General features: G+C 44.2%; 2 protein-coding genes across 2 annotated transcripts in view; both read right to left on the reverse strand.

Moving 5' to 3' along the window:
* ANAPC4 (anaphase promoting complex subunit 4) overlaps window positions 1-8,271 on the reverse strand; it is a 28,294-nt gene extending 20,023 nt beyond the window's left edge. The window contains exons 1-7 of the mRNA XM_080940277.1: window positions 8,003-8,271; window positions 6,634-6,739; window positions 3,107-3,239; window positions 1,197-1,271; window positions 1,064-1,090; window positions 927-971; window positions 317-401 (exon numbers count right to left, since the gene is read on the reverse strand). Coding sequence (XP_080796403.1) covers window positions 317-401; window positions 927-971; window positions 1,064-1,090; window positions 1,197-1,271; window positions 3,107-3,239; window positions 6,634-6,739; window positions 8,003-8,131 — 600 coding nt within the window. The 5' untranslated portion in view covers window positions 8,132-8,271. The remainder of the gene's footprint in view (window positions 1-316; window positions 402-926; window positions 972-1,063; window positions 1,091-1,196; window positions 1,272-3,106; window positions 3,240-6,633; window positions 6,740-8,002) is intronic.
* Window positions 8,272-16,165: 7,894 nt separating this feature from the next.
* On the reverse strand, window positions 16,166-53,581 carry ZCCHC4 (zinc finger CCHC-type containing 4; the record flags this gene model as incomplete). Its single annotated transcript, XM_080925748.1, has 13 exons — window positions 16,166-16,958; window positions 20,947-21,091; window positions 21,467-21,518; window positions 23,450-23,525; window positions 23,742-23,863; window positions 31,171-31,271; window positions 32,391-32,541; window positions 34,996-35,068; window positions 41,244-41,321; window positions 41,664-41,939; window positions 51,492-51,574; window positions 52,532-52,650; window positions 53,458-53,581. The coding sequence occupies 13 exons, from the start codon at window positions 53,579-53,581 to the stop codon at window positions 16,817-16,819; spliced, it is 1,542 nt and encodes a 513-aa protein (XP_080781874.1). The 3' UTR covers window positions 16,166-16,816.
* Between the last annotated feature and the right edge of the window lie 11,326 nt (window positions 53,582-64,907).

Genomic DNA, 64,907 nt, shown 5'->3' on the forward strand with positions numbered 1-64,907 from the left:
TCAGGGCTGCTCTATAACTGCTTTCACATGCCAATCACCCACTTCACCTCTCGCCCACTGCAGGCTTAAAAATCAGTTAAGTCTTCATCAATGGCCCGTGCCAGTCATTTTGTAAAGGAACTCTGACTAATCCACCAGTGGCTCCTGACTGTTGCACACACAGCACCACTGAATTCTCTTACCAAAGTGAACTCTGAACATTTCAACATGAACTCGTGAAAAGGACCAACAACACAAACTCAACTTGCTCTCATCTTGTTCTGTCAGTAATCAGCTGCTATTTTCTAACAGAAACAGAAAAATTTAAAGAACTTACCCCGGTTACTCGGGCAATTTTGAACATCCCATAAGCATAAAGCTCAATAAATCCAGAGCTTCCTCCAAGGACAAGGATGTTCAGCCTAATTGAGAACAATGCAACAAACTGAGGCCCCGCCAACAGCAGAGCGGGCTACATTCTTAAACAAGGCACTACACACATGTGACCACAGCAGGTCCACTACACAAAGGCCTGTCACATTTTTCCCCAAAAGAGTAACAGACTTCCAAGAGCCTAAGAACTTCTGCTTACAATAGAATTGCATGGCATCACCTGCATTTATGCACAATCGGTAACAGAATGACCCTTCTGCCAGCTAACACAGTGCTCAGTTCTCTCATGGAAAAGATAAAAACATTATATTAAATAGGCTTTACTAATTCAAAGTTAGATCTAGAAACTCTAGCACATCTATCCTCTTAAGATACACTATAGTATTACTAAAATCTGGAAGTCAATGGCCACACAGTTGAGCCTGCCACCTGCTCAGAGATTTCAATGCTAATGGTGAGGTGACATAATGAAGAATCAACTACTCAGCTCTGAAAACTGCCTCAGATACAAAATAGCAGCTTCAAGAGATCAAGTAAGATTCTGTAGGGTTTACCTGACATCTCCCAGGAGCTTAATGATTTCATCAGAATTTTCTTCACTAAAATAAAAACATAAATTGGGTCATTCTTCAATATTAAATTTCAAATAATAAAAGACCACCTTGTTTAAAAATAAGAAAGGTACACTTACCTAAATATTTTTGAGGTGCTGTTGTAACTAGGAGAGAACAGATAAGGTGTACTCTTGAGAAACAATGGTAAACTGGTAAAAGCAGAGGAGAAACTGGCAAGGCTCACGTCAAAGAAATAAAACTGATACATACTTTTTTGGCAACGTGGGCAGCTTAGGCAAGAGAAGGTTGGATTCATCCTCAGCATTATAAAATGATGTTAAAACACTAAAAGAAACAGGAGCCAAGCATTACACAACAGCAAAGATTCTACTTCTCTTTCCATTAAAAATGCAATGTAAAAAGATTCTTAGTTGTGTAACTTTGCCACATAAACACATGTAAAAAATATGCCACCCTTGTAAAACAAACACTGTTAACAACCCCATATAAGAACAGAAAGGGCTAGGACACCCAATGTACTTACACACGTTTTGGTTTTCATGTTTTGTTTCAAAACAAAACGACAAACTGGCCTACTCACTTTACATATCAAGGAATATTAATGATTTTTGTCAACATATGAAATATATTGATATGTATTTAATATTCAGGTAGACTGAGAACTTATAATTTCTGAATTCTAATCTAAGAAACCACAGAAAACAAAGTACTAAGAGTAATTTAAAACAACTGAGATTGTATCATCTAGTGACTAGTTCAATGGCTAATGCAGACCTGAGGATGTGGCAGCCAGGAGAGTATATGAAACTATACCATTAATCCTGAAACACTCTGTAATTTCTTAATTCTTTTGGGGTTATCTGTGTATATGCATGTTCTGCCTGTGTGAATCTATGTATAAAACATGTATGCATAGTGCCTGAGGAGGTCAGAAGAGTTCATTACATCCTGGAATCAGAGTTATGGATGGCTGTGAGCCATCATGTGGATGCTAGGAACCAAACTCAGATCCCCTGCAAGAGCAGCAAAGGCTCTTAACTGCTGAGCCATCTTTCCAGCTTCCTAAAACGGTCTTGACAGCTGGAATTATAGGTGTGTACTACCATGTGTGGATCAGAAATATCTTTACTGCCTTTCCATTCTCAATCCCACTCCCAAATACAGCTGGAAATAATTGGCTGTGGAGTGAGAAGCAGCAACCCAGAAATTACGGTTTTCACACAATGCTGCCCTGAGAGGTCCTAGGACACCCCTGGAACGTTCATCCCAAGCCCTAGAAATGCAGTGGTTAAGAGCAGGTGCCTGGGCTAGGACACAAATCACAAGCCATGTTTTGTTTCCCTCGCCCTCTAGAAAATCATAACTATTTGCAATCCTTGTTTTTTTGAAGATGTGCTAATCACTTTGGTTTCTCTATAATGAACTTCAAACCTCAGGTTAAATCCTTGTCATCTGCTTTTTTGTTTTATTTTGGGATCCACTTTAGAAAGTTGTCTATCAAAATTCATGATTTATAACTTCCTTTGATAGTAATTTAGTGAAAATCAGAAAGAAAACACTATTAGGAAAAAAAAAGATTTTCAAACTTCTTTGTCTCCAATGTAAGCCAGAGTCACTGGTGCCTTGGACTATCCTCACTATAACCCAAGCATTCCTTGTCTACATAAACTATGGGAAAAGTATCCCAAAGAACAAAGAAAAGACAACACCAAGTACTCAGAAGGAACTGTCAGGCTGTCTGCCCTGCTGAGCAATGTTCACGCCCTAAGATATCCATTAACATAGGCTGAAGCTCCTCACAGACAGTACACACACAAATAATAAAATCATAACCACTTCACATTTACAATTTAAACTGAAGCTGCAATGTGTGCACACTCAGCACCAGCACGCATTTCTATTCTTAGCAATGGAGATTTTAGCTCAAGTACTTGTACATGTCTACAACCCCACAACACTTGGGAGGCTGAGGGGCAGGAGGATCAAGTTTGAGAGCAGCCTAGCCACACAACAAGGACATGTCTGGGAAAACATGAGAAACAAGCTCTGAAAACTCCAGTCACCCCAAATCCATCACTGTCAGCACCCCCCGAATCCATCCACTGTCAGCACACCCCAACGCCATCCCTGTCCCCACACCCACACCCTGAGGTACCCACCTGCTTTCCACAGTCACCTCCATCCAATGCATACAAGACACCGGAGCCTCCACAGAGAAAGAGTGCAAGCTTTCAGGCTTTTCCACATCACACAAAATGATTTTCTTGGTATCCGCAAGAGCAAAGGCCAAAACTACAAAGTAAGAAAATAATCAGAATATATTAGCATAACATTTTAGAAAATTATCTGGGCATGTCACTTACTGTTCAGTTTTCTATTCCAAATACATTCTAACTACCTAAAAATTATTTTTTGTAGGCAAGTGGCTCAGAAGCTGAAAAAAGCCCATTGCTAGGCCTGACAGCCTGAGTTTATCCCTGGACCCACATGGTGAAAGAATGAGGCCGACTTCAACAGGCTGTCCTTTGACCCAACACATGTGCTACCAAGCAGTTGCTTTTGCCTTGAAGCTTTTATGTTCTGAGGTTATAATATAATTTCATCATTTCCCATTCCCTTTTCTCCCCTCAAATCCTCCCATATACCTTCTCTGCTCTCTTCCAAAGTTATGGCCTCTTACATTCCTAAATACATAAGTACAACCTGCTCTATCTGCATAATTTGGCATTGGATAATCAATTTTGTGCTCTTCCCCGGGGAAGATATTTCTCCTGTGCTTGACGTCCTTATTGCCTATAGTTCTTTGAGGTATTGAGGCCTCCTGGGCTTTCCCTGCCCATAATATTAACAAGTCTATTATTGTTTTCTTTGTTCAGTTCCTGTTTAAGCAGCCATGTTGGTGAGACTTTTATGGGTGTTGTCTATTTTTGTAAGTAATATTTTAAAAACTGAAAAGATCTTTGCATATAGTTAAATCCACTATTAAGCTTATTGTCAACTGTTCAAACATGACCTGTCTACCTGTGGATCCCAGTCCCCTAAATGAGCCACCTTGTCTGGCCTCAATGGGAGAGGATGTACTAGTCCTGCAGGACTTGCTGTGTTGGGTGGGGGGGTGAGAGAGGAGTGGGAGGAGGGGCTGACACTCCAGTAATGTAAAGTGAAAGAATGAATAAACAAACAAACGGGAAAACATGGCCTGTCTGCCACCTTCCCACGGATTCTACTAATTAACTTACACCACAGTCTCTAGACTGGGAACTTCTGTCAACAAGAAACTAAGGGTCCCAGGAGATTATTTTTTTATATCAAGAGACAGCACAAACACCACCCACAGACAGAAAGGGGCTCCACATGTTGTTTTCTTGAAGTCTTCTTGTTCTCTTTATCCCATCCCTAGCTAAAAAGTAAGGCGTCTGTGCAATATCAGCCTGCCCTCTGACTGTGCCTGAAGGAACTGGTTAGCTCCTCTATGTAATGAGGCTCATCCTAACATAGGCAACTTCAGCACTTCCAGGCTGACAGTGAGCTTCACCTCACTTCCCTACAAGCGACTTGGCTGAGGAGAGGAGCTAGACTGGCCTGTTTTGGTTTTTTTTTCCTTTGATGGTTTTGTTTGTTTGTTTTCTGTACTGAACACTGAATCTATATGGTGTTCCACACATTCTACTACAAAACTATATCCCTCAGACTCAGAGTCAGTAATCCTCCTGCCTCACCATTCCAAATACAGGCCTCACACCACCAGGCACCTTGAAACAATTGCTTCCTAACAAAGACATGAAACATTCTGTTTATATGAGACACATTTTAACACACATTCGGTTGTAATGATTTCTCCAGGAGATCCTTCCTATACTTTTAGATGAATAATAAAGTCCTCAATGTTACTCTCAGTTTTTTTTTCACGAGTCAGGTGTGGTGGCTCATCCTGGGGTATGAGGAAGGAGGACTGTCATAAGCCCAAGGCCAACCTGGGCTACAAAGTGCAACCCTATCTCAAAATACAAAACAATAGCAAAACCTCCAATCAGTAAAATAAAAGTGTGAAAGTGATTATTTTCTTTTACTAGTAAAATAAAAGAGCAAGCAGGAGGCCCTGAGTTTAATAGGGGTGGGGTGCAAATGTGTGGGGGACAGAGGATAGTTTGTGGGGATCATCTCTCCTGTCACCATGTTTGGCAGCCAACACTGGCCCACATGCCTCTGGTTTTATGTGCTCTTTTCATCTTCTAAGACAAGGGAGTAGAGAATGACTATGCTTACAGCATTCCTGGACATTCTGTGTTTAGGAATTAATCTGAGGAACCGTCCTCCCACATGCTGGCACTGGTGTGAACTACAATATGAAGACACAGTGGCTAGTGTATTCTTAACCTTCAACATGGCAAATCTGTTTAACCTATCAGGATAGCACCTATCAAATGAATTCAGACCAAAGTGTACATAGAACTCTACACACATTTTATCAGGCATATGGTCAGAGCTGCTAACCAAAACAGTTATCGCTAGGTGATATGCTCCCAAACAGGTTTTAAATACTTATATTTAATCTAAAACAACAACAACAACTAAGCAGGAGGACATACTCATTTCTTACAGAACCTTCAGGCTTGTTCAGCCCTTTGCTGCAGTGACGCAATGTTCTTAACTATGACATTCACACAGAGAACTATGCGGTCACATAATCATGCCACAAAAAAAAAAAAAAAAAAAAAAAAAAAAAAAAAAAAAATTAAAAAAAAGAAATCTTCCACAAACAAAGAAACAAAAATCCCAATGTTTTGAGCATGCTAAAAATTTTGTGTTGGGCCACATTCACGGTCATCCAGAGCCTATGTGACTTATAGACCACAGGCTGGACACCTTGATTAGCCTCAAACTGCAGGCCACAACTGTTTACTATTCTAACACTGCTCAAGAAACTACCCACTCAAAAAAACTAAACAAAACACACACACACACACACACACACACACACACACACACACACACGCGCGCGCACACGCACGCACGCGCGCACACACACACACACGCGCACACACACACGCGCACACATACACACACACACACGCACACGCACACACGCACATGCACGCACACGGGAGATGAATGATCTGAGCCACAACAGCAGGAAAAGACCTGCTGGAAATGGATGCCCAGTGGGTGGTTCCTCAGGAGTGGTTTACATAGAGAAGATTTATGAACCTCACATTTAGTGCTAACTGAATTGGGGGAGGGGGCTGTGATGTCACTGAACGGACTCCTGAGTGGTGAATGGTACTTGGATCAAATGACATAGGACAAGAGAGCAGAGAGAACCAAAGCCAAGTGTCTGTAAATGTGTCAGACTCTGATTTTATCTGCCACAAAACCAGGGCTCATTAAAAAGTTATCCTTGCCAACAACACACTTTCAAGAAAAATATTTTAAACATTCTAAAGAGGAAAAAAAGTCTCAAGCTAGTATTTATAATTCTAATATAGGGCCAGTCACAGTAGATAAAACATGTTCTTAATCCTAGCACCTGGGAGGCAGAAGCAGGCGGGTCTCTGTGAGTTCTAGTGCAGCCTGGGCCACATAGAGAGAAACAAAACCATAATTCTGATATACGCCAAGAAAAATGCGTTCCTTTTAGAATTTATTCGATGAGAATAAAAGATGCACGTTTGTAGCATTATCATACGTTTGCCATCTGGTCTCCAGGCCAAACAGGTCACTTCTTTTCCTGTACTTTCATTTGGTGGAAAACTCCAGACTCGATGAAAACTTGCCAGGCGATGCAGTAAAACCTAAGACGAAAAGATGCAATAGCAGAAAGCTGCAAACTAGTCTGCAGAGATAAAATAAACCTACACCCACAGAGCACAAAGTTTAATGACTACTTTTGAGTATTTAGCTATCTACAGAGCAACTGAGTGTGTCCAAATGAATGTAAGACATTTTCAAAGAAACGGGTGAACTCAGAAGGCCCAACTTAGCCCTGCACTCTACACATTTTCGTTTTTTTTAAAGTACACGTACAAGTGTTTTACCACCATGTATGTTTGTACCGCATTTGTGCAGTGCCCAAGAAGGCCAGAAGGGGGCATGAGTTCTCCCTGAAACTGGAGCTACCCACAGTTGTGAGCACCCGTGTGGGTGCTACGAACCAAGCCAAGGTCATCTAGAACAGCGAGTGCTCTTGATGGCTGAGATGTATCTTTTAAGCTTACTTTCTTGCAACGGTTAAGAAGCCTGTCCCAGACAGGAGACAAAAGTAACAGAAACTGCACCAAAAAGTAGCCGTGGCATAGTAAAATAACAATACGACTGCACTCTTAGCCCAGGCTTTCAGCTCCGTCGGCGGCCACGGATGTCGGAGCGCCAGGACACACAACTCGATAAAGTAATTTGGCACCGGAAGCTTCCCTGGATGCTAGGACTTCCTTACCGCCTAGTTTTACATAGGAGAGAGGTGTGAAGTGGCGCAGATGAAGGGTTCCTTTCGAGCTGGCTGCCAGGTAATAGTAATCCTCCACAGAAAGTTGGGTATGTTCCGGTTATACTTGATGACGCGTGTTCGTGCTCCTAATGTTAGAAATGCTAACTGACAATGTTCATAATCATTGTGCCTGCAATTGTGCGGAGCACAGCCTTTCCACTGGGAGATCTTTTAACTAGCTAGATGTAACAAAGATGTAAAACCTCGGAACCAAACACCCTGTGCAACAATTGCACGCACACACACACATTTCCAGTTGGACTTGACAGCTCCTCTTCATTCTCTACTAATCTGAAAGCCAACTTTGGACGGGGTCTAATGTTGCATCCCTGGCCAAATCAATTCATGGAGACCTGGGTGTGCAGAACTTTGATGGAATTTGTTCTTCTGGCCATACAGGAAATGGAATATACACCATGTTTGGCAGGCACGGTCCTTTACACTTTCTCTTAGAGTTAACAGCCACGCTGAGATCTAGGGGCAGGATAAATATGTGATTCGCCATGTCTGCGAAAGGGGAAACTGAGGCTCGAGAGTCCCAGCACAGGCGAACTCTCAGCGGCTCACTTACCTCGCCTGTAGTGTTGGCCAAAGCAATGAGATCTCGCTTGGGTGACCAGGCCAAGAAAATAATCTCCTGTGGCAGTTGCTTCTCTCCCACCACCCGAAAGGATGGGAAACAGGTCGGGAAGCGCAGCATGGGTGCGGCCCTGCAACTACGCTCACGCGAAGGCCGCCGGAGCACCCGGCCACAAAGCTTTGGCGCAAAGCCCTGCCAGCAGCGGTACCTGCCAGACTCGCAAACTCGGCCTACTCCTAGCCAGCGGCCTTCCCCGCCCTCTCACTCCGCCCTCCGCGCTCGGAGGAAGCTTCCGGCGCCGACGCCAGGAAGTCCTCGCGAGAGGAAGTGAGTGGCACAGCGGCGGCGCGCTGCTGGGGCGGGGAGACTTGGGCGGGGCTTGATGTAGGGCGGAGCTCTGGGAACCGGGCGAGCGAGTGCTCAAGGCCAAGTTGGCCCTGGCTACGGCAGGGGTGGGCGGGGCTAGAAGCCAGCGGAGCGTGGCTAGGACGTGGCTGGGCGTGGCTTGGGCGGAGCGAGCTCTGGTGTCCCGGACGTGGGCTACCCTGGGTTGCCTGGTGCCCACCCAGCAAGCACCAAAGGAATCCTTAACAGTGTATACGCAGACCTGTGGGAACCCTTCCATGTCTTTCCAGTTTGCTCAGACGTTCACTGCTGTGTAGACAACATCTTGATTATTTTAGGTTTAGGCTCTAATCGAAACTCCCGATCCACACACTGGACTTTCTTTGGCACATTCTCAGCCCTGGCTGCACAGTAGAATTTAGAGCAACAACAACAAACTCTCTCTATCAGACGGCATTTTAGTAAATTACAAGAGAATTAACACTGGACGGAAATCACCATTTAAAAAGAAAACAAAACACTGAATGATTCCTGTTTACAGTTACGTGCTCGCACCCTCCCTGACTGCGGCAAATAGTTCGATTTCTCACCCTATTTAAATGATCACTTAACTTGTAGCAAACTCACCACAGTTAAGAGGAAGCAGGATGTATTCTCTGGCTATCTAAGCATTCAATGGTGAGAAAATGTAGATAGATACTGTCCACGCAACCTCAATAATCAATGTTGATCCCAACTGCACTGGGAGACAGTTTTAAGTATACAGACCATTCTGCAAGATGGGAGAGCACCCTTCTTAGCAAAGTAAGCCTAGTAAGTCTACATTTTATCATCTGTAGTACTGTTTCCCCCGTCATGGCTTGAATATACTTTGCCTAGGGGTTGGCACTATTTGGAGCTTTAGCCTGGCTGGAGTGGGTGTGGCCTTGTTGGAGTGGGTGTGGCCTTGTTGGGGTGGGTGTGGCCTTGTTGGAGTGGGTGTGGCCTTGTTGGAGTGGGTGTGTCATGGGCTTTAAGACACTGATCCTAGCTGCCTGCAAGTCAGTATTCTGCTAGCAGGCTTCAGCTGAAAATGTAGAACTCTTATCTCCTCCTGGAGCCTGCCTCAATGCTGCCATGTTCCCACCTTGATGATGACGGACTGAACCTCTGAACTCAGAGATCTGCATGGCTCTGTCTCCTGTAATGCTGGGATTAAAGGTGTGCACAAACATGCCTTACCTCCAAATCCCTTAATCTGTCATCTCCTAGAACATAGGATTCAGCTCCATTTCACTTCCTGGTGCCCCTTTAACATATGAACCACTTATTTTATATTTTTTTCTTTCTAAGCTTGCTACACTTGTTCAAAAAGCTCTTTATAAGACTTAACCAGAGAACAGTTTCTATCGGGATTTTTTTGAGACTTTCTTTGTCTATATAATTAATGTAAGCTTCTTTACCTTAGACTCAGCTAGACTTTTCAAACAAGGGCAAAAAGCTGTCACAATCTTCACCAAAATACTGCAAAACAGTCTCTAGGCCACATACTGAAGTTCTTCTCCACTGAACCCTCTTGAGACAGGTCTGCACAGTTCAAATCAATCTCAGCAACAAAATTTTCCATGTTCCTACTAAGGTAGCCCATAAAGCCCCACTTAAAACCTTCTACAGCTTTCCAAATCCAAAGTCCCCAAATCCACATTCTTCCACAAAGCATGGTCAGGCCCATCACAGAGATACCCCACTTCTGGCACCATTAGTTAGGGTTTTACTGCTGGGAACAGACAAAGGCAAGACCAAAGCAAGTCTTATAAATGACAACATTTAATTGGGCTGGTTTACAAGTTCAAGGAGGGAACATGGCAGCATCCAGACAGACATGGTGTAGGAGGAGCTGAGAGTTCTACATCTTCATCTGGAGGCCACTAGCAGAATACTGACTTCCAGGCAGCTAGGGTGTGGGTCTTTAAGCCCATGCCATAGTGACACACCTACTCCAACAAGGCCACACCTCCAAATAGTGCCACCCGCTGAGCAAAGCATATTCAAACCTCGACACCACCACTACTTACTGGTTTTTGGAAAGAAATCCAGAGACTAACTCACGTGATTCCAGTTTGAAGAATTTCTAGTAAGAGTTCTAGAACCATAAAATTTGCATTTATATGAAACACACACTTAATGTGATTATTGTTACATATGAAACAAACACCACACTTCACAGTAAGTAAATGCATGATAAACTATTAGCACATTTATCTATCTTAAAGGAAGTTTCAGATTTGGTAAAAGAAAAAAAAAGTTAACATAGACTTGCTCAATATAGTTTAAATAAATCAAACCAAATGTCCAACCGTAGAACTTTTTTTTGAAGATATAATATATCTATCCTGAAGAATTCCCCTTTTATAGGCATCAATTCTCCTATTTATGAAAAGGTACAGATCACTAAACAGCATGTCCAATTATGGTGTCTTTTTTGGGCGGGGTAGCTTTCGAAAGTTTCATACTTCTACTTATAAAAGAATGTAATTGAAAAATTAAGGAGTGGTAATTGGCTTTCTTTGGGTTGTTGTATGGGAGCCATTTTGAACTTCCTGCGATTGCCGGCTGCATCCAGTTACTGATAAGCTGCTAGGCAGCAGTGCAGGGTGCTGGATAAGCATGTAGGCTGTGCAGCCTCGCGCTCATGAAGAAACAGGCCCACCTCCTTGGGTTCTCTTTGCTTCCAAATGGGAGTCTCATTAAGTTACCCAGGCGGGCTTCAAACTCACGACTCAGCCTTGGTGTCTTAGGGTTTCATTGCCGTGAAGAGACACCATGACCAAGGCAAGTCTTCTAAAGGCAATCATTTAATTGGGGCTGGCTTACGGGTTCAGTGGTCTAGTCCAATGTAATTGTGGCAGGAAGCATGTCATGCAGGCAAACATGCTGTTGGAGGAGTTGAGAGTTCTACATCTTGATCTGAAGGCAGCCAGGAGGAGGCTCTAATTCCACACTAGGCAGAACTTAAGCATAGAAGACCTCAAAGCCCGCCTCCATAGTGACACACCTCTTTCAACAAAGCCACACCCACTCCAAGAAGGCCACGCCTCCTAATAGTGCCACATCCTGTGGGCCAAGCACCGGCATACCTATGGGGGCATACCTATTCAAGCTACCACACTTGGTTTTTCAGAGTAGCTGGGATTCCAGGCATGCCCAGTTCCAGACTTAGTACCCAAGTGCACACTTAACATCACAGCTCTGCTAGTTTACAGTGTCCCGTGTAAGTGAACACTGAGAATCTTTGAACTGACCGCTGATAGCCTCGCTGAGATCTTCGGTCATGCTGGTGCTATTTCCCTCAGTGTCGCTGAGCTAACATGGACACTGACAGCGCCTGACGCCAAACAGGAACGTCCTTCTCTTCGCTTTACTGCGGTGACCTCCTTAATGACCCATGCCTTAATGTTCTGATTAAAATCACGTCAAATACGTGAGACCGGATCTTCCCTTTGTATCTGGTGGCAGTGTTCCTTCTACCCGTGCAGCTCCAAGCGCGGCCTCTTGTGGAACACAGGGAGCTGAGGCAGAACATGTTCTTCTGCACAGCATTTCCTCCTGCACGGCTGGTATGCATGTGCACTGACTAGCACATGCTATTCTGCATGTCAGCTTCCCATGAACGCAGGTCATACGTGATGCCGATCCAGTCAAACTCGATAAAGGCAAGACACTTCTGTCAGCTTCTAATCTATACAGAGCTAGAAACATGCACCAAGTTATTCTAATGTATGGAAGGATTTAAGTTCCCTGAAGAAAACATGTGTGTGCGCTAACACACACACACACACACACACACTCATAATTCATTTCACTGGCCAGAGATGTGCTGAAGCTCTCTAGCTCTATAGGAGAGGACAAAGAGCACATGTGAGGAGGGGTCAGCAAATCAAGGGCTCTTTGTAAACTGCTTTTCATATTTCCTTTCTACATTACACTGAAGTGGGTGGGCACCAACGAAAGGTTTCTTTTTCCTCCCAAAGCACAGCTGTTCATTTTCACTAAGTTCAAGGCTCCAGTGTCCTCTCAGCACGGTCACTGTTAGACCCTGTTACAAACAGTCCTCTTCTGTATGGTAAACGCTGACTGAGTCTGACTTCCCTTTCCTCTTTTAAAAAAGACAAGAGCAAATCCTCTGCCTGCTTCAGGTGTGTCTGCTACCTCAAAGCGTCTCAAAACCTGGTTCTTTCCCCCAAATTTTACTAAGCACCTACGGGGCATGAGACAGACGTAGAGAGCCTAAATCTTGTAGAGAGAGGGAAATAAAGCTGTACACAGAATACTAAGGTGAACACCTCCGGCATGGCGCAGAAGGCTGAGGGACTCGGAGGCGTTGACTAGTAACTCAGGCTCAAGGAAGATCTCACCAAAGGAAGCTGGATCCCAGTCAAACCTAACAATCCTGTAAGACAGTCCAGACAGGGAAGGCAGTATGGGATGGAAACAACACACACACATTGAAGAGTAAGTCTAGGTATGAGATGCATGCAGGAAAACCCAAAATCTGTCTGATGAGGGCCTGCAAAAATGACTGTATTTCAATAACTTCTGTTAATACAAGCATCAGAATCTTTTTTTAACTTTTATTTACTTTTTTGTGTGTGTGAAGTATAACTGTGGAGGCATGTGTGGAGGCCAGACAAAAACTGAAAGGAATCAGTTCTCTTTTTCCTCCATACGGGCTCCAACTATCAAGCTCGGGCTGGGTAGCGAGTGTCGTTGCCTACTAAGCCATTTCCCTCACCCCCGTATCGTTAATTTTGTCATGTAAGTGGAATGGAATTTACACGTCAATATTGTACTGGCAATTTTCTGTCAACTGGACACAAGTTAAGGTCACTTTAGAAGAGGTTCACCTAAGTTGAGAAAATGCTACCCCAAGATTGGCCTCTATATAAGCATCCTTTTGGTTCATAATTGATTTGGGAAAACCCAGCCTATTGTGGATGGAGCCACCTCTGGGCAGGGTACCCTGGGGATTCTAAGAAAGCAAACTGAGCTAGCTAGCCTTGGAGAGCAAGCCAGTAAACAGTGTTCCTCCTTGGCCTCTGCCTCAGTCTCTGGTTTTGGCTTCCTGTCTTGCATACGTTTCTGTCCTAACTCAGTGATGAACTGGAACGTACCAGCCCTTTGTTCCCTCAAGGTGCTTTGGTTGTTGCCTTTACCACAGCAACAGAAAACAAGTTAGGATATGATGCATTTAAAATTCCCTTTTCAAAGCATAGAGATCTTCTACTGTTTTCTTAAGCATGTGCTCTAATGTTAGAACACTGACCCTAGTCTCACATCCTACATCCCAGAGACAAAGCAAATTTCCCCACTTGTTTATACTGAGAACACCAGTTATCTCTCTAAAATTGGTACTCATTAAATTTAAGAACAGAATCACTAAACCACTTATTTTTAATTACCTAAGAAAATAACTTTAGGCTGGGTGGTGGCGGTACGTGTCTTTGTGCCCAGCAGGAGGCAGAGGCAGGCAGATCTCTGAGTTTGAGGCCAGCCTGTTGTACAGAGTGAGTTACAAGGCAGCCAGGGCTACACAAAGAAACCCTGTCTTTAAAAATAAAAAAACAAAAACACCAAATACACACAAGAAAAATCAAACAAACCAACAACAACGGAACGAAAATTGGAAACTGAACTCAGGCTAACTAGAAGTTCTAACTACTGAACACTCTGGCCTTGAGAGTGAGTCTCTAAAGCCTATTTTCATTTCTGTGTTGCTGGGGATTAAGCCCAGGCCTCACTCATATGAGCACACCACTAAGCCACATCCCTACCCCATGTTTTATTGCTCTTAACTCGAGGCAGGGTCTGGCTAAATTGAACTTTTAATCTTATTCTCTGAAATAGGATTGGAATCTCAAAAACACTGGGATTACATTCATGTATCACCATGCCTTGGACTTTTATAGTACATTACTCTTGACTATTACTAAGGCTCAACTTCCTTAATTCTAAGATGTGATTTTTCCACATTTCAATATTTCCAAAATCAGAAAAAATCTAAAAACTAGTATATGCAATTAATGAAGCAAGGATAAAAATCAATGGTGATTTGTGTGTGTGTGTGTGTGTGTGTGTGTGTTGAGTGGGCTAGGCCTAAATACAGTTCCCAGCAGTCCTTGCTCATCAGCCTCTAGAACAGCCATACTGTAGGTACAGCCCATAAGACCTAGCTCAATGGTGTATTTATAACTAATGTGTATTAAAATTAAGAAACATAGAGGTACCAATGAGGACCTGCCATCAGGAGCCAGCTAGCTCTACGCTGGCCATGGCTCTCCGATATCTGAGTTTCAGAGAGCTTGATAGATCAGACCAGGGTTAGGTAGACACGGTAAAGTTTGGAAGTGTCACTTCTCAGACCTGCCCCTCCAATCACCACAGCCACCTGTGTACAGTGACAGGATGGACCTGGGGGGTGACGCTCGGGGACAGAACACTTGCCCAGTGTGTGCACGCACGCACTCCCGAAAGCCTAGGTTCTGCCAAACAAGGGAACACAAAACAGGGAGATACGAGTTTCTTGAAGCTTAAGTCCCAGAGCGTAACTAGCCTTAAAATAAATAAATAAATAAATAAACACAAACACATATTTTACATATGTGTGTATATATATGTATATTTATGCTATAAATAAATGAATAGAATGTATTTGGAGGTATACATGCACACGTGTGTGTGCCTGTGAGCAGGGGAACATGTGCCACAAATATTTATGAAAGTCAGCTCTTTCCACCTTGCCTTGATTCAGGGTTTCTCTTATTTTTCTACTCGTATGTACCCTAGGCTAGCTCACGAGCTTCTAGCAGTAATTCTGTCTCCCATAGGAGTACTGGATTACGCATCTGGCTCTTTACGTGGTTCCAGGGAAGAAGCGCAGGCTCACATAGCAAACGCTGCACCCACTGAACCAGCGACTTATCTTTTGATGCCTCCTGATGTTTAGCACTGTCAGCTCAATCTGTACCATGCTCAAGCATCTCACATCATGCACCCAATGGTCCTGGCATACTGAGAGTGGTAGGCAGAGAACCCACCGGGCTCCAGCGAATGCCAAGCCAAGAGGCTTCACAACTGAGTTCCGGTGCAGCTGTTTAGGAACAGGAAAAGCCATTATGCAAATTAATCCATTTACAACCATTCGGTGTAAAGGAGAAGAAGCCGGGGAGCTGGGAGAGAAATGGGGCGATGAAACGCGTGCTCTCCAACACGGAACCGCTCACTCTCTACAGTGCTAGACAACCGGTCCAAAAGATGACCATCTGGTCTCTGTGGTTACACAGCTCGCTCACCACAGAGAACGGAGATCACAGGCCGTATGAGATGCTCCCTACGACATACTGAAGAGGCAGAGGCCACACGGCCAAGGAGTGTTCCTCAGTACAGGAATGAGGGGGTCAATCACTCTTCTGCCTTATGGAACCAACTCCTTTCACAAAGAGGTAAATCTACCGCTTGGGACAGGACCCCAGTGTCAGCACAATCACAATCCTAATGTTCACCCAACATCCGAGTGATTCCACACCATCAGAAGACAAGTTAGGACTAGTGAGGAGGGTCAAGGCACGTGCCCCAGGTCAGTCCCCACAGTGGAGAACAGACACAAACTCTCACAAGTTGTCCTCTGAGTACTGTGGCACACGCAGATACACAGGGGCACATGTACAACAATCAGTTATAAAATGCAAAAAAATAACAACTGGAAAAAGTACTGAAAATAAAGATTTAATAACAAATCAACAATTATATCTTTTTATCTTTACAGCTCTTAAATAATAATTTCCCCCATTATTCCAGATGCAATCTATAAATAATTATGTATCATACTTTTTGTTGAAAGAGTCCGGGCACTTCCAACTATTGACACTACAACACAGCATCATCCACAAAGTTTCACTCGGGTCTGTGACAACACATTATGACCAAAGTCACACAAAGTCTCACAATGCTTTAAGTGTGCTTATGATTGGCTGTTGGGCCACCTTCATAGCTCTCCTGGGGAACAAATGGCCCATGGGCTGTGGACCGGATGTGCTTTAACGTATGCCTTAGTCATTTAACAAAAGTTTAATACATAAATTAAAACAAAAGTTGACGGACATAGGGAAGTATAAATCTGTGACTGCATTTCCATCTGGTATTATAAGAAAACATGCTGTATGCCCATTTTTCAGACAAAAGAGGCCAAAATAAAGACTGGTGATGAGTTAAAGAGTGGAAAAGCATGGGGGGGGGGGCAACCTGCTGCATACAGAAGGCTCCCAGGTCTGTAGAGGCAGCTGAGTCCAGCAAATGCCACCTGCCTATTCCAGGCTTAGGAGGGGCACAGCTTTGGAAGCAGCTGCACTTAAGTCCGGTGCGGCCCTCGGAGAGAACGGCATCGAAGGTTGGACTACAAATCCTTATTCTCAAGTCAGTGGGCGTTTAGGAGCGAGGATACTGATGGCCCTTCTCCTCCTCTTCCTCCTGCTCGGAGCAGCCGTGTGATTCATGGATTGTCCTGCTGTCCTGCAGTGCCTCCCGTCTTATCTTAGCACTTTTTCTCTGCTTCTGCTTTCTGACAGCTCTGAAAAGCAAGGTGCTGGATTATTTCATGGAATGAGCACAGTGAATGATGTAATTATGCTGAACTTTAATTAACTGGCTATCCAGATAGGAAAACAGAAAACATGGAAGAATTTCCTGTGTAGTAAGCATAAATCCTTGGTGTTGTCCCAACCACGACCACAGGAGACAGACAGAGGCCTGATCATGCAAACCGTTTCAGAACTCATTTCTTTAAAAGATGGCCACCACAGATTTAGAACAAGCTATTCAGGACAGACACGCCACAGAAGTGAGCAGCCACAGCGACGGGCTTCTCTCTTTGCTACATTTATACTGCTCAACTCAGCACTTCCATCTCCAAATCCCCGAAGTACATCTTTTTTAGAAAGGGATTAATATATCGGGCAGTCAGCAGGGGCAGAAAACTGAACCAGCACTACAGGAAAAGGAAAACTGACCACGTTAAAGAGGGCCCATTTCCTAAAGCCTCGAAGCTAATCTTCCTTTCTCTCACAGGTGTAAAAGTGCCAGCTCGCACCTCCAGGGGTGCCTGGCTCTTGTGTCCCAGGCTTCTTGAAAACAAGCTTCTAAAAGAACAGGCTAAAACGAGCGGCCCCTCTGCAACCCACCACAGCAGACAGGACGGCTCCTCTGCTCCGCTGTCCTCTGTGCCAAGACTCGGCAGCCTAGAGAGCAAGAGTCCTGACTGCTTAGTCACTCTTCACACTGGCGGGATCACGCCACTTGTCCTCTCGAGGACTGTGCTGGCGCACACGTGCCGCTGGGCTTACCGGGCCATGGCCCTGACACCTGGCCGCATCGGTTGTTGAGTGGCAGAAGCCATGGCTCCTTGAGTCACAGTGAGCAGGTCCTTCCCGGTCTTCCCAGGATGAAACCTGGAGAAAGGCCTTCGTGAACAGGTTACTCCCCAGCTGCTCAAGCCTGGGCCTCATTTTCTGTTCCCTTAGCAGAGGTTGTACTGGGTGCTGAAATACAATAGAGCGGGCATGCTCTTGCAATTCAAGGGAGTAGGGATCTCTTAGGTAGATGCTTCCCTTCCCCCTAATTTTTTTTTTCCAGGTAAAAAACTAGAAGCTCTGAAGTCCCAAAATTACCCAAGGAGAGAGCAGCAGGACCAGCCTGACTCTAGAGTCTGTGTTCAGACTCACCTGATAATGACTACTCAACTAGAAACATGACAGTCCTGCAGGATCACCCTTGGACACCAGCTATAAGCAGCTTTACTTGGCCACTCAGTGGAACTCTGATGATTTATGGCTTCCATATTTTGTACGATGGACTGAGAACACCCACCAGCTCAAAATAAAACTCACTTTATATTGTTTCTTTGTGTGTTACATAAACTTCTTTCAACCAGTCATTTCCTTACAGGAGGAAAATTTCTTGATAAGTAAGGACTTAGCAAATTTAATGGAGTGAAGTATAATCTCTAATAGAAAAGTCAATGAAGCCTTGTGTTTCTAGCCACATTTTAAATTTCTCTTTGGTTCATCTATTTATAAGCAGGATTAAAAATAAACCATATTTCACTAGGGAATAAGCAGAAGAATTCAAAAAGTATCCAGTTGTAACGTAAATAAACAAAGCCTTCAGGAGCAGAGAACCTGAACTGTGAGCTGGCTGAGGAAAATTGCTCCTTTTACTTTGCCTTAAAATGACACTGACCTAGTATTCGTCCTCTAACCTGCAGACTTATGTGACGGACAGGAGGACAGAACGGGCTGGCTTTCACCACAAGAGGGAGCCAGCACCATTCCGGTTCACACCTAACGGAAAATTAACTGAAAAACAAGACAGCTGTAAAATGTGTAGGACGGAAAGGCACTACATGCTATGGTGTGCTCAGATATATCTCTAAAGTACTGCCATTTATAAGGAAGGAGCATCTTGTTGAGCTGCAGTTAAGAGGACTGGATGCTCTTGCAGAGGGCCCAGGCTTGATTCCCAGCACCCGTGTGGCAGCTGTAACCATCTGTGACTCTGCTTCCAGGGCATCTCTGGCCTCTGCAGATATCAGGCAGGCACATGGTCAAATGCACATGTGCAGGCAAAACACTCATACATATAAAATAAAAATAAATCTCTTAAAACATTTTTGTCAGTTTCATTATGTAGGGGTTTTTTGGTCTGTTTCTGGGGTTTTTATGTGTTTGTTTTGGAGAGGAGTAACTAAGTCAAGAAGAGTCCTCTGGCTGAAGAAAACAAACCTGAGGATCATAGGTTCACTGTACCACAAAGGATCTGCTCTTTGAATAAAAGTTGACAAAATCCAATACTGAAAGACAGTCTGCTCCTTGCCCCTCCCACCAGAATGTTACTAAACACTCCAACAAAAGACTAGCTTTTTTTATTTAAGGTTCCAGCAGGGTGTTCTGACATAGCCCTGGCTGGCCATTGCTTCCCCAGTGCTGTGATGGAAGGCATGCACCACAGGCCAGGCTAGACTAGCTTTCTTTCAACAGCAAGCATACAGAGAGCCTATGGTCTACTAGTTAATGTCACCCCAGTGCAGTAGCACAAGTCTGGGTACCCAGCATATGGGGAAACTCAATGTCCAGGTTGGCCTGAGCCAAAACCTCACACCAATATGAAGATTCAGTTTTCATATGCATTAATTCACAGAATTAAAGGCTGAGCATGTTAGCTCCTGACTGTACTCCAACTTACACAGTAAACGATGCGACTCCTAGTCCAATAGCTACATGGCTTTTGTTCTGTTACTGAAGGCTTCTAAGGAGGAAGTTATGAAGTGTGTTTAATTTTTAAATTTTATTTTTCTACCTTGAACTTCTCAGTAGAATAATTACAAAGTAAAATTATGAAAAACAAAACAAACATTAGTTTAAATAGGAAACGTAGCTCAATGGCTGGACATCAATGGAAAACGTCCTACTGGGTTTAAACAAACAGACAAGAGGTACAATAACTATAATATAATCATAGTAGATGAAGCTTCACAAACCTCTTCTATTATCTGTTCATTTCATCAGAAATAATGACAGGGAACCTTTTTCACCATAATCTCGATTTTTCACATAATGTTAAATTTAGCTGTAGTAGCCTGAAGGAAGTGTGTAACACACCAAGGTTCTGGTTTTGTCTTTCATTTAAATCACCGAAGCTATCCGCCCTGGTCCCTACCATCGATTTTAACTTTTACAAAAGGTGTATTGGGGGCTGGAGAGCTGCCTCGGCGCTTTTGAGGGTGGGTTGCTGCTTCAGAGGGCACAGGTTCACTTCCCAGCTCCTTTGTGGAGGCTCACAACCGTCTGCAACTCCAGTTCCAGATCTGATGCCCTCCTGTGAGCTCAGTGATGAAGACACTCGCATTAGCCCAGCTGCTAGTTTTTCCTAAGCGTGTCATTGTCACTGGACTCAGTTGACGTTGAGCTTTACTCTGCATTATCAGTGGAAATGTTGGTAGGAGAAGCGAAAGCAATCTGTGGACAGGGTACACAGAACTATACTCACATAAGTAATGTGTACTTCAAATCTGTGCCTGGTTTGCTCAGCTCATTTTAATTTGGCTGAAGAGTTCAAGGGGCAGCAACTGAATGCTACATTAGCCCATACCTGCTGTTAGTCACAATGCAACAAATTCAGCCCTTTTCCGCTACAAAATGGCGAGCTCCTTCTAGCTGAAATGCTTTCACTAACTCCTCTGGCCACCAGGTGTCCGCACCTGATCACCCCACAGAGCCAGACTAGAGTGAAGTCTCAACTTTCACCCTAAATCTTACAGATGTGAAGGTACCCACTTCCTCCTGGATCTTGGCTATCTTGTGTCTAACCTGTCAAGGCTGGGCTCTTTGATGCACACACTCTTTACAAGACTTAGTTCCCTGCTCCACTCCACCGAAAATAACTCAATGGTGAGAGTAACAATTCAGCTCCTGAGTCCGACAGCTTTGTACTTCCGTAGATTGCTCCTAGAAAGCTTGATGTGCGCAATCTTTTTTTCTAGAAAGCAAAAGAATTCAACTAACTTGTTAGCTCTCTTAGAGGCACCGATGTTGGGACAATTGCTGCGTTTGTGACCCAACGAACCACAAATAAAGCAGCCATCTTTAGGCCCCGAACAGGAGTGGTCTGGGAGTGCACAGCGATTGCAGGTGTCACAATGAATCCAGGCTGTAAAAGAAAAACCACGTTTCAGAAGAGGGTCACTTAACATACATTTTTTATTTTATTAACTTCTGAGGTAGGTTATTATAAATAATGGGACCCATTATAACTCGTTTTCTGTACTAACTTAACAAATTCAGCCCCTGCCAGCATGTCAGGAGCCTGCAGCAGCTGCCACAATACAGGCTGACTGGGAAGTGGAGAAGCCAAAAGCCACACTGACTAGCAGGCAGCTCTCCCTAGGAAGGACATACTCGTTGCTCATTCTAAAAGTCAATGTCGGTTCCTACATTATTTTATGAAAATAATAAAAATCCTACTTATATGAACAGAACTCAAAAATGGTTTCTCAGGATCCCAAATACCCAACCAAACACTTACAAGGCTTCACACACTTTTTGCAGATAAAGCAATGGCTCCATTTCCTGCCATCCTACAAAAACAAATTTTAAAATGTTCAATTTGTTGTAAAAGCCAAGTTCCACAATTAAAAATTAAAATGTCTTATTAAAATATGTGTAAATTATTCATTCCCTATTTCTTCCTTTCCTGGGCTTCACAATTAAATACTTTGATTTTAATTTATGCATTTCTCCACTTAACTCAAATGCCTCCTTGATGGGCCTCAATTTCCTTAACTATGAAACTAGATTTATCCAAATGATCTTGAAAATCCACTCCGCTTCAAGCCATCCAATCTTCACAAAGAAGGACGCAAATGAAAATTTCAAGAGAATTAATGATTCCATAATTTTAGGTTATCTGTACTACATAGTCCTTAATGAAATTCATATTTGAGAGCTGACTGTAATTTAGAGAGACAGATTACAGGTTACTGTTTGAGTAATTTTTTTTAACTGTGAAATAAAACACAAGTAGAAAAAAAACACTGAACACATATGTGCACTTTTTGAATATTAAAGTAACTGCTGGTCAGGACTGGGGCCCCTTGAGTCCCCAGAAGCAGGCAGCATGGCCTCCACCATGGCCTTCACCTCTCCTTGTGCGGGACAGAAGTTGTTCGGGTCTGAGGCCCTCGTTTCCCCAGGCAGAGTGCGCACCGTTTCTAAACTCAGTTACAAGAACATAAGCTTTTCTTTGGAGAATAATCTGTGCTGTTCAGCCAAAGCTCAACCCCGTGCGCTCTTCCTGACGAGGCTCAGTGGAAATGAGCGATGGAGCTGAAAGCCATCTCACAAGCAGAATGTCCTTCAGTGGGTGGATGGTTACAAACTGAGATATACCAAGACAGTGGGAAGTCATTCACAGGATTGATCCATTTAGCCACAGAAAGACAGACGGGGGCTTTCATTGGCCTTTTCAAGTGAGAAAAGCCAGTCTGAAAAGCAGTTACACATGCTGTGTGACTTCCTAGAAAAGGCAAAACTAGAGAGACAGTAACGAGATCAGTTTCCCGAGGTTAGGGAAGGGTAACCAAGCAGGCTGCAGAAGATTTTCAGGGAACACAGTGAAGTGAGTCTGAAACCCACAGTGGCAGAAGCAGGCCATTGTACACTCAACCAACCCAAAGAGAGTCGGAGTAAAACATGAGCTCATCAGCTGCTATACAGAATACACTCCATCCAGGGAACTGACGAGAGCAGGCTGTGCACAGGGACAGGAAGTCTATCCCAGTACCTTCTGCGTCACTGTGCTGCGAATCTAAAACACTTTCCAAAACAAAGGCTCTTAGGAAAAACACAAGAGCTAAACCCATCAACAAGATCCCTTGCTCTGCAGAAGCTGAAGAGCAGAGAGTAACCATGGCTACCCTGAGGACTAAATATGTGTGTGAACCCATGCAAAGTTCTTAGGAACAAGTCTAGCACATAAAACATGCACAGGACATGTTACTAACCATTACTTCATCAGAACAGCAATGGTATCTAATGGTCCAAAGCCTGATTTGAAACATCATAATTTTACCCTTAACAGACATATAAATTCAGCACTTAGTGCCTTATTTGAAACACTCTTCATAAGTACCATATGAAAATGATTGAAATAGCTATTTACGGTGATGAAAGAAATTAAGTACTTTAAGGAGCCTGTCTTAGGGCTGCAGAGATAGCTCAGTAGTAAAGGCATTCATCACCAAGCCTGATGACCCAGACTGGGTTCACAGAATCGATGTGGTAGGAAACCCGTCTCCTGCGAGTTGTCCTCCACCTCCATGTGCACGCCATGATCACATGCCCCTCCCCCGACACACAAAATAAGATTCTTTTTAAAAGTCTGCTGAATCTATAATTAGAATACCACTGTATAAAGGTTAGGCGGTAATAATATAACATTTTAAAGTGATAAAACTAACTAGCATAAAACAAGCCCTTACATGACAATGATGACATAAGAGAACTATACCTTAGATGTGCAAGAGTTACAATGGACACAGTGCTGGTTCTCACGAGAGACATATCTCTGACAGAGGGAGCAAAATCTAAAGAGAGAAACAGGGAAATGAGATGCATGTGTTCACTGAGATTCACAGAACCGACAAAAGCAAACAAGGTAGTTGCTCCAAAAACTGGAGGTAATCAGAATTCAGAATGAAATTATGGGCCAAATCTGAGGGCAGTATAAGAGCCACATGATTCACTGTTGAAAGCATTCACTGTTAGGTACACAGACGTGCGTTTCCAGGTGGCGCGCTCACCGGTACCCTTCCTCCGCTGGAAGGGTTATTTTGCTGGGTGGAATGTTGGTGAAGATCCGCACAGGAGACTGTTTTCGCCCTGTCTTCCCATGTTTGTAAAGTGCATGATTATCATAATCTACCTAGAAAGTAAAAAGAAAATTCACTCAAATGAGCTCCTTTAACCAATGAACGAACAAATGCCGATACAGGCTGAGGTACTCCAGCAGGGAATAAAACAGTCCTAAGAGCAAGTGAACTCACAGCCAACCTTCAGAAGCCCCTATGGCGTTTCATGACAAGGGAAAGATGGAGATATGTGACAGACCTATTGGTGGGTCACAGGAATGACTCTAACTTTATCTAAAAGTCTGTTTTGTAACTAAGAGCTTTATTTCTGATGTTAGACGCACTTGTTTGAAGATATACCCAGCATCACTGAGGTGGTCCACGCTCGTGAGAAAAGCTCCTCATCCAGCTGGCCGAGTCAGCGCGGCCTCTGTCCAGCCCTCTAACCAAGTCTGCCTTAGCACTTTCAGATGGAAAGCGCTTTCAGATCAGACCACAGCTGTCAATTACCTGTTAGAGGACCATGGACAGTCTGGGGAATGGGTTTAACTGTAAAAGGAGGTCGTGGGTCCTGACTGATGTGAGGCAGGAGGATGGACGTGAAGAGGCGGCCACCCTTGGTAGTGTCGCCCACAGCAATTCTAAACACTGACCTCCCCCAACATCTGAACCTGTGATTTCAGTGTTTATCCTCAAGGTGAGGGCAGCAAGCCTTGTGTGACGTCCTCAATCCCGTCCCCCAGCTAGTGCCCACACACCTCTCAGTTTGGCTTCCTCTCTGGTGAATCCACCTAGCTACTGAACCTGTCAAGGTGTTTCAGCAACACCAACGCTACTGGGGCAGATCCGGTTAGAGATGCAAGTTCTTATCCAGCCTACGTCTACTACATCAGAAACTTTGGAAGTGGGATCCTAACTTCCACATAAGAGCCATGAACTCTCTTGCTGAGAAACAAAGATGCACTTAGGAAGGTGGAGCAGACCAGGCTTACAAGATGGCTACTGAATAAGTGAAGCACGAACAAGAAGAGAAACCACCACAGGGAGACAGGCTTTTCTTAAGAACAGTTTTTAAAATGTATCTTAGTCCCAGCACTCAGGAGGCAGAGGCAGGCAGTTCTCTAAACTTGAGACCAGCCTGGCCTACTACAGAGCAAGTTCAGGACAGACAGGGCTACACAGAGAGACCCCTCTCAAAACAAAACAAAACAAAACAAGCATTCTTAGACTATACATACGTGTAACAATGTATCTTGATCATATCCTACCCAAACTCTTCCCATTCCCTCTGACCCCACACAATGCTTCCTCTTCTCACACACACACACACACACACACACACACACACACACATCTCCATTCCTCCAAGTCCAGTCAGAACCACCTGCATGTGCACAGGTGCAGGGGTTATCCCGCCCGCATGGACGACCTACCAGCGACTACACCCTAGAAGAAAGACCACACTCCCTTTCCCAGCAGCAGTCAGTTGTCATAATCTCCTCAGCGGTGGGGCGAAGCCTCACTTGCCGCCCTCCCAGCCACCGTAGGACACAGATTGGTATTGTACAGGGAACCATAACTGCCATGAGTTTGAGAATGCTTTGGTTATGTCCCATCCAGAAAGTGGCATTCACAGCAGGCCTCCCAGTCCTGACGCTTACATTTTTTTGACTCTTTCTTCCACAATGTTCCCTGAGTCTCCAGGATGGTGATATAAATACCCCACGTCCGGGGATCAGAGAGAAAGTGCAGGAGTAGTTATGACCCAAATACATTGTATACATGAATGAGATTCTCAGAGAATACATAAAAACATGACATAAAAAAGCTCCATTTATGGGGCTGGAGAGATGGCTCAGTGGTTAAGAGCACTGACTGCTCTTCCGGAGGTCCTGAGTTCAATTCTCAGCAACTGCATGGTGGCTCACAACCATCTGTAATAAGATTCGATGCCCTCTTCCGGTGTGTCTGAAGACAGTTGCAGTGTACTCATATAAATAAAACTAAATAAATCTTAAAAAAACAAAAAAACAAAAAACAAGTTCCAGTTAGGGCTGAGCACTCAGCAGTCAATCTCCACACTCTGTGCAAACTGTTAAGAGTCAAGCCTTCGACGGCAGACTGCTTGACTCTCCACACCTCTGGTTTAACCCAGTATTACCAGATTAACAAACAGACACATTCACTAAGGCGCAAACTGCAGCACAAAGCTAAGCAGATGAGCTGAGGGAAGGCCAGGGACAAGAGAAAAGTCGCAAGGGGCTCTGATGGGCTGCCAGCAGCAGTGTCCTCGGTCATGCCGTGACTGGCCCCGGCAGGCTGGCTGGAAGCCTCTACACGTGCCCAGTGTCCCAACAAGGGAAGGCTTAGTTAACGTCAACTGCAGCCTTGAGTTCAATCCCCAAATTTTAAGAGAGATGCTGATAAAACGAGCTCGTTTCTACTGAAAATAATAGCGATGAATAGGATTTAGAGTTTAACAAATTGGGGGTGTTTGCTCAGAAAAGACTGGGAGGAACTGACAGCTAGTTCATAACTGAAGGGGTATCATATGGAATAGAAATTAGACTTATCCTTTATTGCCTCGGAGAATAGAACCAGGAACAATGGTTAGAAGTTAATGGGGAGCATATTTTATCTCAATATGAGAAAATTCTCTAACGATTAGAGCTATTAAATAAATTGAGTTGCCGTGTAAGGCTGTAGGACTCTGCCCGACAGCATCGAGTGAGGCGGATGAGCACCTGTGAATCCAGCAGAGGGATTATTACACTGGGAAGTCAGCCCAGGTCACCTCTATGCTTCTTTCCAACTTTCAAAATCCTATGAATATATGATACCTATTAGAGGCAAGTCACAAAAACGGGTTTTATTTTAAAAAAAAATCAACCTAAAATAGTCATTTAAGTAGCTTTCTTCTGAAGAGATTTCAACTTATAATGTTTTCCCAGCGCAGTCCTTTTGTGGACTCGAATATACGTGGTACCTTATTACATGCAACAAAAGGTAGTTTGCACACAAACTTACGAGTGCCATAAGAAAAGCCATTCTTCCCACGAGAACTGCTGCAAACTCTGACATGCTGAAGAGTTAGAGTGGGAGGGTGTCTCCTGCGTGGGACTCGCTGCGCCACAACAACAGATGGAGGGGCAGCTCCTCTATGGATTCCCAAGGAGCTGGAGAATGCGTGTGTCAGGAAGGTGGCTGATTGCTCGATTTTGCATAACCTAATTGAGATTATTATTATTTTTAAATGCGGGTTTGTTGTGCTAATTAACTATAAACATATGGTATGTAAAACGCATGCTGCTAGAGTAAATTAATGTACCTCTAACATACATCCATATTTCATAGCTCCATCCACACAAATAAACCTCCTGTGGAAGTGCTGCAAAGCAAACACAATTTTGCAAATTGCCTCTCGCTACCGCTAGAGCTTATCCACCATGTTCCCGTCATTATCCTGACATCTCGCTCACAATGATGATGAGAGGCATTTCAAACAGAAAATCTCTCCACAGAACTGATTAATGTGATGAAGTTCTGTATAGAAATGAGGGGAGCACAAAATCTCCGCAATTCCCAACTTTTAATCTGAGCCATGCGCAAATGTCTTCCGCCACAGGAGACCAAGGCGTTAGAGTGCGAACTCTGTACCTACTATGTTCCGGGCAGTATGCCAGGCCACGCCAACATAACCCAACTCTCTGAGGACTATGTGCTGTGTAGTCAGACTAAGGTCTCAAGACTATGCCTCGGCTTTACCACCAGCACCCACACCAGTCAGCCTAACTTCCTTCAAAACCATTTTAAATTTCCATGTAGACTGTGCCCCCTACTGAACACTTACTGAGTCTTTATTGTACACCGAGTTTCAAGAATTTGGTTGCCATCTCTTAATATTCAACAACTTTCCAAAATTCCTATCAAAATATCTTTCCTAATGTAAAAGTAAGCCTAAAAAGAGTTTCCTACACAGGCTGGCTATAAGAAAGGTTAGCTTTGACAAAGCAAACAGCTCTACTTTCAACATGCAAGGTGTGTCCCAGGTTAAGAAGACATGAAGCCTAGAGGGAGTATTGCGGGAGGGTGGGGTGTGCAACCATCTCACTGGGGTGTGCTAACCCCACTCCCAGCCTTGATCCTAGCCCTTCATCCTGGGGCAGACGTCACTAATCGGTCTTGTTAGTTTGCGATGTGAGCCTGGCCTCCTCTGAACAAGTCTAGGACGTCACTAGGATTCTCAGCTCTCCGAGGGAAGCCTCTGCCAATGCTCTGCTCCTAAGCACTTACGCCACAGGTGAGGCAAACAGGGTTCTGGAAGGACCAGCCAATCGCCCCAGTCACAGGGCTCTGCAGGCAGAGCTAGGACTGCTAATGTGAAATCACAATCCCCCGCCTCCGTACCCGCCCCTAGAAAGCTGTAGTTGATCACTATTCCATCGCCTGATTATCGTGAACACGTTCATTGAGGGTCACGTGGTCTATCTATGCATCATGAAGGTTTGCAGTGCGTGAGCCGTCCTCTGCTCTGAACAGTGTCCTCCCTGACCAACAAGACTCCGCGGTTATACTTTTGTAGCTTTTTCACTGCACTGTGGCTTGAAGTCTTCCTGGGGCCTTGGTGACAGTCAGGGAAGGGGTTAGAGCTATGCAGAAAGGTCTGTCCTGGATGACAGGGGCATGCAGTCTTATTTTGATTTGTCTGTGGTGCTGGGGATAGAACCTGAGGCCTCAGGCATTCTCTGTTTTGTCTCCAGATCTTTTTCTCAGTGGCTGGCTTTTCCCAGTCAGACACACATGATCTAACCTCAACATTTTTTTAAATAATACAGTGAATTGTACAATTACTTCCAATAGTTTGAGGCTGCAAACTATTCCACAGAGTCCTTTCCTAATGACACAGGCGGCCAAGAAAATGACATGTGAGTGCCAACTCTACACGGACATCATTCGCCTGTCCTACCAAAGAGTTGTCTTCCTTTGCCCTAACAGCTTTTCAAATTCTTGCCACTTCTGTACATGCAAATGCAACTGGCTTCCAGGAAACCTGTGCTAACTAACCAATAGTGAGGTTGGAGGTATAAAAAAAATAAAATAAAATAAAATAAAATAAAATAAAAAGGCAGAGAAAAAGTGCTGCCCTGCCTCGGAACTACCTGAATGATGATCATGTGGGACAACAGCCTGGACTCTACAAGTGTGGCATATCTAGGACTAAGGTACACCTGTCCATACATTACCCCAAGAGACATTGCTACATTCTTCTTCACCATCATCGTCATCATCACCATCACCAACATCATCACCACCATCATCATCATCACCACCATCACCACTACCATTACCATCATCATCACCATCATCACTACCATCACCACCATCATCATCACCACCATCACCAACATCACCACCACCATCATCACCATCACCACCATCATCATCACCACCATCACCACCATCATCATCACCACCATCATCACCACCATCATCACCACCATCATCACCACCATCACCATCGTCTTCATCCTTACTTAACAGATAAGGAGAGCCTCAGAGAAGTTAAGCAGCTGAGCTGAGAGTAAAACTCAGAACTCTCACCACTAGAGCTGGTGTTCTTTCTCATTCAATTAATATGAACTATATAAACACCTACTGTGTGCTGACCCTCACAGGAGGGCCACACTTCCTCCAAAGGAAGCAGGTGGCACTGGAGACTGGAGCCAGTTTAGTTTGCTAACAACTTCAGACTACATCAGCTGCATCTGCATTGCAAATGCAAATTCTAGAAGCAGCCCTCCCCCCAACACAACACAAAGCCCACAAGCCTGAGACAGAGGGTGAACAGAGGTGGAAGGAAGGACTCCTGATGCAGGCTGTACTTTACCTACAGGCCAGGTTAAGATGGCCACTGTTAACACGGTTCAACAGTCACAGGAAAGCCATCACAAGAGAGAAAACAATCCAGTTTTCAAAGTCTACACTCTGGAAGCTATGGCAAAGTGCTTTCAGTAGAAATGCTTAAGGCAGTTTCATTATCGTACCTTAGAGACAGAAGAAACATAAGAAAGAGGAAAAGGATAGCATGATTTTAATAATTAAAATTATTAAATAGAGAATATTCAAAAAGGTCTCTTAAAACTGGCTGAAAACAAAGTAAAACATTAAAATTGTAAGGCTTAACCCAGTCACAAAAGAACACATAGTATTTACTCACTTATGAGTGGATACGAACCCGAAAAGCTCGGAACACCCAAGAAACAATTCCCAGAACTTATGAAGCTCAAAGAGAAGGAAGTCCAGAAGGTGGATGCCTTAGTCCTTCTTAGAAGGGAGAACAAAACGATCATGGGAGGGAAATAAAGGGACAAATAGAGGAGCAGGGATTGGAGAAAAGATCATCCAGAGACTGTGTCACCTGGGGAACCACCCCATATGCAGCCACTAAACCCAAGCACTATTGCTGATGCCAAGTAGTGCTTCCTGGCAGGAACCAGATATGGATGCCTTCTCAGAGGCTCTGCCAGAGCCATACTGATACAGAGGAGGATGCTTGCAGCTAACCATCGGACTGAACATGGGGACCGTAATGAAGGAGCTAGAGATAGGACTGAAGGAACTGAAAGGGTCTGCAACCCCCCCATGGGAGGAACAAAATGATCAACTAACCAAACCCACATCAGCTTTTGCAAAAAGAAGGAATGGTAGCACTCGGTGGCCGCACAGAATAATGGCGATGATGGGGTTGGCTAACTCTGGAACCATGGGAAGAGGTACGCTGAGGGGCAGAGGAGAACTATCTTCGGCCTGGGTCCCATCTATGGCAGTGGGCCAGCACAGTCGCACACAGTTCTCTCTGCCTCTGTGGACACTGTACAGCAGGTCACATGCCCCTCTAAAGCTCTTAGTGTCCTTGAGAGGCACACAGGAAAGGACACAAGCCTTTCCACCAGCCAGAGAGGGCCATTTACTTCCCTGTAACCCGGGGGCAGAACAAAGTTACATCACACTGACGGCCCAGAGCTGGTGCCGATGAAAACACAGACTGTGTCCCACAGTCCTGGGACACTTGAGAAACTATTTTCTCTTCGGGCTTTACTCCCTGATTTTGTTTAACAAGGGTGTTTTGTTTTGTTTTGTTTTTAATATTGTTTGGGTTTTTGTTGTTTTTGAATCTGTATACTCAAGAACCTATATTTTTAGCAAGTACCCTAGAAGCTGGAGACGTTACAAGCCAGGGACTATTGTACACAAAGTATAATTTAGTTGTTGATACACTTCAGAACACTTGAATTTACTAAAATCAAAGGTGAGTCTTATCAGAACATCCTAGCAGTGCCCCCACTCCCCGACCGAGCCACGAGACAGGCTGTTACTGTACCTGGTAATCCAGCATGCAGAAGCTCGGGAAAAACTGACAAATCCGCGACTCAAAGAAATAGGGGAAAATCCAGAAAATGGGCAGTTCTTTGTGACTGTCATCTAACGGATCACACGGGGAAAAAATAAAAAAGCTTAAATGAGGAAAAGGAAATAAGAAGTGGTTCCAGAAACAAAACTAAAACCTTCAGCAGAAGTCTCAGTAGTCCCATGCCTGCGCTTGTCCCTCAGAAAGGGACGCCTGCAACAGTGCCATCCTGCCTTGACCTTTTCCAAAGGTCAATGGAAATACTCCATGCCTAAAACAAAGCACAGGCTTTCCTTGTTCTGGTTGGTGATCATACGTGCAGCATGTAAGTAATGCTTTAACATTGAGCCATGTACCAGAATTCCTCTAACCTGTGTCCCTTGAAGCACACCACTCACAAGGCTCAGCCAGTGGAGGAGCCCAGCCTCCCCTGGCCACTCATGTAATTTATCAGCCCACAGGCCAGAGCTGTGTCTGAAAGAGAGTGTACTGACTAATGGGATAATTGTACCAAACACTTAGCAGTCTCAAGCCACTTCACCCTGAACAAATGTCTGAAAGATTGGCCAGTGGGTATTTTCCTGATTAATGATTGATGTGGCCTCAGCCCACTGTGGGTAGTGCCACTCCTGGGCTGGTGGCCATGAGTTGTAGAAGAGAACAGACTAAGAAAGCCATGGGGAGAGCAAGCCAACAGGCAGCATCCCTCCATGGCGTCTGCATCAGCTCCTGCCTCCAGGTTCTTGCCTTGGCTTCCCTCAGTTGACAGTGATTCAGGACAAGCAAGCCAAGTAAACCTTTCTTGCGCAATGTGCTTTTGGTCATGGACTTTATCACAACAACAGAAAGACTTCCGGGATAGGAGCCCTAAGGGCCCCAAGCTCACTCATCTACTCTTAGCATCCGCAGACACCTGCACATAGCAGCCACTCGTTGAGAATTTTTTTGGAGCAAATGACAGCAGTTCGCTGTGGTGCTCCACCATCTTACAGCCATGTCCTGAGAAGCCATTTTAAAAACTCGACTAGGGTAAGACGCAGTATCCCATGATCGTGAAGTTTGCCATCATCAAATCAAATGTGCTTTTAAAAAGACCTGCACGCTCCACCAGTGCTGGGCTTGGCTAGTGTTCAGAGGCAGCAGATACACAAACACAGGCTCATTTTACAGTAATTAAAAAAAAAAAAAGGCACCTTGGCTTTGACCTTCTTTCCACATAGCAATTAACTTCTTGAATGTAACAGCCAGTGGCTGAACCAAGCCGCCAAAGGGAGGGTCTGTCACCATAATCACCCTCTCGCCTTCCTCTTCCTGTAAGAATGACTTGCACACTTCAAGGGCAGCCTGTAACAAATAAAACGTCATTTCTAAATTAGAACCGGAGACCGGCCCTTTATCCTATTGGGAGAATGCATTAAGCCTGGTCTCACCCTGGACTGGAAACGTCACCAAGTCACCCTGCCATTGCAGAGTCCCTCAGTGACATCCTAAGTCTCTCTTAGTCACTCACGACAGATTTTATCTTTGAGTTCCTTGATAAGCAGGTTTTTAAATTGCAAATTCAAATACCATCACTATCAGACAACTCCACATTTCAAATAGTTAAATTAAAAAACTAAATTTAGTAACCCAAAAAGGAGAAAGCCATCACCCGTGAAAACAACCTACGCTTTCAGCCCAACAAACAGGAGCAGAGGGGAGGTGCTGAGCCCTGAGGACACGAGGAGGAACCGGCTGTGGGGTGGGCTGCACGCCTCGTCCACGGCCACAAGCGGCTCCATGAGTGCTGAGTCAGCAGGTGAGCGTGCACACACTTCGGAGGATTAGGGAGGCAGCACACATATCTGCACATGCACAGCAAGTAAATAAAGGAAGTTCACAAATGGCAAACCCATCTGGTCCTGGAAACCCTGCCAGTAGCACACCTTCCCAGCAGTGCCAGGGTTGCCAGTAGCTGCCGAGCTAACAGGGTATTTATCAGTCTCTGCTGTGATGCAGCTCACAGGAAGCACATCTGTCACAGTGCTGCTCGTCTACTGACTTGGAGGAAGTGTGCAAATCAACACTCTGGTGTGCCAAAAATGCAAGACGTTAAAGTGGAACTTCAGACTTCACACAGCATCAAGGATGCGAACGCACTTCCCTCATCAGAACCCTAAGCTCACCTCCCTGCGCTCCACCCCTGCCCCACCCACCCCATTTCCAATGGCTATGCTGACCACGCCCCAGCAACACAGCCCTTCTAGAGGCCACTCCTCACCCCCTCTGCTCTTCAGAACAGCCCAGAGCAGGTCGGCCTTGGCTTCCAGCTGGCCATGGCTGCAGAGTCCACCTCCCACCTCCTCCCTCCACTGTCCACTGTCAGCTGACCTCAGCTCTTCTCCACAGAGCCCCAACCAGTAGTCAAATGCAGTGACTCCCAATGATGCGCTGTGGAAAACAGCGGAAACACCTAACTCTGACCTCTGTTCATCTCAGTCCGTGGTAGCTCTCCTGGCTGAGATCCACCCATCTCAATGGCAAACCGATCCCCAGGAGTGGAAAAGTAGGTTTGCTACATCACAAGACTCATTTTCAACCATAACCAATAACTCAGTATTTCTGCTCATTTCCTGAAAGTTCTACTGTCCTCTTTTTTGGTGTTCATTCCATCATTAGCTAAGACCACAAGGGACACCACAAAGTTAAGCATGGGTCACGGTTTGACAATGACTGACAAGCAAGCACGCACCTCCAGGTAGGTTCTGCACCATTCTTGGTAGTTTCCAAACACCTCTGAGCAGTCTCCCCATCAGCTGTGACTATTTGGCTAATTACAAATTTGATTCCATGACTAACAGCTTCAGCTAGGAACAGACACATAGGTCGTATGATCCATTTCTCCTCAGTGACATTTTCAATGTTACCTTGAAAGCTGCTATTCCCCTGCCCCCAAACAATGTCTGCTTTGTTAAACAGTTTGTTTGTTTAAATTCATTTATTTATTTTGGTTTGTAGCTTTGGCTGCCTGGAACTTGTAGACCAGTTTGGTTTCAAATTCAGAGACCTGCCTGCCTCTGTTTCCTTTGTACTAAGATTAAAGGCATGGGCTACCCCATCTAACCTTCAGGTTCAAGGAAAAGGATAAGGAACAGATTTCACATCCAGCCCCTGCCCTGAAATTTGCATTTAATTCAGTATGGTAGACAACAAAAGAGAATCTGATCTTGTTAGGAGTTCAGGGGAGGCTGGAGGACATGATTTGGAGCAGAGCTCTGGAAAGAAGCCAGGGGACCAGCTGGGGCAAAGGCCCTGTGGTCGATGGACTAGCTGAAGGAACACACCGTGCATTTTGAACATAGCAGCAAGGCAGAGAAAAAGGGCAGGTGAGTCAGGAAAGGTTAACAGAGGTCAGGCCACATGGAGCCCTGTGGGGTGCCATGTAGGGCACTCAGAAGGCAGAGGCAAGAAGAGCCCCAATGTCTGAAGCCAAGCAAACCTACTATGCACAGAAGGCTCTAGGCTATGCAGATTTTATAGTGGAACACTGTCTGAAGGAAAACAACAAAAGGGAACAGAGACTCCCCTCTAGCTGCTTGAATAATCTCGGGGAAGGAGATGAACGTAACGCAGCAGTAGAACACTTGCCTGGCACACACGAAACCCTAAACTCATTCCCTAAGACCATTAAAGAAAACAGACGAAAAAGGAAAAACAAACACCAAAAAATGATTTAAAACATCATCAACCCAAAAAGGGTACTCCTGACTTTGCTAATCAACAATAACAGAAGAAAGAGATGATGGTCACAAGTCTTACCTTTCCATCAAAGAAATGATGGTTGAACATGTTATACCGGCAAAAACTTTCTTCCAGGTAAAACTGTGAATATCTGTAAAATAATTCATTACCAAGTAACATGCCCAGGCACATAATACAGTAAATAAACAAACACTAAGCTATAAACTCCAAAATCACATTTTGATTAAGTCAATTTCATCATCCTTTGCTTTTTATAAAAATAAAGAATACTTTACAATAACTTAAGTGAATCTGTAACAATGCATATTCAGACACCTGAAGAGGGCATCGGATCCCATTACAGATGGTTGTGAGCCACCATGTGGTTGCTGGGATTTGAACTCAGGACCTCTGGAAGAGCAGTCAGTGCTCTTAACCACTGAGCCATCTCTCCAGCCCAAGACACGTGTTCTTATGGACCAAAACATCACATATAAATTGGGCTGTAAGACATATTATAGCATTTAGGTTTGCAGAGTGATTATAATTTAAACAGGTCTCTCCTGATTAATAGTTTAAGATCTTATTTTCACTTTTGATTATGTGTATATGTCTATGTCTACATGTGGGTTTGTGTGCATGAGTGTAAGATGCCCACAGGGTGTCCAGCCTCTGGAGCTAGAATTACGGGTGTTTGTGATGTACCTGATAGGGGTGCAGTCACTCAGTCTGCTGAGTCAGCAGTATGAATTCTTCTGAGCCCCTCAAGGTTAGAATTCTAAGGAAACACTAAGTCAACATTCCTGTTCAACAGCTTATTTCTCCTGTGAGAACACATACACACACACACACACACACACACACACACACCAAAAAAGTACTTAATGCAAGTTTTCCTCATATAAAATATGTTTCTCAGCATAATACTGAAAGAAGTATGAACATTTAGTGTTTGCTGAGTCTGTGCCAGGAGAGAGGGCTATTCATTTACTGAATGAATTATTCTATTCTAACCACTACTTTAAAACACCATCAAAAATGAATCAATGCCTGCTTCAGAAATTAACATTTCATAATCTTTTTTTCCTAATTTGCTATGAAGCACTCCCAGCACGGAGTGGCTTAAGTTTATATTCCCTTGACTGTGGAGAAGACTGGATCTTCCCTCTCCCAGCTGAGCTACCCGCTTCCTCATCTCTGTACCTGTGCTTTGCTGACTTCATTGCTGAGTTTCCTGAGTTTTTTACACAGACACTTGTGAAACTTCGAAATATCTTGAGCTTTGCCTGTCTTGTTATAAATAATGCACAGCCAGACCATGCCATCCTCTCGGGAAAACCACAAGAGTGACACCGCCCTCGGCGGATCAGTCATCAGGGCTAGTTCTTATGGCGGCAGCCGTGGCTCAGCCTCCTCTCGGTCCACCATGGTGAGGGCACAAGCTCTGTGGTCCAGGTTCGAATTCTGGACCCTCGTGTACCGTGTTGAGCCTCAGTTTCCCGGGATCTCCTGGAGAGAATGGCAGCTCCACAGCACATGTTAAAGTGTGTCTTTATTTTAATGTACATTAACCATAAAGACTTACATCCTAGTGCCGCCAATGCCGGGAAATTATGTCTTAATTCGCCGTCATAATCTAAGGCCATTGCTTCTGCTCTGTGGAGAGGAGGCACAGCTGCTCGCCACTCCTTAATGACATTTAAGAGGCAGCCAGCATGTCATATAATATTAACGTGCACCGAAGAAGTATATAAAGGCTTGGGTACCTTAGGAACAGTCAAACCATCTATTGAGTTTAACGCCCATCCCCAAACTGCAGGACAAAGACAATTACCATCAACAAACAAGCAGACCCTCCAATTCAATTCAATGTCAAGGTTCCCCGCTTCAAGGGTCTTGTTTGCTGTTTATTATCTTCTAAGACAGGGTAACATTTTTAGCTCAGGCTATGCTGGAACGCACTGGTAGCCCAGGCTGGCCTTTAACAGTGGTCCTTCTGTTTCAGGCACCTAAGTGACAGGATTACATATGCACCACTGAACCACACTTCCTTGTTTTTAAATCAATACTGGTGCGGGCATTGTTGGCAGATATTATCATTTGAAGGTGTGCTGTCTTTTAAAAAAGGAAATTACAATCCTCTTTTAATTTACTTTTTTTCATTGCTTCACAAAAGCAAAGTCACTTTTAAAAGTTAAGAGAGAATTTGATTTACATGAGCTCCAGCACCTGGCCAAAGCGTTCTGGGCAGCAGTGTGCGGAGCCAGAGAGGGGAAGGCCAAGCCTTCATTCCCGGTTTCCATCAAACACAAAGGGGACCTAATTATTCATATTTTAAATTATATTTTTTAAAACACCCAACATTGCCCTCTTAAAATGAAATTGGTCACAAAGAATCATTCTCTCCACTGAACAAGGCAAACAGAAGCAATCAGGAAAACATGCACTTGAGAAGCTCAGAAGGACACTCGCTTAATTTGTCCATTCATTCTCTTTAAAGGAGCGTCAGTCACCAAGTGTGAAGCTCGCTCTTCCACAGGAAATGTAATCAAGAGCTGAATAAAATTACTTCACAAATGAACCTAAGAAATTCATTTTTTGCTCTAACTTTATTTGGATAATAGTTTGCCAAATAGAGTCTCACATCTTTCCTGCTAAAATTAGAGCACAGAGAAGCCATCGTAGCAAATGTTAACTTCACATCGCTCAGCCCCACTATCTATAGTCCACGAACAGAGAACGTGCTGTTGAGGTACTTGGACAACCTTAGACGGGCCTTTTACAAGGCAAAAAGAAACTAGAGTTCCTTGAACTTGTGGCAATCCTTCTGCCCCAGCCTCCTAAGTGATAGGATCAACAGGCTAGCCTAATGACAGCCAGCAGGCCAGACTTCTTGTGGGAGCTACCCACGTGACCTGTGAGAACTACCTTCCAAGTGCATTCTCTCCCACCAAGGGCCTCCCATTAAGTCCCAACTAACCCCAAAGATTCTACTACCCCACAACTGAGAGACACTGGGAAGCAAGCCTTTAGCACATGGGCCATTGAAGGAAATGCAGTATGAATAAAATATGGCATAGTCCACACTTTGGGATATTACTCACCCAGACACAACAAGTGTACTAGTGCATGCTGCCACACAGAGGGGCCTTGAGAGGCTGCCCACTCTATGCCCCCATGTACAGAAATACTGGGACAAGCAAATGCATAAAGAGGTCAGAAAGTATTGGTCAAAGGCTATGAACAGAAAGCAAATATTCATTGAAAGAATATTTCTTTTCAAAGGTGATTTTAAAATGTTCCGAAATTATACAGTGAGGAGGTGCTACAATCTTATGAACAAACCTGGGAGCATTGTTTTATACATATAAAGTACATCTCAATTAAAAAGAAACACACCTAAAATACAGGAAATAGGGGCACCTATATTTTTAAATGTTTAAAAACATGTTAAAAGATTGGAAAAGCCAAAAATCTGGACGGCTTTTACAAGACTTTACAAAACAAACATGAGATCTTTGAGACCCTCTAAGAAGCTCTTCAGGAGATACATGTGAATTTTCCAGTTTCTTTCTACCTGATTCATCCACAGCTACCTTCAAAGAAGCTTCCCTTGGACAAAGTCGGAGTCATCATACAAGATGTCAACTCCAGGAAGTCCCTGCTGAAGTCTGAAAACTAACACAGGATGGAACCCCACTGATTTGTCTTGAATGATTCGGTTACAGCTTTTTCTCTCTGCACTTCTAGCCCCCCTTCCCAGTCACGTTTCCATCCTGGATGGAACATACTCCATCTGCCTTGTCAGGGGCTGCCCACGGTGGATGCTTCCGGAATGGGGACCGGCTCTGGCTCACAAGTTCCTCAAGCACTCAGAAGTTCTGCTGCCAAGGCCCTCAGAAAACACACGCTCTTCCTACTGCCAGGCAAGTAGGGGTCAGACAGCTTAACTCTGATGCCACCAACGTCCCACAGCAGCACGAAGGAAGTTAAAGGTGAAGTTGGATGCTAAAAGGCAATACAACACACCATGGTGTGACACCCAGTGACTGGGACATAGCTGGTGGTGTCCTGGGCTCCAGGAATATGAAACAAGAAATGCTCTCATCTGAAAAGATTGCTAGGACACTAAGGAAGTACTTGCAACCAATAGACGTGCCCTGTTCTGAATATGCACAGTCTAAAGAAAGGAAATGCTGCTGGATGCTGCGGGCATAAGCTTTTCACAACACTATGCTAACTAAAAGAAGCCAGATACAAGGTCACATATTAAATGGGTCCATTTATCTAAACTGTCCAGAAATGAGGCCAGAAAGTGGCTGTCAGGAGCAGTGACCATGACGCTTCCTTTCCGTGTGACGGGAATGCTCTACCACAAGCACAGTGGCTCACACCTGGAGTCCTAGCACTTGATGGGTAAATCACATGTTCAAGACCACAGTGAGATCCTGTATCAAAAACCCCAAAATAAAGAAATAGATAAAATATTCTGAGAGTAGAGAGCAATACGTCTGCACAACCTACTGAACAGACTTAAAATGAGAAACATATACTTTAAACTGGTAAATGATAACAATTACAACTCAATTTAATAGAGCCGAGGGCTGGAGAGATGGCTCAGCAGTTCTGAGCACATACTCTTGCAGAAGACCCAAGTTCAGTTTCCAGGACCCACATCAGGTCGCTCACAACCACCTCGGATCCCAGCTCTGAGGGGTCTGGGCACCTGCACACACTCGCACATACCCACACAAACATGCAAGTTTACGTAAATCTCTATAAAAGAGATCCGTATCACCACTTTGGGAAGGATCACTCCAGTTGATCACAGAGAAGTTCTGCCAACAAGGATGAAGGGTGAACAGTTCAGTCCTGTTCATAATGGCTGAGGATGTGCAGTGAAGAGCTAGAGACTGCTGCAGACATGGAAGTACCGAGGTGCGCTGTGCAATCTGTACTGTTGGAGGTGCCGGTGTGTGGGTGTGCGAGGGAGCCAGAGGAACACTGGCAGTCTTCCTCAATCATTTCTCCACTTTATTTTGGAGATCTGGTTTCTTCCTGAACCTGGAGCTCACCTTTTCGATGAGGCTGACTGGCCACTGAGCCCTAGCGACGCTCTCATCTCCGTCTCACAGAGCCCGGCGACAGCCCGTTTCCTCACGCTCACTTCTGCTGAGCTTGCAAACCTCCCCATCCCCCAATCTTTACCCCAACTTTTTCCCAGCTCCAAAGCTGTGCTGTTGTGTGGGACATTTTACTATTTAAAAGGGGCTAACAGTGTTTAAAGAGCACTTGATGCACTTAACGGAGGACCCAGGTTTAGTCCCAGTATCCATGTAGTGGCTCACAACCATTAAGTCTGGTTCCAGGGGATCCGATGCCCTCGTCTGACCTCCATGGGCATCAGGCACACATGTGGCATCCAAATAACACGTAGGTTAAACACACATACACATAAAATAATTCTCCTAAACCTGACTTATTTGCAGGGAGAAAAGGCATGTTTAATGCCTCATAGAAATACTGCAGCACTGTTCAAACAGATCTAAATGAAAGATACAAAACCTGATCCTTTAATATAGTCAATGATATGTAAAAATTGCCAAGAATAATTGTGTCAAACCATTACACAGCCTAAGGAATATTTCAATCTGCACATTCAGGTAGTGGATAAACGTTTGTTCCATGTAAGCTACAAGTCAGCACAGAGGTGCATCCCAATACGAGAAGTGCCCTGCAGTTCCCACACATAGCTATCCCCCACAAATATACCTACTTTTGAACTCTCGGCCCAAGACCTGCCTATTGCACGTCAGTACTCCCTCTACTTCCGGCTACATTCCCTATACTTCCGGTTATGCTACCTCCACTTCCGGCTATACTCCCGCCACTTCCGCCTGTACTCCCTCCACTTCCGGCTACACATCATCTGGAAAGATGATAGTTTTAGAACGTCCTATCACATAACCAAGATTTGAAGATGAAACAAAATCCCAAAACTCTGACCACAAATAAGGCAGTTCCGTTTCCTTGGAAGCATTAGTACATGGAGTAGGAATTGTCTCTAATCCTAAGTCACATATAAGAACACCCATTAATGGAGGAGAATCTGCATTCCACAGTAGCAAAGAACAAAACAACAACAACAACAAAAATACAACCCAATATCAATTTATTTGAAACAAAGGCTGTGTTGACTTTATAGACCGGACAAAGTGTTCATAACATGAATGTTAGTGAAAGCTTGTGACAGGTTACAAACAGTTCAGAAGAGAAGAACACAGAAAGAAATGAGATAACAAAGAAATATGATATTATAAACCTACCGAAAGTCAATATCCAATAACAGGCTCCTCATGTTGGGCTTCTCACCTGGCGCTGTTAGCCTGATCTGCTCATGTAGCCTGAAGCGAGTAATGAAAGCAAATTTAATAAGAAACTCCAAATGTCACAGACAAGCAGCAGACAAAGCACCAGGCAGTGAAACACTGCAGAGCGTCTGGCGCGCCTCAGTTTTGCAGACTGCTTTTTGTCTTTTTTTTTTTTTAAAGGGAAGAACTTAACAGAGAAATCTAACATAAAAATTCCAATCTCAGATCAGAAAGCAACCGCCATTTGAGGGGACCCGCTTTCCACGTCCTCTTGCGTCCAGAGCTTCACGCCTAACTCTGCACACAGTGCGACTGCTTTCTAAGAATGCGTAAGCATAGAATGGTGCTGAGAGAACTTTTTAAAGTGGACCGTACCTTGGTGTGCCAACACACAGCACTCTTCTGAATCCAAGGGTAGCCAGGAGACCTACTAGAAACTGGCAGCTCCTGTCCGCAAACAGGTACTGGGCATGTGTCTTCTTGTTCTCCAGTGGGTAGAGCAGCTGGCTGGGCCTTCCAAGCTGGGTGACAGAAATGTCAGCCAACAGCCGGTGCTCCGCATGCTCCCTCCAATCTGCAGGCAACAGCAACTGCTGGCAACTTTGACAGAACTTTCTTTGAGTCAAGGGCAACTGAATAAAACTCAGGTACCTTCAAGACACAACAAAAGACACAGGAGTGTGTTTTAACTTTTTTGTTGTGTTGTTGTTGCTATTTTTAGTATCTACAAAGTACTCTTACTTCTCAAGAGTACTGCATAAAGAAGTGAAAATGAGAAAAAAGGGTCTATGGAATGTTGGTGAGAATTTATGTCTGGATATATACCTACAAAGTGGAAAGAGTCAGCAACTTCACAAGAATTGAGATGCTCCAATTTAGTCACTGAATGAAGATCAATATCCATTTAAAATGTGAATATAATATATTACTCAAACAATTTAGTAGTAATGGCAACCACTAGTACATTTAAATTTATCGACAAATCCATGCGCTCCCACTTTGACATGTTAAACAGTCTGGCTCAGTCGGCAGTCATTTTAAAGTGAGAAATCAAGATCATTCCTCAAGTTCTTATGACATATTTAGCAAGAAAAATTACCTCTTAAAAGGAAAGATGTTCCTATAGGGCTCTCTGTTCTTAGCAATGCTGACATCGGTCGTCAGCAACTCCTCCCCTAGCCAGAACCAGTAACAAAAGTCTTTAAAAAGACTATCTCTGTCTTGAGCTAGGTGTAGCAGCAATGTCTGCGGCCCCAGTACTCACAAACTGAAACAGAAGGATGAGGTCCAGCCTGGGCTACATAGTAAAACAGTCTTAGAAGCAGAGACAGAGATAGCATTGGATACCCCATTTGTTTGCTTTCAAATCGGATTTCAGAGTTACTACAGCTCAGTTTCTCTTTTTACACTTTATTAAAGATTATTGGAGGAAGTCGGTATAGTCATTATGTCTTAGGGCAGTGATTCCATCCTGGGGACCGCAACCCCTTTGGGGGGTCAAAAGACTCTCTCACAGGGGTCGCCTAAGACCATGTGAATATCAGACATTTACATTACAACAAGCAAAGCTACAATTCTCTGTCGTAAGGCTGGTAACGTTTACATATGAGACACCAGTTACAAAATCAGAGAAGAACACACACAAAAAGAAGAAACACGCCCATTGAGGACAGAGGTGTGAAAATGCACACATGACACATGGCACTGTGCTAAGCATTCCTGCAGTCTGGCAGGCCAACGCGTTCAGCCCAGCTAATGTTAGGAAGTGCGCGGCAGACGCTGTACAGAGGAATCCAGAGAGCATTGGAACTTCTAAGTAGTTTCTCTTCAAAGGCCCCAAGCCACAGATGGCCAGTGGGGGGTCCAGCCGCCATCAGCAGCACTGATGCCATTTCACCATGGCTGGCTCTCCCCACTGAGTGTCACGTGTGGATCATTTCCACACCATACTCAGGTATGGACTCGCTGGGTCCACACTTACCACTCTGACCCTCAGAGCCCTGAGGAAACGTACAAAGTCTTCAGATACTGTACAACTGGTCACCTGCAGCCATGATGGGAGGAAGCAGAGGGACAGGGCACGACCGTACAAGGCCTGGAAGGTGCATGGATCGGGACTGAAGCATCCACGTGACTCCAGAAGAGATGTGCACCAAACCCAGAACAGGAAAGCCTCATCCCTACAAATCCTAGGCTCAGCACACTGACAGGACCTAGCTCAGTAGTGTGGGGAAACAGCCCCAAGAGCTGGGAAGATGGCTCAACAGACAAGAGCACTCGCTTGTTCAAATCCCAGCACCTATGTGAAAAGCTAAACATAGCTGCACATGCTGTGATCCCTAGCAGTGAGGGGTGGCTGAGGGCTGGAGGCAGGCAGATCCCTTACAAAAACAAAAACTTCCACAGTCTTATGAAGGATATCTAAGGAGCCTCAAGGCTGAATTACTGAGCAAAGACTCAATGCCTTCACCCTAAACTCGAAGCAAGCTATTCTTACCTCTCTACTCAGCATCTCCCAACCTAATTAGACAAAACAAAGGGCATAGATAGGACAACGAACATTAAAGTTTATTTATTGATAGTCAATATAGTCACATACATAAGGTCCTAAGGAGATCTTCAGAAAGTAGCAAGCAAGCTTAGCAGGTTTACACAGCCAAAGCTCATGTTGAAAATCATCTGTACTCTTACAGACCACAAGACTGTGAGGTCAGTCTCCAGGGCAGCCAACAAACAAGCAAACTTCAACACATATCTTGACTTTTTCCCACGTGAGATGCAATGAGACAGCCCACAGCTTTCTTCCCAGAACTACAACTCCCATGACCTGAGCAATGATCAGATCCTTCCTAACCACAAGGCAATGGACATTCACAGAGGGAAGGCTGGTAGGAGATTATGGAGGCTAGCTAAAATCAATCCTCATACAATAAAAGGGGAACCCAGAAAGAAGGTTAAATCGAAAGATGGCTTAGTGATTATAAATACTCACTGCCCTTCAGTTCCCAATTCAATTCCCAGCACCCACATGGCAGCTCACCACCATCATACGCCTACTGGTGTGCAGCTGAGCATGCAAAGTACCCATATACATAAAATGCATAAATAAATAAATCTTAGATCTGAAAGAAAGCATCCCAAAGAATCTGAGATGGCTACTTCTGGTGGGGCTTTTCCCAAGCCTCAGGTCTATAGGCTTTACTGCTGCAGACACGTCTTTTAAATTGAGATGTAATTCATACAGTTTATGGTTGCTGTGTGCAAGTCACTGATGGGTGGGGCATTCACAAGGTTGTGCTACATGTCACAGCCTAATTCCAGATCATTTTTATCACCAGCTCATTCCATTGGCAGCTGCTCCCCAGTTCCCCACCCCCAACCTCAGCCATCACCATTCTCCGGTTAACTCTCCAGGAATGTGCCTACTCTAGCCCGGTAAGATAAATGGAACACCTGAGTAACCCCATGCAGATTCTTATGTAAAACTTTTAAAATAAAAGATTTTTGCTTTAAAATAGAAAGTGCTTCGACTTTCAGCCAAATAGATACATACTGCAAGTCCTGCCAAAGGGCTATTACGGGTACAGAAGCCTCACCACTGAATCAGAGCAAAGGGGGACCACAGCGCAAAGTAAGAAGGGACAGAAGGGGGAAGGATGTGGGACCCAGCAGGGGGAGAGGTTTGATACTGGAACAGCGTGTAGGCCCACACATATAACTAAGAAAGTTATCAAAGATAATCTACAGAACAAATCTTCAGCTAAAAGGAAAGTGATAAAACATAAACAGCCATTTCCCATTTTACATGGATGAAGGCCAGAGAAAGGGTTGTACATGGGATACAAAGTGACAAAGGAGGACGAGCAAGATGGCTGAAGAGGCAAAGCACTGGCCAGGAAAGCCAGGATGACCTGAGTTTGATCCCCAGGACTCACAAAACCACAGTGATGGGGAGATCTGAATGCCAAGAATTGTCCTCAACCTCTATGCCCGGGGCTGCAGCCACACGCAGCTGCACTTACAGACATACATCATACATGTAAAACAAAGTTAGAAACACCTCCCAACGGGAGGAAATATAAACTATGTATAAGGAGAACAAAAGAGAGCCGGAACCCAGGGCAGCAGAACTGTTACTACAGACCAAGTTAGCAGAGATCTAAGTTGACAGCATCAGCAAACAAGCCTCCAGACAGGACTGAGAAGGTGACCTTGGTTTGGTTAACTGAGATGGGAAAGGCTGCCTAGACGGGACACTTTCCCTGGGCTTGTGTCCTACACAGCATAAAAATGAGACTAATAGAGCACTCTGTTTCCTGACTACAGATGTATGTGACCAGCGGACTCAAGCCACCAGAACATTCTTGCCAAGATAACACCACACTCTCATGATGTGAGCAAAAATAAGCCATTTTTCTTTTAAGATGCTTTTGTCAGAATATTTTACCATGGGATCAGGAAGAGTAAAACAATCCCACATGCAGATAAAATACATGAAGCTCAATCAATTCTGATGCCCAGTGTGGTCAGTCGGACTACCTATCACATAAAGGAACAGCCGGCTGCAGGCAGAAACCATGCCGTCTGTAGGGAGCTAAGTTTGAATGGGATGTCCTCCATAAGTCCCAGGTATCTGAATGCTTAGTACCCAGTTGGTAGCCTCCTGAGGAGGATTTAGGTGTGGCTTTGCCGGAAGAAGTATGTTACTGGGAGCCAGCTTTGAGGTTTCAAGACTCATGCCAGTCTGAGTTACTACCATCTACTTCCAGCCTGTGGTTCAAGATGTGAACTCTTGGCTGTTCTTGATGCTACTTCTTGGGTCCATTATCATGGACTCTAGCTGTCTGGAACATAAGCCCAATTAAAGGCTTTCTTTTATAAACTTGCCTTGGCTGTGGTGTTTTATCCCAACAACAGAAAAGCAACTAACACAGAAAGCAATAGGGGGACAGGCAGGACAACTCACCCACCTGAAAGTGACCAAGATCAACAGGAGAAAAGAGCACTACTGTCTGACCCTAATCGCTTGCCTGCCTCCCTCCCTCCCTCCCTCCCTTCCTCCCTCCCTCCCTCCCTCCCTCCCTGTCTCCCTCCCTTGTCAGGTTCAGCAGAAGGCTGCAGTACCAGCTCATCAGGCTTTCCGTGATAGGAGATAAACTGAGGCCTGACATTCCTCCGTATCTCAGGAACAGAGTTGCTCACCTATGCTACTTTAAATTTAGGATTCAGACAGGCTGTTTGAAGTTCCAGGGAAGAAGGAACAGGAGCCGGAAGCACTCAGATTACTCAGCTCCGGCCTCCTATTTACTGCACATGCCCTGAGGGAGAGGAAATTTCATTCTGCCGCATGGCTCAGCATGATTCACAAATTGCAGGCTAGCATTTTGAAATGTCATTTTTATTGATCTCCATTTGATGTTCCATTTGCCTTTCCTGGAGTACACAAATTATGTTTATGGCATTTGTCTAACAGCAGACCTTGAAAATCTAAGTTTAAATGAGTTCTGGAAAAAAAAAACATACCAAATGAAATATCAACCAAAGAAAATTATCTGGATGCACATAAATTAACACTGATTTCCACATTCAAATTTATCTTCCCCTCAGACTTCATAGGTCACAGTCAGGACTGAGGCATACCATATAACAGAATATTAACACATTTTAAAGCATAACAGGCAGCTAAAAACTATAAGGAAAAGCAAATCTGAGGCACAAAATGTAAATCTGTCAGCTGAGCATCTATGAAATATAACACAATTCAAAGGCCATGTTAGAGGAAAAAATGCTTATCAAATCCTGCTCCATAAACTAGAAATTTGCGCATCATTCCCAGACCCATAATGAAAACTGGGTAAGGAAGATCCATTCATCTTACGGCTGTCAGTCTTTTCTAAGTTTCACAACAACCCAAGCCAGCTGGGGCTGGAGAGATGGCTCAGTGGTTAAGACTGTTCTTCCAAAGGCCCTGAGTTCGATTCCCAGCAACTACACAGTGGCTCACAACCATCTGTAATCTAGTGTGTCTGAAGACAGTGACAGTGTACTCACATCCATAAAACAAATAAATAAATATTAAAAAAAAAAAAAAAAAAAAAGCCCAGCACTTGGGAAGCCAAGTTGGGAAGACTGCAAGTTCAAGACTAGTCCGAACTATCTACCAAGCCCTTCTCTAAAAACCAAATAAACAAAACACTAGAAAGGTTTTACTATACTAAGTATCAAGTCTTAATACAATTTATACTAGCAATACAGTTCTTTAGTAACCTAATTTATAGATGAGTTGACATAATTAAATTACCCAAATTAGAAAACAATTACAAGGATTTGTAACTGAAAATAATCTCAAGACCATATCCTCTTCATTTAGGTTCATTCACACACAATAAACTCATAGTCTCAACACAAAGGCATGTTAGGGAAACAGGTAATCCACTGAGCTTTGACTTGACCTCAGTATGATTTATCTTAAGGTAAAGTTTAGAAGAATATCCTACCTAGAACTTTGCCTCCACACGGCATATAACAAAATAACAAAACGCAGAAGCACCAACCAGAAAGCAAATTCAGCCTCTGTGAATTTCTCAAAGCGTGTTGAGAGTCCACGTCTCCAGGTACGGATAAGCTAATGCACACGTCAGCAATGACGTTCTCGCTTTCCTGAGCACAGAAATCTTATCACAGAATTCAGCCAAAGCTCAACTTGTTCTTCGTGCTGTACATCTTTGTATCTATACCTGTTTGTATCTATACACACATGCATCAGCTTCAATGCCAGCATTTATGTTGTCTTTGAACTCTCAACAAATACCTGGTGTATGAACAAACAATTGGAGGAATGGATGTCTCTGGAAATAGAACCTAAGGTTATAGGTTATACATGGATGATGATAATTTTATCAAAACATACTGAAAGGAGATCAGGAAAAGACAGATGGAGTTACTGCTTCCTTAAAATACAGTCTTCTGGAAATTTAATACTTGATACTTTAGCCAGTTTTATATATTAAATATGCATTTAAAGAATTATTTAACAGGGGCTAGAGAGATGGCTCTAGGTTAAGGACACTGGTTGCTGGCTGGTACAGAGGACCAGAGTTTGGCTCCCAGTACTGAAATGATGACTCACAACCATCCATAGCTTGAGTTCCAAGGGAAATAATACCTTATTCTGGCCTCCTTGGGCATTAGGGACACATATGATGAATATACATACACAGAAGCAAAATACACACATAGAAAAAAATAAGTCTAAAAAGAGTAAAACATCCCTTATCAGCCAGGGTTAGTGGTGCACTCTTTAATCCCAGCCCTTGAGAAGCAGAGGTAGGTGGATCTACGCAAGTTCAAGTCTAGCCTGGTAGTCTAACCTGGTCTACCAAGCAAGTTAGAGGGCAGTCAGGGCTCTTACACAGAGAAACCCTGTCTTGAAAAACCAAAATAAATAGATAAATAAATAATATTCTTTATCAAGTTTGGAAACATAGTTAAATGGTGAGTGCTTGACCTAAATACACAAGGCATGTGTGAAAAATAACCCCCCACACTCAGGCAGCATGGTGAGAGGACAGAACTCCACTTCCAGACTAAAGTTTACCACACAGACAATGGATCACTGAGCTATTCTCAGTCAGATTCTAACCATATCACCAATGTCCTATGGGACATGAAAGCACAATTATCAGATGAAAACGGCAACAGAAACAGAACGCCAAGCTAAGTACAGAGCTTGGCTACAACTCCATCAAACAAGAAAACTTCAGTGTCAATGTCAACACAAGGTTATGCTGGTAACGCTGTCCTAAATAGAAGAGCTTTGACTGGCTAAACAGGATTGTTGTTGATAAACAGAGCTAACAATGGGTTTTTGTTTACTAGAAGTCTCCCTTAAACTATCCTCTTACTCTGCCCCCAAAGGTCAGCTACCTTGGGCAAAGGCATCCTGGTCAATCAGCCCAAAGACCCCACCCTGCTAATCGTCATAAACTCCTCTTCCTTTTCCACCATTTAGCTCTTCTCTCTTCCTCCAACACCAAAAAGAGCCTTGACAGATTGATCCCTGATTAATTTCTTTCTACCCATGAACCAGTCCAGTATAGAGAGAAACTCTTGTGCACTGTGTATAAGCATTCACCTGTCAATAGAAAAAACCTATTGCCAATAACCTGAAGGAGAAAATACAAGATGGGAGTTCAGAGAGAGAGACAGAGAGAAAGAGAGAGAGAGAGAGACAGACGGAGAGAGAGAGAGAGAGACAGAGAAACAGAGAGAAACAGACATCAAGAGAGGCAGAAACACAGAGAGAAAGGGGGTTGAGGGCTGGGAAAGAGTCAAGATTAGGAGACTCTGAGGAGACAGCCACATGAAACTGAGAAGGTAACCAGCCACATGGCATGCTTAGAGTAGAATAAACTAGATTACTGAGATATAACCTAGTTGGGGGACAGAGCCAAGCTTAAGGCCTGAGCATTTATTCATAAAATATTAAGTTTCAGTCATTATTTCAGGAAACAAAGAGGCCGGGTTGAAAAAAACTCACAACTACAGTTCAGTTCCGTGGAGTCACTGCACTCTCACAATTGGGGGAGGGGGAGCCAGGATCAAATCCTACAAGCACAAAGGGGATATGGGTTGCAGGGCAGGAAGTGTAGGCAATGTGTTTCTAATCCACAACCTATCAATATTCTGTTTCCTACAGTTATGATAATCACATCCTGACAGATCTTTATCTCCTGTCTACATACAGTAAATTATTACAGATCACTAATTTTATCTTCTTTCATGTCTAAAATGATCCTTTGAATCAGAGAGGCAGAAAGCATGAGTCACAGTTCAGTCTAACAGCGTGACCTCCAAGTTGCTTCACTGTTCCAAGCACCACTTCCCGCCCAAGCTGGCCGTTTTCGCAGGATTGACATCACCTCGGGTAAAGCATCTTGCACAACACCAGCCTCACAGGAGTGCTCACACATACCCACCCCCTTCTCGACCTTTCTCAGTGTTGACTGAATTCCTACACAGAAAGCAGACCTCTCTAGTTAAGAACCGAAGTGAAGAGGCAATTAAGTTATGTTTAGAAAAGCATTTTCTAGCACGAGCTTTAAAGTCTAAGGAAGCTCAGGCAAGAGATTTTATTTATTTATTCACTGGGTTTTGTTTGAGGCAGGATCCCTCTCTACTTAGCTCTGGCTGGCCTGAGACTCACAGAGCACCACCATCTTGACTCCCAATGATGAGATTAAAGGTATTCACAACCATACCTAGCCTCAGGCAAGACATGCCCTAGAACTCCTTTTCTCATGGTCAGAATAAGGCCTCACAGTGCAGAATGCTGATACCCAATTAGTGGAAGGAAGCACCATAAACAAAAACCTGTCTGTCTTCTGTAAACTGACAATCAGAAAGGGGGAGGGGTCAGTTTCTTGGACAGCTTTGTCCAGCACATAGAGCAACACACCCAAGGGTCAAGACAAACATGAACTTTTGTCCCAGGACATCTGCAGATTCTAATGCATCCAATAACATTTTTAAAATGCTGAGTTTTAAGATGTTTACAGCTTGAAAAAGATCCCACCTATGCTACACTGAGAGGCAGAAGCACAGGGATAATTATAAGGTCAAAGCTGATCAGAGCCATAAAGTGATATCCTATTTAAAAACAAGCAAGGGGTGGAAAGATGGCTCAGGCATTAACAGATATTGTTCTTCCCGTGGACCTGGGTCCAGTTCCTAGCATGAACGTGGTGATTCACAATGTTCTCTAATTCCAGTTTCATGGGATCTGATGCCCTTTTCTGACCTCTACAGACACAAGATGCAAATATATTACAGACATAATGAAGTATGAAGACATACTCATAAAGTAACACGGGTGTAACTTGGAAACATGCTAAATGTAAAAATCATAGATTATATGGATAATATATGAGTAATCAAATTAATAGCCACAAAAACAGTCACCAAGGTTTGGAGGAAGTAGAATAAGGAGTTATTACTTCACTGTGAAAATTTTCTGATTGTTCGATACAATAAAGATGTTTAGGACACAGAAGTGATGGTTGAATAGATCAGGAATATAATCAATACCAGTGAACTGTACACTTGCAAAAGATTAAAATGAAAAGTGTTAAAAAATTAAATAAATGAAAGTAGTCTAAAAAGCGACATTACTGCCAAGACAATAAGAAGACATTACAGCAGTACCTTTCTGTGCACTGTGCTCGGGACAGAGGAGGCCGGCATTGCTCATTATGAATTTCTCGGGCAGCAAGTCTAGCTTCTGACAACTGAAAGGCAGAGCAAACGTTTGTTTACTTATCAGACGGGCAGAACACAGCGCCAATGCCACTCACTCCGTCTTTATCCAGGCCTCCCCACTCTCCAGAACTCTACAGAAGTAAATGACTTGTCTTTCAATATTCTTATTACAAAGCAGAAGTTGGAGTAGTAATGGAACACTCCAGAGGCAGAGGACAATTTCTGAAAGTTCAAGTCTAACCTGGTCTACACAGCGACTCCGGAGAGTCAGAGCTACACAGTGAGATACCAAACGCTAATCAAAAGTAAATCAGAAGGAACCAAATAAATAAATAAATGATAAATTGAAGTTAAGACATGTAACACATCACAACACATGACAGGGAACTACTTTTCTTTTGTGACAGTAACACAACTGTATCAAAGTTCAGAAGTAAGTATTAACTTCAATGCCCGGACTATAAAGAAAAAAAAAAATCCAGAGCATGAAGTCTTCACCCCTCCTAAGGTATTTATTTATCTTGGGGTGGAGAGATGGTTCAGCAGTTGAGATCAAATACTACCTTATGGCCCAACTCTATTTGAAACACCCACATCAGGAGGCTCACAACTGACTGTCACTCCAGTTCCATGGGGATCCAAAGACCTCTTCTGACATCCACAGACGCCTGTACTCATGTGGACACACTGACAAATATGCTGACACACATAATTAAAAATTAAGCTGGTTAGTGGTTGCACATACTTATAATCCTAGCACTCGGGCAAAGGCAGGCAGATCTCTCTGAGGCTAGCCTGGTCTACAGAGTCAGTTCCAGGCCAGCCAGGTCTACACAGAGAAACCATATTTTGAAAAAACAAAGAAAAAGAAAAAAAAATCTTTAAAAATATCAATGTACTAAAATGAAAAAAATCATTTTATAGAATGCTTAAACTGCATGTTTACTAGTTCATTCTCAATAAAACTGGCCAAAATGTTACCATACCTTTTCATCTTCCCATTGAAAAAAATTACAGTCTTTTCTATCTCTACAGGCTGAGCAGGCATAAAATTTTCGTGTCTCTTCCTTCCCTTGGCTCACTTTTACAAAGAGAAGAGTGGGCCCTAGTTCCAGAACAGGAAGAAAAAGTAAATGTCAAGCAGCAGTTTACACCAAGTTATTTTGCTTTCTCTGCCTTCGATAAAATTTATTTAGGTATTATGCATAATGTACAATTCAATGTGCTACCTTGTTTGATAAACTTTATTTTCTTCAGTTGCAACACTGATGCATTTAAATATTAGAAATAATTTTTTTTTTAAAAAAACACTCTCTTCAGAGGAAAAAAAAATGCTTTGTCTACGCTACAAAAGTCAACAGTTTCGGTCCATAGTGAAAGTAAGCTTAAAGTAACCGATTTGAATAAAACAAAGGGGAAAGCCCAGAGAATTGCAAGGTTTGCCATTACCATTTTCAGCGAAACCCTGAGCTTTACAGTTGGGAAGCTCCAAGAGGTAAATTTAATTAGGCTTCCTGAATTTTGTTGTTCATTCTATCTTCAAAACAAAAACAACAGCAACAACAAATCAAATCGACAAATTAAATTCCGCTAAGAACTTGTTAACAGGAATCCTTCAGTCCTGTGCATTCTATGCTCCGCTTCCTACCTACCCGTCCCCCAAAAGCAGAGATATTGACAACGATCTGGAGACAAAGATCCAACAGCCAGGACCTCTCTAGGGGTTTATTAGCTATAGTGAAAACCACTTTCTGAAAACGGGTGTTATTCAAGCATCACACAAGGTAATGAAGCGGGGAGGGGTGGGGGGAACCTTCTCTTCCAGAGACAAATCTGAAAAGCCCGCAGAAAATCCAGCCCAAGCCTCGCCATTGGCGCCTGCGGGCAAGGCTGGGCGCAGACGCCGACCCACCGTGTGGGCACAGCGGGGCGGAAGCCGCGGGGTTCGAGGGAAGCGCCAGCTCCACCCCGGACGCCCTACGCCCCGCGCTGCCTTCACCCTCCAGGGACTCAAGACTGTCCATGGGCGTCGCCATCTTTCCGCCAAGGTCCCGAAAGCCTCTGTCCCAACCAAGGAGGTAGAGAAAGAGCGGCGCCGCGGCACGGGGGACCCACAGCGCCCCACGCGTCCTGGAGGAACCACGCCGCCGTCAGACCCAGAGCAAGAGGAGACTGAGCAGAGGACACACCCCCCGGGGGTTCTTGGGTGAGGCTGGTAGACCTATGCCAAGAGCGCACCTATAACCAGGAGAAGAGATGAACCTTTAGAACAAACATCTGATTATAGATTGAAAGGAGCTAAAACAATAACTGAACTAGCCAACAGCTCGGCAGCTCTATTGAGTCGTATAAAGCCATAGAACTGTCTAGATTCTTGGTTTGGTTTAGTTTAGTTTGGTTCTTTTCTGTTCTGTTTTCTGTGGCAGGGTTTCAAGCAGTCCAGGCTAGCCTCCAACTCCCCAGTAGCAGAGGATAACCTTGAACTCCTGATCTTTTGCCTCTACTTCCCTAATGCTAGGATACAAACGTGTATCACCACGCCTGGAGCTCACATGACATTTACTCTTGCACGTGATTATTGAATGCCGTTTGTACATCGTTAAAAAAAAAAAGTCCCCATTTGCCAGTGTCAGTTGTCTACGTAAAAAATATCAAAGAGTGTACACTTGTTTATAACTTCTAGATTAACTTGAGTTTGGTAAGTTTCGGGATATGAGACTAACATACATTATTAGTCATATTTCTGTACACTAGCAATGATCTTCTAAACATAAAATTTAGAATACCACTCAGAATTTCCAAATAAAAGAAGCATGTATTTGTTTAACGTGCACAGGTCTCGTGAGCAGAAAACTTGAAAATGTTGCTGAAAAAAAAAATCAAGAAAGATCTAAATAGATGTGCGTTCATTATATGGGAAGCGGAGCACAGTAAAGATGCCAGCTCCTCCCAGCCTTAGTGCAGACAGATTTAGTGCAATTTCTAGCCAAACCTCAGCCAGATATGCAAAGTATTATTCTGAATTTTATAGGAAAGGGCAAAGAAATGACTAAAATAATTTTAAAAGAAAGTAACAGTAGGAGAGATCCAAATGGTGGTAGTATTAGGCAAGACTCACACATACACACATCTGATTGTCAATGAAATTGCAAAACATGTCATTGTAACATCCCGCGCGTGCACACACACACACACACACACACACACACACATACACACACACACACACACACACACACATACACACACACATACACACACACATACATACACACACATACACACACACATACACACACACATACACACACACACATACAAACACACATACAAACACACACATACACACACACACACACATACAAACACACATACAAACACACACACATACACACACACACATACACACACACATACACACACACATACACACACACACATACAAACACACACACACACATTGATTTGAATAAGGCACACGAGGAGGCACTGCATAATTACGACAATAAAACAGGCATCAAAAATGATGCAGTCTTCTCTTCTCTGAGGAAAACCTTTGGTGAGAAAACCCCACACCTTATATTTAGAAACTGTTACTCACCAGTTCATGACACGTATGAATTCTAAAAACTGTGCCACTAGGGGAATTTTATTACATAAACATCCAAACAACTGGGAAGGCTACAACATCACCAAGGTCCTAAATTTGGTTTGGTTTGGTATTTGGTTTGGTTTGGTTTAGTGTTTGGTTTGGTTTGGTTTGGTTTAGTTTGGGTTGGATTGGGTTGGGTTGGGCTGGTTTGGTTTGGTTGTTTGGTTTGGTTTGGTTGGTTAGGGTTGGTTTGATTTGGTTGTTTGGTTTGGTTTGGGTTGGGTTGGTTTGGCTTGGTTTGGTTGTTTGGTTTGGTTTAGTTTGGGTTGGATTGGGTTGGGTTGGGCTGGTTTGGTTTGGTTGTTTGGTTTGGTTTGGGTTGGGTTGGTTTGGCTTGGTTTGGTTGTTTGGTTTGGTTTAGTTTGGGTTGGATTGGGTTGGGTTGGGCTGGTTTGGTTTGGTTGTTTGATTTGGTTTGGTTGGTTAGGGTTGGTTTGATTTGGTTGTTTGGTTTGGTTTGGGTTGGTTTGGTTTGGTGTTTGGTTTGGTTTGGTTTGGTTTGGTTTGGTGTTTGGTTTGGTTTGGTTTGGTTTGGTGTTTGGTTTGGTTTGGTTTGGTTTGGTTTGGTGTTTGGTTTGGTTTGGTTTGGTTTGGTTTGGTTTGGTTTGGTTTGGTTTGGTGTTTGGTTTGGTTTGGTTTGGTTTGGTTTGGTTTGGTGTTTGGTTTGGTACACTTATGTACATATCCCATCAGTAACTGGAATGTTATCAGATGTTAACTATGGTTAACAGACATCTGTGTATTTATTTGCTCAGGGTTAGGATAATCATCAGTAAGTTATGAGTGTCTTTACTTCATACTGGGAAACCTTGGGTGCAGAGATACTCTGAAATCCTTGGGAGCATTCTGATGGAAACTGAAAATAGGCCAGAGTACAAAGACCCAGTGAATTTGGAAACTCCACCCACAGAGTCTCTGGACAAATCAGTGAACTCCTACAAGAACCAGGAAGTCTATCCCATTACCCTCAGAGAACTGGAATCCCCAGATCTCCTAACATCATGAATGAAGCCAGATCTTTTGTAGAGGATGTCTAAGCGTGGCCTCCATCTTCAGGTTGAAAAACTTTGGTCCTGTCAATCACAAGCAACAGTGACAATGGCACCACAGTCATCGTGGTGGAGGTGTGGAGTCACTACTGTGCCATCCTTTTCCAGTTGAGACTCAAACCTTGCCTTGTGTTCCTTGCCACAGGAGCCCTGTCAGCCTCTCCCACATCTTCCGGATTCATGGTAGAATATGGTCTCAGCAGCCTTTTGCTTTTACTACTGCAGTCGAAGGTGTAAAGGAACTGTTTATTTGCCTGTCCAATTGTTGTCTGGAAGGATTATGGTCTCAGTCTGCTAACCTAGGGCCTCCATATAATCTTATCTGGGCCTAGAATGTTCTCAGCCTCTGACTCTTGGTGAGTTCATTCTTCTAGTTCCTTCTGAACTCAAGCTGGCTGGTTCAACTTAGCGATTCTGGCTTACAAGCTGACTGACTCGATCTGGCTTCTCTCTCTTGGCCTCTCCTGAAAGGCTCTGCTTGACCTCATGCTACCTTTGGCAGTCTGCTCTAATCTTCTGGCTCCTCTTCATTCCCTGGCTCATTCTGTCTTCCCCTTTGTCTAGCTTGTTCTTTCTCTCTGCATCCTGTCTCTGGGCCACTGTCTCCGGGAAACTGACTCCTTCTCTTTTTGTGCTTTCTGCTCTTCCTCTTACACACCCTGTAACACTCACATCCGGACCATGATGCCCTGCTGAGCTGGTCAGGAAGCCCCCCAGATGTCCTCCCTCTGCTTTTCTTCCCCAGCCCTAAAAAGCCCCAACTGTGAAGCTTGGTTGGAAAGGCATGAGACCCAAAGGAACTATGGGAGATTTCTGGGATCTGCAGAAATCAGTGAGAACTCTGCAGAGCTACACACCCCAAAAACTGCCATTTCTGAGCCCTTGAGACACACAGAGCCCTTCTTTTGTTTTGTTTTATTGTTTTTCAAGGTAACATTTCACTGAGTAGCATCACTGGCCTGGAGTTCACTACTGTAGCCCAACCTGAACTGACCTGTGGCCATCTTCACGCTTCATCCTCTAACATCCTGAGGTTAGAGGCCCGTGACTTCACCTCAGCACGTCTGATGTGCTGGGCGAGAGCCCCATGGAGTGGGTCTGTAGAAAGCTAGAACAGCCCTGAACAGGAGGATGCGGTGCCACGGCTGAGTGATTGTCTGGTGTTCAGGAGACCTTGGCTCCCGCAAAGCAAAACCAAAAACAGCTCTGCAGACATGGAAGTTTCCAAGAGGCCCTTCATCAAGTCTGGAAGAGCAGCCCTGTCCTTCCTTCCAGCCTGTAAAGCCTTTCTGGCGAGAGAGCTGGGCGGAAGGGTGAGAGGAGATGGGACTCATTTATAAAAGTGATTGTCCCCTGTAGACATGGAAAATGGAGCCCTCAAGATAAAAAAAAATCTGCTCCACAGGAGAGCTGCACAAATGGTGGGCTGAAGGTGTTCTCCAAGATTCCCATCCATCTGCAGCTCACACTAGCTTCCTTTGACTTAGTCTTCTCAGAAAGACCAGGTTGTTCATCAAGCCGAGACTACGGTGATAGGTTAGGGGTAGGTAGATATCCAGTGATCCTCAGGGCACTGTGGTGGTATTTATGGCTCTCATGGGTCCATATATTTGAATACCTGGTCCTCAGTTGGTGTAACTGTTAAGAAAGGATTAGTAGGTACAGCCTTGGAGAAGGTGCTTTACTGGGGATGGGCTTTGTGGTTTGAAAATCCCACACCAAAGCTAGACATAATGGTGCACACGTTTAATCCAGCACTTGAGAGGCAGAGGCAAGTAGATCGCCAGGAGTTTGAGGCCAGTGGTCTTTTCGGGTGAGTTCAAGGGACAGTGAGTTTCCTGACTCAAAAACAAACTAACAAGAACACAGAAAAAGGAAACTGCACACCATTCCCAGTGTCTGTCTTGCGCTTGTAGGACAGATGAAATCTTTGCTCCACACAGTGCCTGCTGCCACGCTCCCTGGTATGGCCATGGGCTTTACTCCCCTCTGGGATCATGAGCCTCAAATGCTTTTATACGTTGTCTTGGTCACTGTGCTTTGTTACAGCAATAGAAACGTTCATAAGTCAGCAGTACCTTGAGAAGAGGACCCTGGAGGCCAACATAGAGATGATAGTGACAAAGGTAGATGAAGCTCGGAGGCCTCTGTCTTGGGTCAGGGAACTGATAGGGGACAGGAGGGACAGATAGGAACACTTTTGTGTTATATGTTATGGAGGTCCACTTATACTACGTATTATGAATGGAAACAGTAAAGCACTTCATTTATTACTAGCATAACATGCTCACAGTTAATACTTTGTTTGTTCCAAGTTAACTCCCTCCTGGCCCAGAAGGCCCCTGAGGAAGACAACGGTTGATACAAGCAGAAATGAACTAGACTCTGTTTCAAAGTGTCAGAGCCCAGACGCCCCCGGGATGAGACTGACAGATGACCGAGAATCTTGAGCTTATATTAGAAGGGATTGTCTTTTCCTTCATTTATTTTATTAAAATCGGGTGTTTAGAGTCTAGGAATGTAGCTCAGTCGGAAGCATGCTTGCCTAGTGTGCATAAAGTCCTGGTTTCAATCACCAATGGACTGGGCATAGCAATACAAGCCTATGGTCCCAGCATTTGGGAGGAAGGGGCAGGAAAATCAAGAGTCCAAGGTCATCCTCAGCTGCACACTGAATTCCAAGCAACCTCCTTGCTTAGGAGGAGAAGGAGGAAGAAGGAGAAAAAATAGTTTCAAATTTACTGTTCTACAGTAACTGTGGACTTCATTCCAAAGGAGTCAAGAAGGTTTGCAAAACTTTGCTTTATGAAAGGGAACCATCAGGAATAGGAATCCCAGAGCTGATTCAGTGTGATTCAGGCAGGAGAAAACGGGACTGAGTCAGAGGGACCTCGACCCACATCCTGATCTCCCATATATAAAGCTTTTCTGAGTGTGTATGGGATACACTGTTTCTGATAGTAACATAGCTCTTCTGAGAAAAGAGTCAAACATCACCCTTGTGGGCTGCAGGGTTCTACCTGGAATCAGAAGACACAATCAAGTGGGGTGCTGAGGAAGGGTCCAGAGAAAGGCTGTTTTCTAAATTGTGTGGTACCTGAAGCCACCAAGGAGCTGTATTGACCTTGGGACTGGTGACAGTGGGTTCTACAGAGGTTAATCCTACCAGTCGAGAATAAGACCTATCACAACTTTCAGCCAAATTTGAAGCAAGCTTTGTTCATACCCAGGATTCCCAGAGTGTGGCACCGAATTACATTAGACAGGGACTTATGATGATAAACCCCACAAGGCTACGTACTTCCTACCTTCACCCAGTCAGGGACAAGCATGCTCCCTGATGGGCTTCCCGCCTATGTGTGATCAAGCACACATCCTGTGTAATTATTGCAACCATGTCTGTTTGCAGAAGTGGAAACATACGGCTTATTATCTTACATGAACAGCCCTCAGCATTCCAGGAAGGTATTAGTCTTTGGAAACGTGAGCCTTACAAATTAGAGGAATTTAACAAACTCTTTTAAACATGGTAATTTAAACTTAAAACACAAATTAGCCATCACACAGAACCAAGGAGAGATAACCGTTTCTGGAAACCGTGATAGGGAAAGACAGCGCAGAGACTACTCCATCTTGTATTCTTGCTAAGGCCATTTTAGGCTCAACTAGCATTTGATCTCCCTGATGGAAAACCCCTTGGAAAATGACCCAGCTCTGTTCTAGGGACCTGAGTTTAAGATACCTCCACCAACTTATCTTAGCTTCTGTTAAATTGCTTGCTTGTGCAAAACCTCCCACTGCAATTCCTAAATGAGATTACAGGTTGAGGTTCTTGCCTTTAAAGCCCAGTATCTACAAACTGAGCGCTACACTTGGATTCCCTAATATCAGAGTGAAGTTCCATCTCATCTCGCTGGAATAATGACTTTCATTTGGCTATAAAATTGTGTCTGAGCGGTCTTCTCTGGTGGGTTCCCTTTAACAAAACCAAAGGGGAAAATTTAGGACAAGAGCAATCAATCCTATAAGATATAATTCCTTTAATGGAGGTCAGGAAATCATGCCAAGCCCTCAGGTCAGAAGCTTTGGGTAAAGATGAATTTAAAATAGGGACACATAGGCACCTCGGTGAGTGTCATTAAAATGTGTGCCCTCCAAAGTGGTTTAATGAACCTTGAGGTCCTCACATCTTTCTGCTGCTATGTCTGCAGAAAAGCAATGAAAACTAAAATATCGCAGGTCTCTCAGTGCTGCCATAGTGTTCAGCCAATCAGGCACCGAGCAAGGGAGAAGGGGTTTACAAGAACAGACGGAGTCCTATCCAGTCTGGAAAACTCTAGCATAGCATCTGAGGAAATAGAAGATCTGCACCAGGTAACCCTTGGAATAGATAAGTAAAAGTGAGTCCGTTCACACCCGCGGACACTTAGAATCCACATACCGATGCATACACTGCAAGTCCAAGCCCCCTGGCTCCCCGTCGCAGTCACCACTGTAGTCGGTCTGGCTCCTTTGCTCAGTCGGAGGCTTCTCCTTGGCAGTCCTCCAGGACTTATGCCAAACTCCGTCTTCAATGCCCACAACTCAGTCTGCACTGTAGGCTTTGAGATATGACAAGAAGGTCCTCGTACCTGCTGTGCAGCCAAGCGGAGCAGAAACTGTCCCGGGAAGATGACAGCATTTTAGATGGCTATCTGGACCAGTATGGACTCCGGGCTCCTAGAAGCAAAGATGGCCACATGCTAAACTGCTGAGCGACCGAGCCCGGGCAGTTGCCACTCTGGCCTGAACCAGCATGTGGCGTCCGTGCAGTCCCCCATTACTCTAAGTAGTAGAGAAAGTTCCCTAAGCCATCAGAAGATCAAAGGCAGTGTCATTTCCCGAGTGCATCAGGCACCTACATCTTGTTAGACCAGCTTCCTGGGCCTTTACCTGTTTATGGAATTCGTTCAGCCCGAGGCTGGGGAAACTGCCTGCTCTCTCTCTGCTGCTGCTTGGGGCTTCTAAAGTCTTCAGGAGAGATTTCTGGAGATGTCAAGAGAAAAAGAAAGCTCTCTTTCTCTACAGAGGTGAGCGGCCACTCATTGAAATCATGAGCTCTCAATGTTTGGCTCTGAAGGACCAGCAAGAAGATTCACGGGAGCCAAAGCCACCACAACTAGTTTTTCAGAGACCAGACCAAGGCATGAGGAACCTGAACCAATACCTTTTAAAATGTCCATCTTTCCTGACAGGATTCCACGTTAACTCTTTGTTGTCAGGAAAGAGAATAAGTTTACAACTGCGTTTTTTTTTTTGTTGTTGTTGTTGTTTTTTTTTTTTTTTTTTTTTTTTTTTTTTTTTTTTTTTTTTTGTCATAATACACCAAGAAATTGATTTACTCCAAGGAATCTATTTTTGTACACTCTACTGGCTGGTTTTGTGTCAACTTGACACAAGCTGGGGTTATCACAGAGAAAGGATCCTCCCTTGAGGAAATGCTTCCATGAGATCCAGCTATAAGGCATTTTCTCAACTAGTGATCAAGGGGGGAGGGCCCAGCCCATTGTGGGTGGTGCCATCCCTGGGCAGGTAGACCTGGGTTCTATAAGAAAGCAGGCTGAGCAAGCCAGCGGGAGCAAGCCAGTAAGTAACATCCCTCCATGGCCTCTGTATCAGCTCCTGCCTCCTGACCTGCTTGAGTTCCAGTCCAGACTTCCTTTGGTGATGAACAGCAATGTGGAAGTATAAGCTGAATAAACCCTTTCCTCCCCAACCTGCTTCTTGGTCATGATGTTTGTGCAGGAATAGAAACCCTGACTATGACATACACATTCCTTTTATGTAACAACTCAAATCTGACACACAGACACATTCCTGCCCTGACATCTTTCCGTGGAGGACTGTGATATGGATGTGTAAGATGACATGAGCCCTTTCTTTCCTGAGTTGTGTTTGGCAATGTTTTATCACTCAGAAATCCTAAGATAGTCAAGAAGATCCTCCCTCTGCTTCTAGACCTTTCAGTTCTCTTTTCTCGGTGCTGAGGGAGTCCCAGTGCACAGTGCAGGCAGACCACTGGATTGTGACCCCCTTGCCTCTGGCTCACAGGTGTAATACCTGTTGACATCACAGGAATGTTGTGTCCAGCATTTACAAACTCTTGTGGGTCTGTACAAGAGATGAAGGTCACCTGGGGTCACCTGGTTACGACTGCGTGTGTCCTTGTTGAAGCTCATTCCCTGCTGAATTACCTAGGTATCTTTATTAAAAATCAGTTTACCAGACGGCTAGGACTTCCTTCCGAATTCTCCACTGAGAATACGGTCCCATCCATGCCCCACTGCCTAGCAACAGCTTTCAAAGTTTGAGACCCGGTAAACACTTCCAACAAGCGTTCTTTTCCAGTTGTTTTGCCCAAAACATTTTCACACGCACTTCGAAACTACCTTCTCAATGTTAACCAGTATATCACAGGACTTTATATCCAACTGACAAATTTTCGAAGTAGCTTTTAAGCACTCTGTTCATGCGAGCATCGTATTTGGTGTGAGACCGAATTGAATTGTAGAGACTTAGTACGCAAGGTGCAGCTCTAGCACTGAGCTGTAATCAACTCCTAATCCTTATTTTCAGTGATTGTTCATAGCCTGGTGTGGAAGCCCAGTGTAGCATCAGATGGATTTACTCCTAAGATCTAATGGATTTTGGTACTATTGACAAATAGTGTTTTTTGAATTTTTATTTTTCTAATCCTGCATATGTGTGTGTATCTTTCAAACTTAATTTAAAATTGGTTCTTAAATTAAGAGTTATCTGTATAGATTCTTGAGTTTCCTAAATGTATAATTTAAGTCATCTTCAAGTCATTATATTTTCCCCTCTGATCTTTATGCCTTTGCCTTGGTACCTGATGCTTCTCTCTGCTTGTCAGGTTCCCAGAACAAAACCTACCAGGCTCGAATGCCTCCCTCATTACTGCCCCCAAGAAGAAAGTGTGGCAGAGAACCCTGGCCAGTGTCTAGGGATTAAAGATACAGATGCAATGGGAGTTGTATAACTGTAGATTGTCCTGAAGCTGTTTGTGTTTTAATGTTAATTCCACTTCCTCCAGAAGGGCGGCCTAGTCACAGGACTTCAAGGGAACCTTCCCATTTTAATTAGTAAAATAAAGGAAAGCCAGTGACTGGGAGGGGTGAGGGAAGTGGGAGGTCTAAGGGGTCAGAGGACAAAAGGTCAGAGGTCAGAGAGGCAGAGCAGGTGAGAGGAGGGATGGGGAGGTTCTGTCAACATGGAGCTTCCCAAGGACCAGCTGGACCCAGGTGGGATTTATTGGTTATGAACATTAAGGATTTTACAGGTCTAATATCTCTTATAGAAGAACAGTTTGTATCTTTGTCTATTTGATGTAATCTTGTTGTGTAGAGGGTTTGTGGATGGTGAGTTAAACATATATCTGTGTGAAAAGCTATCGGGCTGTAGAGTTGTGTTTGTGTGGGATTTTGGGATACAGAAATACCCGGGGTCAGAGGCAGAGACAAGTTGGGCCGTGTTGGCGGCTCAGACTGGGCGACAGAGGTGCTTGGGGCCCCGAACTAAAACCGGGCTTGAGGAGTGAGACCTCGGGGCTGGTAAAGACATTTTTTATATTTCAATATTTACTGCAACAGGTGGCACGCCAACGTGTTAGGCAAGAATCTACTAAAAGGCTTACGGTTATCAGCCTAAGAGTTAGTTAAAAAAAATGTTTATTTTCTGAATAAGAGCGGGCCAGCGCCATTTTGAGTCACGCAGTGTTTCAGCGGGAACTTCCAAGAGACAGCCTTTGCTGACAGGATGTAGTTTCTTGTAGGAAAAAAGCAGGCGATCCAGGCACACACAGAGGTAAAGAGAGGGAGTTGCACGGACAAGTTGGGCCGTGTTGGCGGCTCAGACCAGGCGTCAGAGGTGTGCGAGGCTCTGAACTAAAGCCAGGCCTGAGGAGTGAGAACTCAGGACTGGTAAAGAGATAAACTGTGTCTTATTTTTTTAGTATTTACTGGCAACATATAACATCTGATTTTAACATCAGGAGAGGAGGCTCAGGAGGGATTAAGAGCACTGGTTCTTCTGAAGGACCTGGGTCTGAGAGCCAGTACCAACATGGTGGTTCACAATCTAGTCCCAAGGGATCCAAGGGCATCCTCTGTTCCACAGGATGTTGCCCACAAGTGGGGCACATAAACTCTGTCTCTCTCTCTCTCTCTCTCTCTCTCTCTCTCTCTCTCTCTCTCTCTCACACACACACACACACACACACACACTCCTAAAAGATGAATGAGATTTAACAGGAGAGGGGAGTAAGGGCGGAGCTCAGTGGTAGAGTGCAGAAACATGTATGAGGACCTGGGTTCAACCAGCACTACACAAGGCCTTGGTGGTGAGACAGGGGCTCCATTAGGTAACATGTCTGCATGTAAAAAGCTGGACATAGTGGTACATGCTTATAACCCTAACACACAAACACCGGAGAATACCTGGAGCTGGCTGACCAACTAATTTTGACCAATTGCTGAACTTTGGTTTTAGTGAAAGGGTCTGTCTCAAAAACAAAGGCAGAAAGCAACTGAGGAAGACGTCTGGTGTCAAACTCCGGCTTCTATATGCATATCTGTACACATGCACCTGCACACACGTGTAGAA

This window comes from Micromys minutus (assembly GCF_963924665.1).
Source record: "Micromys minutus genome assembly, chromosome: 1".
In the NCBI taxonomy this organism is placed as follows: domain Eukaryota; kingdom Metazoa; phylum Chordata; class Mammalia; order Rodentia; family Muridae; genus Micromys; species Micromys minutus.